General features: G+C 47.0%; 1 protein-coding gene across 1 annotated transcript; it reads left to right on the top strand.

Annotated features, from left to right (window-relative positions):
- Positions 1 to 61,157: 61,157 nt before the first annotated feature.
- On the top strand, positions 61,158 to 68,434 carry LOC133356299 (latent-transforming growth factor beta-binding protein 4-like). The gene is made up of 2 exons (XM_061573740.1): positions 61,158 to 62,187; positions 67,602 to 68,434. The coding sequence occupies exons 1-2, from the start codon at positions 61,544 to 61,546 to the stop codon at positions 68,416 to 68,418; spliced, it is 1,461 nt and encodes a 486-aa protein (XP_061429724.1). The 5' UTR covers positions 61,158 to 61,543; the 3' UTR covers positions 68,419 to 68,434.
- Positions 68,435 to 72,089: the final 3,655 nt, after the last annotated feature.

Raw genomic sequence — 72,089 nt, 5'->3', positions numbered from 1 at the left:
GCAGTAAGTAACTCAGCTCGCTTGGTACCGACGTAACCTCAGCATTTTTTTCTTGCTGTGGTTGTTCCACCCTACGAAGATCGCTTGTGTTGCGATCGAAATGTCGTGATCTATTATTAAATCCTTTATATTAAGTTCGCTTGCTTGCTTGCGTGCTTGCTTGCTTGCTTACGACCGTGCAAATCTTTCGGTCGTTTTTTAACCCACTTCCCGTGATCCAATCGAGCTGACATTTTGCACACAGACTCGTTGTGCGAGACAATTAATGTTCGTGAAATTTGTTTTCCAAAATTTTACACTGTTTAGGGAAAACAAATTAAATATTTAATTACCAATTGCTTAATACTGGCAGACAATCATCTGACTCATAGGTGGCAGCCATCTCAAGCCAGAGGACGAGAGGACTCTAGCCGCCACGCATATAAAGGATTTATAGTGAAAAACTTTGTTTTTACGGGTTATACTTATTTTTCTACCTACGTGACTTTACCGAAAGAACCAAAGAGTATTTTTCGTTCGTGTTTTTGTTGCCATACATGACACCATTGACTTCGACTCCCCTCGCCGTGCTATGCTACTACCATGGACCACGTGGTGGACCACGTGGACTGGAGGTTGGGAAATGCTGATCGAGGTAGATGTGCATCGTCATGTATGTGTGTATGTTGGACTTCTTTCGCAACCGTACGTAGCGAAACGTGCTAATCGAAGGCGCGGGGGAAGGTGTGGACAACAAACTCAACACAAAAAACTGTTCTAAAAATGTGTTTTCAATCTAGATTACTTAAAAGTGCATAGCTCCAGTGACTTGCTAATGTCGGAAGGAAGAGCGTTCCAGACGGCCGCGGAAGCGCATCTGAAAGCGCCACGCGATGCGGTGACCGCCGTATTTATTCGATGAGAGGATGGCCGGAGTTCGCGTGATGGTTACTGCTCCTTGACGCGATCGGCAAGATGTTGCGGTTCATTTGTGGAAAGGGGCAGTCCATAAATGACGTCACGCACCTAGGGGATGGGGGGGGTCAGACATTTGTGACGATGTGTGACGAGGGGGGGGGGGGTGAGAAATGTGACGTCACATAAAAATGCGCAACTTTAAATGAATATAGACAACACGTTCTACTTAATTAAATAGACTTTTTAATAAATGTTTTCTCCTACAACATCAGAGTGCAGCGCCACATTAAATACACACTACAATGACGATACTTTAAAGCGATTTGAAGCATCCTCTTGGTTCTTTCGGTAAAGTCACGGCTGCTTGCGTTGTGGCCGAAACGTCGTGAGAATTATTTTATTATGTTTTATTTTTATTATTTTATTATTTTATTACTTCCCTTCTACGTGACTTTACCGAAAGAACCAAGAAGATGAATCCCTGCAGTCACGAAAGCTTTAAATCGAGATTTGAAGCATGTGTTTTTTTTGCGACGTCATATTTGAGGGGGGGGGGGGGGGTGACGTCATTTATGGACGGCCCCAAGCTCTCTCTGTGCGTGTAATGAGTGCGGAAGCCAATTCAGCTCGGCGAGCACAGGGGACGGACACGGTCGGCATCTTGCGGTACCCGTCGCGACACGTGCAATCATCACAGCGGGTGCATCTCAAGTCGACCAGCGCGTGTCACTGCGCAACGGAGAGCACCTTGAATCTCACGTGTCTCTGTAGGATGTCAGATTTGAATCTTGCCGTTGTGCGTAATCGCCTAGCAAATTCGGTAGCGAGTGTCCACGTGCATTCATCGTAGACCTACACTGAGCTTAGTGGGCAATCATTACCAACACGTGTCACAGCTGCAGTGTGAGTCGTAACGAAGGCCCAATTTCACCCACTCACTCACTCAGCCACTCACTCAGCCACTCACTCAAACGTTGACTGACTCAGCCACTCACTCACTCACTCAGCCACTCAATCACACGTTGACTCACCCAGCCACTCACTCACTCAGCCACTCACTCTTACGTTGACTCACTAAGCCACTCACTCAGCCATTCACTCAGGCACTCACTCACACGTTGACTCACCCAGCCACTCACTCACTCAGCCACTCACTCTCACGTTGACTCACTAAGCCACTCACTCAGCCATTCACCCTCACGTTGACTCACCCAGCCACTCACTCAGCCACTCACTCAGCCACTCACTCAGCCACTCACTCAGCCACTCACTCAGCCACTCACTCACACAAGACAATGATCCCCCGTAAAGCCTGAACAGACTTTTGGGGCAAATGCAGCGAGCACCTATGAAGACCGACGCGGCGCACGAGGAGATGGGTGGCCAGCACCACGCCCGGCCGCCTTTGTCTCCCCAATGACAATATTTACACATCGCACTAGGTACGCCTTTGAGGCCGAATAGACCTAAGGGAGGCCCAGGACCGGTTCATATAATTGTCACTGGTGGACCGTGAGCGGGAATCGAACTCGGGTCGCCGGGTTCATAGCGCAGCGCACTAACCGCTACACTACCGCTCCCCAACTCACTCACTCATCCACTCACCCTTTCACTCACTCACTCGGCCACTCAACCACTCACTCACCCACCCATTCATTCAGCGAGCGCGTCATCGTAGCGCCCTCGGGTTTGCCACGTGCAGTAATCGTAGAGCTTTCTCATTCGCCCACTAATTCAGCCGAGAAAGGCCTGCTCGGCTGGCTTGAAGGCTGTGCTCTGCCAGGCCACTAGGTAGCAGCAGCATCACGAGTGTGTAGTGGGTGTCCCACTCTACCCCAGTGTGTAGTGGGTGACCCACTCTACCCCAGTGTGTAGTGGGTGACCCACTCTACCCCAGTGTGTAGTAGGTAGCATATATTGTATATATATTATAGTCAGAGTATGTATGTTTGCATGTTTTGCCACCAGTACGTGTGATCAATACAGACATTATGAAAAATTTATCTATTTGGTGTTTGAACATATTAACTACCACCCGTTTTATTTGCCAGAATGGGTGAAACCATCTTCTTGGTTCTTTCGGTAAAGTCACGTAGAAGGGAAGTAATAAAAAAATAAAAATAAAACATAATAAAATAATTCTCACGACGTTTCGGCCACATACTTTGGCAAAAAGATACCCCATGATGTAGCTGCTCACCCCGAGCTATAAATGCTCTGATAGTGCATTGTGCAGTTCGCCTTTTGGCGTTGTTCTCTGGTCTGACACTGGTGGTGAGACTTGGCCATAAAGAAGGCTGCTTTCTCTCACGTAGGCCAATCAGTTTCAAAGACAATACACTTGTTATAATCAGATCGTGTTTGCATGTTCACCACCAGCACCGCGAGTGGTTAATGCAGACTTGATTCCTTGCAAAAGGTTTCAATGTGGTGTACGAACATCTGAACACAACTCCTATTTTATTGCCAGAAAGGATAAAATGGATTTTTTTAAAATTATTTCCATAGCCCCCTTTTGTTTATAATTCTTTTCACACCAGAGGGCGCGCTATCTGATCTAAATTCTCAGCGCTGGGGTTTAGCCACGCGAAGGCAAATACTGATAACTGTGAGTTACTCTTGGCCAAACATCCCGATGCAGAACACGTCTTGAGTAAAATGATAAAGAACACATTCCTGCGGAGGGAGCTGGTAGGAACGTTGGGTTGCTCGGTCAATGGCCAGGGTCAACGGCGGCGTGGTGTATTCCGCAAATATGCCCGACTGTGAGGGCGGGCACAAGCCAGGCGTGAGTAGGTTAAACGTTGAGTTTTATAAGGGCACCACGGGGTGACCAGCCCCTCCCCACCCAGCCCCACCCCTCCCACCCCCCACCCAGCCCCAGCCTCCCCACCCAGCCCCTCCCCACCCACCCCTCTCCACGCAGACCGACCCCTCCCATTTTTGGATGCATGACGGACGGACGGACACAATAATCCCCTGTGGGCTGGTGGAACCAGGTGGTTCCTACCAGTAAAATGCCTCGTACATAGATTTGGTGGTAAGGATTTCTTCATAAGGGCGTGTGATGCTCTTCACACTCCATAATTTAGGGACACAATCTACTCTCGGTCAGTGAATCAAGCCTTCAATTAATCCGGTCTAAAATTGTTTAGACGTCGTCTGCTTCAGAGATGAAATGTGCTGTTTATTATGGATTTTTACGTGCTGAATTAAAATATGACAATTAAAAAAAACGGATTGGCTACTGTTCCCAAGATATTTAAGTTTTTAGATTTTACGTCTGTGTATATTGTGTAGATCGTAGAGTTTTTACTCATAAATTGTATACCGAGGTCTTTTCATATTTATGGTTGCTTTAACATGTCACATGTCCTATTCGTGTAACACTTTAAAAAATTAGCAAAAGGGTTATATAAATAAAATGTATTATGAAACAAAGGGCAAAAACTATTATGTAAAAAAAGTACAAAGTTTAGTCCTTATTCAGTGCCTACTCGGCGCTTCTTGGCTTATCTCTTGTTTTTATTAAATGGAGCATCTCTTGTCACTGTCCAGCAGTAGTCTGCAAGCATTGATAGGCTCCATTGACCCAGAGAGCTTTTCTCCGTTGTCGCAACGTCCTGGTGACATCGCTCGCCATGCTCGTCGCTCACTGTTCCGCAGTTCGGTGGGAAAGACTCTAGATGATGAGAGTGCAAACATTTATCTTTAGTGACATGTTGCAACCAAGGCTTTTGTATGCATTGAGGAGGTTTTCTACCAACTTCCTGTAGTTGTCTGCCTTGTTGTTTCTGAGAAAATGTGTTGCCACTAACTGGAAGGCTTTCCATGCCGTCTTTTCCTTGCCACGCAGCGCACTGTCAAATGCATCATCTCGAAGAAGTTCACGAATCCGAGGACCAACAAAGACACCTTCCTTTATCTTAGCTTCACTCAACCTTGGACATTTTCCACGGAGGTACTTGAAAGCTGCTTGTGTGTTGTCCTTGGCTCTGACAAAGTTATTCATCAGACCCAGTGTGATGTGTCAGGGTGGTAAGTGGTGGATGCTGAGCACTTTCCCAAATCCCTGACAAGGTCTTGCAGATCACCTTGTGTTATGAGGTGTCGTTCAGAGGAGGAAGATGGGAGGAAATATGGGTCATGTGACCTTCCTCGCCTGACTCAATTGAGAATAATTCTGGTGCATCAGGAACCGGCAGTCCTTCTCCATGGGGTACTGGGCGTATAGCTGATGGAATGTTTGGATAATGCACAGTCCACTTTTTCTTCTTTCACACACCTTTCCCAACTGGAGGTGCCATGCAGAAGTAACAATTGCTGATATGATCTGTTGGCTCTCTCCAAATCATTGGCACTGCAAAAGGCATAGATTTCCTTTTTCTGTTCAACCAGTGGCAAAGATTTGTTGCAAACTGTTGCAGCATGTGTGTAGGGCCCACATCTTGTTCTGATCTCCAATTTTGCAGCCAAAATAAAGGTGATAGACTTTCTTAACCATAGTGGTTATACTGCACTTTTGTGATGCAAAAGTCACTTCACCCCAAACATAGCAGAAGTTGTTTGCTTTGTTCACACAAGTACGAGGCATCTCTGCTCACTTTGGATAAACAGAAATGTGTCCCTTTGTAAAATCAAACACTGACAAATAAGAGAGCACGACACTGTATGATTTCTACAGCTGATATAGAGCAATTTGTTCAGCAGACGGATGACAGCCGAGTTATGATGGCATCATCCATGACTTCTACGAATAACACGATGCAATTCATATCATGTATGATGCAATACCAGGTTAAGATTGCATCATTCATTGTTTTGCTCAAATAGCAAGTACTGTCCAAACCCAGTCATAGATGTAGTCATAGATCCAGTGAAAGATGTATTTTAGTCAAACCTTGACTTAAAGCTTTCGTGACTGCAGGAATTCATATTCTTTGGGTCTTTCGGTAAAGTCACGTAGATAGGTTCAAATTAATAAAAATAAAATAAACAAAAACCTGCAACGTTTTTCCCCCTCCTGATTACGATCGTTTGTGTTGTGATTTTCGTAGAGGTTCACGGTTCGAATCCAGCCAGTGGCTGCCCTGATTAATAGTGAGGGATCCGGCTCCCAGTTGGGGGGGGGGGGGGGCTTGTGGGTAATTGGGGGTGCCACAGTGGCGAGATGCTAACTACCTCACCTGTTATACTGGAGGTCGTGGGATCGATCCCGACCCTGACGTGTGCTCTATATTTGGAGTCTGCGTCTCTCTCTCTCTCTCTCATTATAATTACCGTGGATAGGAGATGCTAACTACCTCGCCTGGTATACAGGAGGTCGTGGGTCTCCTTTTTCGTATTTGTGGATAGGGGCATTGCGTCGTTATACCTTGTATGGTCTCTGTTCTGGAAGGTCACAGTCGCACACTCCTGGAGAGTTTAAAAGTTTCAATTTGTGCATCAGGTATCCGCATATACTGCTGCCATGGATGTTTGTGGCAGTGGATACGGCGTAAGGCTGCCATGCCTCAATTAATCTCGGAAGTAGCCACTCCTGAATGTTTGGCTGAGGTGCCATCTGTGGAGGAAGTGCGAAGGGTGATCCGAAGTCTGAGACCAGGAAAAGCGCCGGGCAGAGACGATCTCCCTGGACATGCTGAGGGAGGGTGGCATCTGTGTGCAGACTGCACTACATGATATCATTACAACCGTCTGGACCACAGGATGGGTTCTGCAGGATTGGAAGGGTTCCCTGGTGGTCCCCCTCTTTAAGAGGGGGGACGGCACAGACTGTAACAACTACAGGGGCCTGTCTCTTCTCAGCGTGCAGGGAAAGGTCCTTGCAAGGGTTATTCAACATCCCCTTGCCAGGCACGCTGAGGAGAGGCTTGCGGAGCCCCAATGTGGTTTCAGATCAGGGCGATCCTGCACGGATGCCATATTCTATGTCCGTTTGCTACAGCAGAGGTGTAGAGAATTTCAACATGACCTACCTCTCTGCTTTATGGACCTGGTAAAGGCCTATGATACAATCAACAGACCCGGGGTGTGGGCAGTTATTCGTACTTTCGGAGTCCCTGAATCTCTGCTCACAATCATTAAGAGCATTCATGATGGTGGGTAGGTTCGGGTAAAGCTACGTGACCAGGAGACGAAGCCATTTCATGTTCCCCTTGGGGTGCGACAGGGATGTCCTCTGCCTCCCACATTATTTAACATAATTTTTGACCACGTAGTTCGAAAAGCTTTCCATGGCTGTACTGGAGGAATTTACATCTGGTACAAATACACCAGGAGGTTGATCGATGCCCGGGTGCGGTCGAGGGATGGCTCCCTATTGGCCAACAATAATATGTATGCTGATGGTCTGGTGGTTGCTGCTCACTTAGAGGAGGAGTTGGAGGCGCTGCTGCTGAACCTGGAGCGTGCCACTAAGAGGTAGGGTCTTAACATCAGCCCCACCAAAACCAAATACCTGCTTGGGTATTGTGTGCGACCAAAGACTTAGCTCCCCATTGGTGATGGAGCAGTTGTGGAGAGAGTGGAGAGCTTCCCATACCTGGGCAGTGTGCTTACGATCAGGTCAGGATTGACAGCAGAAGTCTCACTCTGAATCAGTCGGGCGGCATTACCTTTTAATCGGCCACACAATGCTGTGTGGAATCTACCTGATCTGTCGCTCCGCACGAAACTTCGGGTCTGCTTTGGGTATTTTACAAGAGGCTACGTGACTCTGTGAAGCTTTTGGGGCCGTTCATAAATGACGTCACGCACCTGGGGGGGGTGCGGTCAGACATTTGTGACGATGTATGACGAGGGGGGGGGGTTGAGAAATGTGACGTCACATCCAAATGCGCAACTTTAAATAAATATAGACAACGCGTTCTACTTAATTAACGTGACTTTTTAAGAAATGTTTTCTCCTACAACATCAGAGTGCAGCGCCACATTAAATACGCACTACAATGACAATAGTTTAAAGCGATTTGAAGCATGCTTCATTTTCAAAATGGAAATATAGTTTTGGAGGGGAAGGGGGGGGGGGCAGATCTTTGTGACGTCATATTTGAGGGGGGGGGGTCTGACTTTTTATGACGCCGTGTGACGAGGGGTGAGGTCAAAAATCGCGTGACGTCATTTATGGACGGCCCCTTTGCAGGTCAACAATCGCCGGAATAGCGAACGTCAAGGGGGGTGGTGGGCAAAACTCCGCCGCGCGTCTGGCATTTTACAATGGGGGGCGTTCGTCGCCTCTGGCTGTGGGAGAGCGGCCGAGACTCCGTGGCACACAGGGTACAAGCAGGGACGGGGGGGGGGGGCGAGCCACTAACGAGACCCCAAAGAGCCGTCCATTCCATCCCAACAGCCCAGGAATGGGGGTTGGCGTGGGTAAAGTGGGGGGGGGGGGGGCGTCTCAGCCGCTGGCAAAAAAGACCAACACGTGTTCTACATTCCACCCCGTGGCTTCGACCACAGGGAGCCACATCTCAGCTGTGAGTTTACAACCCCCAACCCTCATCCCCCCCCCCACGAGCACTACCAACAGGTTAAGGTGACACTCGATGTGGATTTGAAGTTTTCGTGACTGCAGGGATCCATCCTCTTGGGTTCTTTCGGTAAAAGTCACGTAGGTAGAAAATAAAGTAAATTAAATCACGACGTTTCGGGCGCAACCCAAGCGTCCGTCATTTTTTGTTCGCCCACTTCAGCAATTGTTTCTTGCTGTGGTTGTCCCACCTGATGACGGACGCTTGTGTTGCGCCCGAAACGTCGTGATTTAATTTAATTTATTGTATACCTACGTGGCTTTACCGAAAGAACCAAATAGTATTGACACTCAATGCATGCGGGTTCGTGATGAGACGTTAACTACCTCGCCTTAGTATACAGGAGGTCGTAGGTTCGACGCCGAACCTGACGCCTGCTGTATATTTGGCGTGTCTCTCTCTCTCCGCGGTCGCGTGGGTTTTTCTTCAGGTCCTCTGATTTTTCGCTCTACACTGAGAAACGTGCATTTGGAGCATTTGGCTGCGATAAATTACCACTTGATAAGCCACTAAGTTGAGCTGTCATTTGTGACCAGGTCACTTCCGAGAAAGAGCTACGCAACTCAGTGGGCCTTACCTGCTAAAACTAAATAAAAACAAAGTTTTAGTGCTAAATGTTTGTTTTGTATCACGGTTACAGAGTGCAGGCCCAGTGTGACCAAAGCGTCGAGCGACCAGCAACAAACAGCGCCACGAGAAGAGTGACTGACAACGAAAACCTTGACACGTTTCGGTCATCAACACCGCGTGTGGCCTTGAGAGAAAATTCTAATAGTAACAGGCGAGGTTTTGAGTCAACGTCCCTTCTTCATGGCACATCGCCGATGGTCCATTGCTCGTAACGTCTCTCCAACAACAACAACAATGAATATAATAATGAATGATGTTTTTTTTCATAACGATGCGTTTTACAAACATATCTGGACGCTAGCAGCGTGCCCGCCTGCACCAGAAGGCGGCAGCGTGGGTCTCGCGAGCCACAGTGCGGCTTTTTCAAAGGTCCACCACCGTCTCGTATTCATCACGTGACATTGTGGCCCTTTGAAACATTGAGGTTGTTTTTTTTGTTCATTGGACTTTTTTTCTCATCACGGAATTCGAAAATAAAAAATTAACCCGTAAAAACAAAGTTTTTCAATATAAATCCTTTTTATGCGTGGCGGCTAGAGTCCTCTCGTCCTCTGGCTTGAGATGGGTGCCACCTATGGGTCAGATGATTGCCTGCCACCATTAAGCAATTGGTAATTAAATCGAATTTTTTTCCGAAAAAGTGTAAAGTTATGGAAAACATTTTTCACGAAAATAAATTGTCACGCACAACGAGTCTGTGTGCAAAATGTCAGCTCGATTGGATCACGGGAAGTGGGTTTAAAAATGACCGAAAGATTTGCACGGTCGTAAGCGCGCAAGCAAGCAAGCAAGTGAACTTAAAATAAAGGATTTAAAAATGCCTCTTTTAGTAATTTTAGTAGCTGACACCCCCCCACCCCACCCCACCCATCCACCCACCCCTGGCCTCGACTCAGCGATTGTTTAGCTGCGTCGACCCACCAAGATTGAGACACACACGCAAAAAAAAAACGCAGCGTTGGAAATTGTGAGCAGAGTTGGCTTCGCTCAATCCTCGCCGTGTCTCCACACGATCTCTGCCCCCCCCCCCCCACAACTGATCCCCTACGCGCCCCTCTGACTTTGTTCACAACGGGTGACTGAATATCAGAATTGAGAATCTTTATTTATACTGCAGGAGGAGGAGGAGGAGGAATCCGATGGACTAGAATGCAATTTTCTCCACAGATGTCCAGTCGCGAAGGGTCAGAACTTTTCCAACAACAAACAAAATAACAGCACACCACAGCAGTGCAAAGTAAAGGGAAGGTAAAAAACAAATAACTTCCAAAAATAAACAAATATTTATATTTTTAATCTTTTCAGGTAAAGCTCACAGAGCTATTAGCTTTTTTTTCAGAAGCTACGCGGCCACAAATGATAGCTTAACGAGAAGTGGCTTATCAAGTGGAAATTGAAAGCAGGCAAATACTCCAAATAATCTAAACGCACGTTTAGATGTCGCTTCAGGGTTGACACCTCCGAGGTGCAAAATCTACGAATTTGAAAATAAAAGCTCTCTTTACTTTTCACTTATCGCACTCAATTACTTATTTTTATTTACCACTTTACCTTCCTCGTCGCTGTTCCTTGCGCGCGGCTGAGGCTTTACTCTGCGCGAGGGCTCCACGTTTGACATTTGCCCCAGTCGCCGTGAGCCGCCGAGGGCTGACGGGTTTCGTGTTCTCACTCCCGTCTCTCCGTGACCACCCCAGCTTTCGTGACTGCAGGGATTCATCTTCTTGGTTTTTTCGGTAAAGTCACGTAGCAGGGAAGTAATAAAAGGCGCTCTTCTTCCACCTCCAACTCAGCTTATATATAAGCTCCTAGCTTGGCAGTGTCTCATTCGTTCACCTGAAGACGGCTGCTTGCGTTGTAGCCGAAACGTCGTGAGAATTATTTTATTATCTTTTATTTTTATTATTTTATTACTTCCCTTCTACGTGACTTTATCGAAAAAATCAAGAAGAAGAAAGATCGATTGCTTGATTTATTGATTGATGAGAGTGGAACGGAGAATGAAGTTGGTAGCACGGTTCTCCTGAGGTTCCTTCCCCCCCCCTCTTTAGATTTAGCACCCCCCCCCCCACACCCTTCCATCAGCATTGCCGTGAGCAAGCAATTGCAGGGCTGCGCTATTTTTCCGCGAATGACTTCAGTACAGAGATGAACTTATCCACTTGCCACCTCGCGAGTTGGAGTGTCCTTGAAATGCAACGTGGGTTTGTTTGGGGACTTGTCGGGGTTTATGTTGTTGTTTTACCGCTGGGCATGCTGGGAGAGAGAAGTATTACGTTTCCTTGAAATGAGCACGTATTTTTTCAAAGGTTAAAACACGCACGCGCACACACAAGCTGCATGTATTTATTTTAGAAATATTCGATCGTTTCCCACCGAAACCAGGCCACGGGCCAAATCGTTGACAGATTTGTGATGAATCTCAGCGCTTTCCAAAGACGCGATTTAAAAAAAAAAACCGCGTACGTGCAATGATCTGGAAATATAATATGGATGCCTTTGATGAATGAAAAAGAGCAGTACAAACATTCACATATTTATTCGTACACGTCCAACGGCCCGCTTTCGCCGTGATCACAATGATGGGAACGCCGGGCTCGCTTGGAGCCGAGTGCTACGAGTGCTGTGAGATGTTGGACGTTGTTCGAGGTGCCCTCTTTAAATCACGAGCCGTGTGAGCGTCAAGCGAAACCAGCCACCATAGACTCAACACTGCCCATAGACCCAGCAGTGCCAATCGACTCAACACTGACCATAGATCTTCTTGGTTCTTTCGGTAAAGTCACGTAGAAGGGAAGTAATAAAATAATACAAATAAAACATAATAAAATAATAATATAATATAATAATATAATTTTTTATTATTTAATTTTTATTATTTTATTACTTCCCTTCTACGTGACTTTCCCGAAAGAACCAAGAAGATGAATCCCTGCAGTCACGAAAGCTTTCAATCGAAACTGACCATAGACTCAACACTGCAGGAATTCGTATTATTTGGGTCTTTCGGTAAAGCCACGTAGATAGAAAAAAAATAACCAAAAGAATAACAATTTCACGATGTTTCGATCGCCACACAAGCAATCATCTTCAGGTGAAAAAAGAGGCGAAAATCTGCCGAGGCAGAGAGCGCCTTGGGCTGTGGCTCAGAGCTGCCCATAGACTCAATGCTGCCCACAGAGCTACGCGCTCTGTACAAAATAAGATACGACGCGTCACGGCTAGAAGGGACGGAGTCCCGGTGGTCAAGAATCATTGCGGAGCGGCAGCCAAGGAATCAGAATCTGGATTTTTATTTCGACTGCAGGAGGAATCCGGTGGAGCTATGAAGCTCTCCCCCCCCCCCCCCACAGTTGTCCAGTACGTAACGGGTCCCGAGGAGTACGCTGTCGACGTCTGCCGGGGAGATGGAGCGATGAAATCGGGTCTGCCCGGCGCATCGTCAACATCAGAGGCTCGTGAGTGGCGGTGGAGGCGGCGGCGTTGGGAATGGAATGATCGTGAATGATAATGGTGATCATATTTCTGGCACAAACAAGGCGAGCAGTTTTATTCCACACATGGCCCCTTTGGAAGAGAGCGAGTCTCTTGCGCTCAGCGTATCATCTTAAGAGGACGCATCAAAGGAGCAGATGTTTCTGGCGGCAGTACATTCAGGGGGTTTCGTCTGTCGCGACAACAGACACTCACAACAAACTCCCGAATGAAATTCAAAGAGGCGGGGGGTGGGGGAATCCCTTGCAAGTCGATTAGCATGGTTGGCTACGTACGTCGTGAAATAAGTTTGACACTGCCATAGCGTTGTGTTGTCGTCGAATGGTCCATGGATCGAAACGACAAAGGGCTTGAAATCGTTTTAGATTTGAAGCTTTCGTGACTGCAATGATTCATACTCTTAGTTCTTTCGGTAAAGTCACGTAGATAAAAAATGAAATTAAAATAATTAAAAATAAAATAATAACATCACAAATTAATAAAAATAAAATAATAAAATCACGACGTCCCACCTGATGACGGAGACTTGTGTTGCCTCCGAAACGTCGTGATTTTATTATTTTATTTTTTATTAATTTAAATTTCATTTTTTACCTACGTGACTTTACCGAAAGAACTAAGAGTATGGCTTGAAATCGGTTTGATGCGACAGGGTAACGACCTCAACCCACGTCTGCACAACTCAATGTGTTGCTTAGAAATCGGCGTCAAGTGAATGGAAATTGTCAAAAAACGAAATACGCTTACGGGCTCGCATGTACAAAGCGGTGCTCGCTTAAATACGACTCACTGATACTGCCTTGGTACTCACCACTAGTACTCACTAGTACTCACCACTCACTCACCACTACACTCACTCACTGATGATATTGTTGTTGACGTAGTTGTTGTTGACGTTGTTGTTGTTGCTGACGTAGTAGTTGTTGTTGTTGACGAAGTTATTATTGTTGTAGTTGTTGTTGTTGACGTAGTTGATGTTGTTGTTGACGTTGTTGTTGTTGACGTAGTGGTTGACGTTGTTGTTGTTGTTAACGTTGTTGTTGTTGTTGACGTAGTAGTTGTTGACGTAGTATCTCGGCAACTTCAGAGCACGTCAATGCCACCCATCAAATGCCCCCTGCGGCAATCTCGCCTGGGGGCCCCGCCCAGTGGCAGTTGTCCCTAACGTGATGCAAGGTGTACGCAGCGCACGATCTTTAAGTGGACATTCGTCTGCCAGAAGAGGCGGCGATGTTACTTTGTGGATTTCACCTAGAAGGGAAGTAATAAAATAATAAAATAATAAAAAATAAAACATTATAAAATAATTCTCACGACGTTTCGGCCACAACGCAAGCAGCCGTCCTCAGGTATTTTATTGTTTTATTTTTTATTATTTTATTATTTTATTACTTCCCTTCTACGTGACTTTACCGAAAGAACCAAGAAGATGAATCTCTGCAGTCACGAAAGCTTTAAATCGAAATTATGGGTTATTGTTTAAATGACAGCAAACTCTTGATTTTCCGCGCTCGTGATGGGTAAGACGGTCGTGGATAATTCAAAATCGCCAATAATCCAATAATATACATTTTCTACGGATCTCTATGCCGAAAACCTCTAATATGGATATAAATTATGTTTAAATTTCTCTGCCAGCGCACAGTTTCGCAAATTAAAACTCACAATATAAATGATCGGATAAATCACTTAAAATGAAGCACAACTGACGATTTCGATTGTTACTCTTTTGATTTAGAACAAATACTAACGATCAACTACATCAGTGTTAGTATCACTGATGCGTGTGCTCAGTGAAAATATCACTTCCCTGCTCCCGTGCAGAAGACTTGGCCCACTAAGTGGACAGCAGAGCCACGCCAATCAAAATCAATCAAACTCCTCCCACTGTTGTAAAAATATTGCAACTACTGTACTGTAGAGGGCGATCGCGTGGATTTCGGATCAACCGGAGTAACATATTTCGTTGGTTTAAGCACGTGACTTGCAGTAAACATTACGAAGAATACAAATGTGAAGAGGAGACTTAAGATGGTTAAGCAGGATCTTTATTTTCAAGGCAACCTCGCACCGTACTTCCACTCATCATCGAACACCAACTCAGAACCCTCCAACTCCTCTCCCTTATATAGCCCGTCTTCCCACCTTTTTCACACTCATTCCTTTCTCGGGTTTTCCCCACTCTGTTAATTCTTCCGGGGACAATCCAATCAGACTGTCCTCTAACCAATAATCAGTTTGCTTGGCGTAGCACGGCAGCGCTCACGTGACCCTTAACCCGTGTTTGTGTGGTGTCTGTGTGTGAGGATGTCCAGAAAAGCCTCTGCAAACGTCTAACTTTTTTCGGCGATCAATTTGGGCTTAAGAGAAACCCATGAATTATTCATTTATGTCAAAACCTCAGACGCGCAGTTAATCCGCAAATCGGTTAAACCACGTGAACAACCGAGAGTCTACTGTATGAATATTTTAACCATGACGCTGGTGCACAATGGCTTACTACTCTTTTCCGAATGACACTGTGAAGCAGACGGCGCGCATTGAGCTGTAACATCCATGGCAGTTTCGATTTAAAGCTTTCGTGACTGCAGGGATTCATCTTCTTGGTTCTTTCGGTAAAGTCACGTAGAAGGGAAGTAATAAAATAATATAAATAAAACATAATAAAATAATTCTCACGACGTTTCGGCCACAACGCAAGCAGCCGTCCTCAGGTGAAGACCAGGTCTATCGGGGAGACAGCGTCAGACGCTTTCTCCCCGACAGACCTGGTGAGAATGATTTTATTATATTTTATTTTTATTATTTTATTACTTCCCTTCTACGTGACTTTACCGAAAGAACCAAGAAGATGAATCCATGGCAGTGTCAACCAGGGCGTGAACCTCTGCGAAAATTCAGAAATGTGCTTCCGCTTGTGGGTTTTTTAAAGCCTCCATTATAGGCTTCTGTGAGTCTACGGGGTTCTATGTGAGTTTGTGGGTCTCTATGTGAGTCTGTGGGTGGGTCTATATGTGAGTCTATGGGTCTCTATGTGAGTCTGTGGGTCTCTGTGTGAGTCTGTGGGTCTCTATGTGAGTCTATGGGTCTTTATGTGAGTCTGTGGGTCTCTATGTGAGTCTGTGGGTCTCTGGTGGTCTATGGGTATCTATGTGAGTCTATGGGTTTCTATGTGAGTCTGTGGGTCTCTATGTGAGTCTGTGGGTCTCGGTTGGTCTATGGGTCTCTATGTGAGTCTATTGGTCTTTATGTGAGTCTGTGGGTCTCTATGTGAGTCTATGGGTCTCTATGTGAGTCTGTGAGTCTTTTTGTGAGTCTATGGGTCTCTATGTGAGTCTGTGGGTCTCTGTTGGCCTATGGGTATCTATGTGAGTCTATGGGTCTCTATGTGAGTCTGTGGGTCTCTATGTGAGTCTGTGAGTCTTTTTGTGAGTCTATGGGTCTCTATGTGAGTCTGTGGGTCTCTGTTGGCCTATGGGTATCTATGTGAGTCTGTGGGTCTCTATGTGAGTCTATGGGTCTCTATGTGAGTCTGTGAGTCTTTTTGTGAGTCTATGGGTCTCTATGTGAGTCTGTGGGTCTCTGTTGGCCTATGGGTATCTATGTGAGTCTATGGGTCTCTATGTGAGTCTGTGGGTCTCTATGTGAGTCTGTGGGTCTCTGTCTATGTTGAGTCATTGGTGACCGGGCTGAGACCACCAATTAGTTGTACGTGAGAACCCAGTTTTATTGGCTGACACCCGCATTGGAGCCCACGTTCTCAGCCCTGCCGGCCGCCTCCTCTTCCTCCTCCTCCTCCTCGTTCCCCCACTATTCTCGAATGAACAAAAAATGCGTGAACAAAAAAAACCGCTTGCACGCAGAACGCATGAAAAATTTGCTACTCGCGAAGAACTTGAATCGTTTTTGGTGGTGGAGGTGGGGCCGGGCGGGCACCATCTTCACGTGCCGAGCATGGCATTCGGACAGACACAACAAACACCCCCAAGAAACACTTCCCACGTGAGGAGTGGTGATTCCGGGGCGTCACTCGGGAAGACGTCGATAGTGTGAGCTCGCCGGAGCTGCGGTCTTCGAAGGTCGCAGACTCGGCAACAATGGGGGGGCTTGGCACGGGAAATATTTTGAGCAACGCCTCGAAGTCGAGGAGATTAATTTGCTGGACGTGCACAAAATGCGGCTTGGGCTGTTCTCTCCACGAGACACAACGCAGACACACACGAAAAGAAAACACCGAACGATCGCTCGCCATCTCTCGGTCCCATTTTGCATTCGAAGAGCAACTCGCAAACTATTCAGGCCGGATCATTACAATAGTGCGCTATGGACAAGGGCCATTGCCCGAAACGTCGCCTATTCTTAACTTGTTTTCTTTGAAGGCCACACACGGTGTTGTTGACCAATGTGTCGAGTCTTCTTGGTTCTTTCGGTAAAGTCACGTAGAATGGAAATAATAAAATAATAAAAATAAAACATACAAATATTTTATCATGTTTTATTTTTATTATGTTTAATATTTATTATTTATTATTTCCATTCTTCGTCACTTTACCGAAAGAACCAAGAAAATGAATCCCTGCAGTCACAGAAAGCTTTAAATCGAAATTCAATGTGTCGAATGTTTATTGTTTTCTGTCTCAGTCGACGCCGGTTCGTCACGTGACCTCTCAAGAGCCCTATGACGCCGGTGGATTGACCACGCGGTCGTCGTTTGCCCGACCACGTGAGAAATCCGACGCTAAGCAGCGGTTGAGCTTGTGTAATGGGTTCCCGAGACACTTGTAGAGGTAACTTCTTTATTACAATCCAACACTCCAACAGTCCTGATACTCTGTTACAGCCTAAGTACACAGCCTAGGTGCACAGCCTAGGTACACAGCCTAGCGACACAGCCTAGATACACAGCCTAGGTACACGGCCTAGGTACACAGCCTAGGTACGCAGCCTAGGTACACAGCCTAGGTACACAGCCTAGGTACACAGCCTAGATACACAGCCTAGGTACACTACTCTGGCTACGCTCTGGAACTCGCCCTCACAAGGTCGTAGAGTCGGGAGTTCCAGAGTCCCACCACTGGCCCTCACAGCGTCCCAGGGTCCTGAGATGGCTGGTCTTGGGTCTTAGGTCTTGAGCTACAACTGGCTCTGATCGTCCAGGGAGCTGCCCTTTTATGCCTCGTCCCCAACGAGGGGTGGGGTTGTGTGCGCCCCCAGATATCCCACAGAGCACACACAGCCCCCCCCCGTTGGTGGCGCCAAGGGGCTTAACTGGCTGGGGTGCCTGGGATCCCAGCGCCTGGCGCCAAGGGGCTTAAGCGTCTGGGTTGCAGCCCCTCCCCTCTTATGTCACTACACTTGCACAGCTCACGGATGGGCGACCACCGCGCACAATAAAACACGCGCGCACGCGCCAGGCGTTGTGTGGGCAAGAGAGGGCCACAGTGCGGCAACATCCATCCACCGCTGTTCTGCACTCCAACATCTGCCAAACCTTCACCACCTCCGCACCTCCGATGGGCACCGTTGGCCACGTACGGTTGCGAAAGAAGTTCAACGTACACACATAGATAGATGCAAATCCTCACCTGGCCGTCGTGGTTTAAGTATGGACAAGTAACCCTCGTTCATACGAGCACAGGGCGGGGAGACCTTTAACCATAGTTTTATTTTTTTTGGGAGAGGGGGGGGGGGTAAACAGCACACTCGTGCATTCCTGCCACGATTGGGCTGCGATTCACCGTCAGCATAAAACTCTGCATCGTCAGTTGTGGAAGAAGAAGAAATCCCCCCCCGCCCCCCGCCCCCTGCCGCTATCGAGAAACTTGACGTGTCGAGTCTGCACGTTCGCTTGGGTCTGGACGCTCTCGACGTGCCGCTCAGCTCCGCCGAGAAGCGACACAGCGCGCTGTTCTTAAACATCCGCGGACACCGATGGGGCGTCGTCCTCTCAACGCGTGACAGCCACCCCAGTGGCGTAGCTAGGATATTTTGCGCCCGGGGACGAACTATAAAATTGGCGCCCCCCCCGTTTAATCACATACCAACATGTGATTACATGACATGTCGGCTGTGTGTGGCGGGATATATAAACTTTTAGGTTGAGGTGTAGATTTGTGCAGTCGTTTCAGGCTGCCGCGCCCGCCGAAATAAGTTATAATGTCACGTTGTAAGCCTCATTTTGGCGCCCCTTTACCTTGGCGCCCGGGGAAATATGTACCCCCCTGCCCCCCCCTAGCTATGCCTCTGCCCCCCCCCCCGCTGTGTGAATACGGGCAGCCAGGAGAACGTGGCCGCAACATTGTCTCGCGTGCGTGCCGGGGCGGTGGTGCTGGTTGTGTTCATACTCTTAGTTGTTTCGGTAAAGTCACGTAGGTAAAAAAATGAAATGAAAAATTACTTGATGCAGCAAATCTGGCTGTGACGGTCCCACCTGATGACGGAGACTTGTGTTGCCTCCGAAACGTCGTGATTTTTATTTTATTTTTCATAAATTTTATAAAAAATTTTACCTACGTGACTTTACCGAAAGAACTAAGAGTATGAATCATTGCAGTCACGAAAGCTTCAAATCTAGAATTAGCTGGTTGTGCTGTTGTTGCTGCCCTACACGTGCCGGAGGAGGATGGAAGTGGACGCGGTCACTCTGCGGCTTCGTGGTCTGACGTCCACTCGCACAATACAACATCGACACGGACATTTAGCCACTCGCCTTTCTCTCGCATATGTGGAGCTTTGACTGCACGACAGTCACGTGGTACACATTGTGATGCGGAGGGAGCTGCTAGGAACGTTGGGTTGCTCGGTCAATGGCCAGGGTCAACGGCGGCGTGGTGTATTCCGCAAAAATGCCCGACTGTGAGGGCGGGCACAAGCCGGCGTGAGTAGGTTAAACGTTGAGTTTTATAAGGGCACCACGGGGTGACCAGCCACTCCCCACCCAGCCCCACCCAGCCCCTCCCCACCCTCCCCTCCCCACCCAGCCCCACCCTCCCCACCCAGCCCCTCCCCGCCCTCCCCACCCAGCCCCTCCCCACCCAGCCCCTCCCCACCCAGCCCCTCCCCACCCTCCCCTCCCCACCCAGCCCCACCCTCCCCACCCAGCCCCTCCCCACCCTCCCCACCCAGCCCCTCCCCACCCCCCCTCCCCACCCAGCCCCACCCTCACCACCCAGCCCCTCCCCACCCTCCCCTCCCCACCCAGCCCCATCCTCCCCACCCAGCCCCTCCCCACCCTCCCCTCTCCACCCAGCCCCACCCCTCCCATTTTTGGATGCACGACGGACGGATGAACACAATAATCCCCTATGGGCTGATGGAACCAGGAGGTTCCTACCAGTAAAATGCATTCTCTAAACGCATTCAACAACGGCTGTGGCCCTGAGCTTCTACGCCCAGCCGTGTCGTACGGCGTCGCTGGCTTTTGTTTGAGAGTGCTTTCATTGTTTAAGTTGGAAACTGGGGGTGCCCTTCTACAACAGTAGCTTCGTATATGGGGCGCCTTACCTGGCTAACAAGCGCCATGACCTCGCCAATTTCGCCTGTGCTCAGGCGAAGATGGCGGTGTACAGAACGAGAAAAAAGATGCTGCAAGGTGACACTGACGGCTGCTTTGTGCTGCTTCCAGTGTTCAGGGGCCTGCTCAAGGCGCGGCTCCGGCTGGAGCACGCATACCACACACATGTCGGTGATGTGCAGAGCGTCTTCTTCGAACGCTGGGGAGCCGGAAAAGCCCCTCTCTGTACCAGCGTGGACGGCACCCTCGTGTTCACCTTCTGAAGCGCTCGCTCGTCACCGTGGCGTGCGCGATGACCACCACAACCACCACCACGTGGACTTTTCTTTCGTGTTGTGCACGGTGCTTGTAGCGCCACAGCGCGTGGATTTGTAGCGTTAATTTTCATTTGGTTGCTGGTGACTTTGTGTATTTCGAATTGAAATCGCTTCCAGTGCTGTTGCTGCTGGCGGCAATAAAAGTTATTTAAAAGTCAGAGTCTGTTTAAGTTGGCAATGATGCGCTAAAAGGTTGCACCACGCCCTGTGACAATGATTGCGCTGTTGACAATGGCCCACAGCATTGCGATGCCAAGCGGACGTGGGTTCGATCCCGACCCTGACGCTTGCTCTATAGTTGGCGTTGTGCGTGTCACTCTCCCAGTGGTCGCGTGGATTTTTCTCCGGGTCCTCCGTTTTTTGCCTCCTTCACATTTAGAAACATTCCTTTTAGAGGATTTAGCTGCTGTGACTTTTCACGTGAAGAGGCACTTCGTTGAGCTATCATTTGTGGGGAGGTTGCTTCTGAAAAGGTGCTTTATAGCTCAGTGGGCCTTACGTGGTGAAATTTTGTATTGTTTTTAGTGTTATAATAGTAGGCAAAGACTGCTGCTCATCTAAGTCTCTGCAATGATTACATAAGAGCGTACTCCATGCAACACAAAGGTCTCTAATGCAGTTATATGATATATTTATTTAACATCCAACCTCTCCCATTGTGTTGACTGTCACGCAGGAAGGTTGAACCGGTGACCTCTGGATAGCAAGCCCCGGTGTTTTAACTATTACACCATGGCGGTAGCATTCATGCAATTGCAGTGATAACAACAGTAATTATAATGATTCGCAGCCTTTGTCAATCCACTGCTCGACCTCGTGGCAATCATGGAGGTTGTTTGGCCATATTCACCCGTGCTGGTCAGTGCACATTGGTGAAAGAAGAGGCCCAGGAATAGCTTTGATTTTCACTCGCCACTGATGTTAGCCCCGGCTGGGAATAGAACTCAGGTTGATGGGTTTACGTCGAAGCACCTCTGATTAGCACAGTTGGCTATATACGGCGTGAAAGAAGTTCAACATACATACACATATACCAGCGGTTCTTAACCTGGGGATGCGAGACATGAACGGATTTTTTTAGAAGGTAAATAATTGAAAACACAAATTAAGCACGGGCACGAAAGTTCACAACTACTTTGTATCATAAAACCCTAAGTATTTGTTAACAGTATACATTTTTTTTTACGATTGAGAACGAAAGGGGGGCAATGCTGCACCCCCAAATACGCTACCCACTGCGCCACCACGATGCCCCCAGTGGCAAGGTTGTCTCCTGCTATTTGTTCCGTGGGTTTAAGCGGGGGTCACATGGTTAGCGCGCAGGGCTGGCCCATATACTCTGGTCAACACACTTTTTCTGGCATAAGGTATTCCAACGGTTATAAGGTAATTTTGGGGTGCTGATTCCAAATCTGGCGTCAGGTTTTTGAGATATCAAATATTGCATTTTCAATAAAAACTGCAGAAGAAAAATATTAAATAAATGTGGATATCTACATAAAATGATATTATAAACACACTATCCTAAAAATACAGCACCATATTTTAACACTAAAGCAGTCACTGACTCGCAACAACTTGCAATCATAAGTGACAGAGTTAATTTCGGGTAAAATCAATGAAAATGGGGTATGCCAATAGCATAAAATGAGATGTGATAGAGCAAATCTGAGATCAGATTTGGAATCAGCACCCTGAAATTAGTCTAAAACAGCTGCAACAGTCCAGGCCAGAAAAAAATGATTTTTATTTTGTTGACCAGTGTTATGAACCTAGAAACTCGAGTTCGCTTCCCGGATGCAGCTAACATCAGAATTAGTACCATGATGATCATCATCATCAATATTATACATTTTCTATCCACTGCTGGAAATTGAGGCTCAAATGTCTCCCAGTGGTGTGGCTCCCATCTCTCTGGCCGGCTACGCGTTAGAAGTGGAAATTCCAAATCCTCAGGCCGGGGCCTGTCCAATTTACACAATGACTATGATGAATTCTCAGAAATTGGTACCTATGTTTTTTTTTTATTAACCTGTAGAGATGACGAGGGTGATTCAAATCCCTTCCAGAAGTTGTATAGAAACCTTCTGTCATTTTTGATCGTTCCCACCGCTAAATCACGACTCACCCAACGCGGCCAAAGTCCACCCATGTGCCAGTCACGAATATACACAACTGCCCCCTCTACACACACGAACACAACTGTGGTTTAGTCCTTCGGCCGCTAGAATTTCCAGATGAATGTTATCACGCAGCAGCAGCAGCATTTGTTCCAGCGAGCAAACTCTGGACCGGTTTCAACCGTCTTTGATCTTATCAGCACATTCATGCTTTGTGCAAAAAAAATATTCCACACAAATGCTGGTGGAATCGGCAGATAGTTCTTGCTAAGATTTTTTCGAGAAATAAAAAAAACCTAAATTCTTAAATAATATTTTAAGTTTCAGCAACGATTTAAATATTCTTAGATTTTTTCGGCAAAGTCACGTAGGTAAAACATTAAAATTAATAAAAGTAAAATAAAAAGAATTATTTATTTAATATTTTATTTTTGTATTTCATAAATTATATTTTATTATTATTATTATATATTTTATTATTTTGTTTTATTTTATATTAGATTATTTTATTTTAATTTAATTTTACTTTTATTAATTTTAATTTTTTACCTACGTGACTTTACCGAAAAAAACCTAAGAATATAAATCCTTGCAGTCACGAAAGCTTCAAATCTAGAACGATTTAGATCTCCCTCAGCGCCTTCTGGTCACGCCCAGATGTTGTAAAATTCGACTCGACAATTGTGGACTTTTTTGTTCAACAGAATCTCCGACACCAGACTCAGACACTCAATTGAGACAAATCTCTGTGCGTGGCCTGCAAGCCGGAGGCGCTGTCGAGACGCCAGTAGCACGCTTTGCTGTAAAACCTTGAACATCGCGGCTAGAGAGGCCATCCGAGGAAAACATATTTGCAGGGCCATGAAGCTCCCTTCATGGAAACAATGGCATGGCACCCTCCTCGCCCTCGCGGGAATGGAACATTTAAGCCACAAACTTAAAACTAAACTATTTTTTTTATTTTATCAGCTAAGGCACCAACTGAGCTCTATAACTCATTTTTCAGAAGCGACTTGGCCACCAATGATCGCTCAACGACGTGGATTATCATGATGTGCAAATGTAGAGCAGCCGAACACTCTAAACGCGCGTTGATTATAAATGTGGAGGGAAAAACAGGAGAGCCCGGGTAAAAATCCACGCGACCACGGGGAGAACATGCAAACATCAAATATTTATTCAGTTCAGTTAATTTATTAAGTATAACCCTGTGAGCCATTCGGCTCTTGAATCGGGTGCAACGGCAACAAACAAATATACCGCAGCAGGCGTCAGGTTCGGGATCGAACCCACGACCTCCTGCACACCAGGCGAGGTAGTTAACATCTCGCCACGGGAGAGAGAGAGAGACACGAAAACTCCAAATATACAGCAAGCGTCAGGGCCGGGATCGAACCCACGACCTCCTGCACACCAGGCGAGGTAGTTAACATCTCGCCACGGGAGAGAGAGAGAGACACGCAAACTCCAAATATACAGCAAGCGTCAGGGCTGGGATCGAACCCACGACCTCCTGCACACCAGGCGAGGTAGTTAACATCTCGCCACGGGAGAGAGAGAGACACGCAAACTCCAAATATACAGCAAGCGTCAGGGCCGGGATCGAACCCACGACCTCCTGCACACCAGGCGAGGTAGTTAACATCTCGCCACGGGAGAGAGAGAGACACGCAAACTCCAAATATACAGCAAGCGTCAGGGCCGGGATCGAACCCACGACCTCCTGCACACCAGGCGAGGTAGTTAACATCTCGCCACGGGAGAGAGAGAGACACGCAAACTCCAAATATACAGCAAGCGTCAGGGCCGGGATCGAACCCACGATCTCCTGCACACCAGGCGAGGTAGTTAACATCTCGCCACGGGAGAGAGAGACACGCAAACTCCAAATATACAGCAAGCGTCAGGGCTGGGATCGAACCCACGACCTCCTGCACACCAGGCGAGGTAGTTAACATCTCGCCACAAAACCGAGCCTAGATGGTCCCCAATTCCTGTGGAGCCTGGTGTAAAGGTGCGTGCGCTGGGAGATTGACGAGATAGGCGCAAGGGGCGACTCGCTTCCCCCGGGGATGTACGGGAGTTAATCACAGTCCCAAGGGACTTTACATTCGCCAAGCACGCGTGAGTGATTCCTTCCTAGGAACTCCGCCATAACTCTTTTTTCCATTGTCGCCCCTTCCTTCCCCCCCACCCCGCTTCCTCCACTTCCTTACTTATTCAGTTATTCGTCACCCTAACTATTTAAACCTATTCAACTTTTAAATTTTTTAAATTTTATTTTACCAGGTAACGCCCAAATGAGCCATGTAGCTCTTTTTTTTAGAAGAAGACACGGCGATCACAAATGATAGCTCAGCGAAACGGCTGATCAGGTGGAGATGTTGTAGCAGCAGCCAGCTACTTTAAACGCACGATTCTAAACGTGGACGGAAAAACCGGAGGACCCGGAGAAAAATCCACGCGACCACAGGGAGAGAGACACCGCAAACTCCAAATATACAGCAGCAGGCGTCATGGTCGGGATCGAACCCACGACCTCCTGTATACCAGGCGAGGTAGTTAACATCTCCTAGCCATCGTGATGATGATGATGATGAGAGAGAGACACAGAAATCTGCAAATATACAGCAGGCGTCAGGGTTGAGCTCGAACCCACGACCTCCTGTATACCAGGCGAGGTAGTTAACATCTCCTAGCCACCGTGATGATGATGATGAGAGAGAGAGACACAGCAATCTGCAAATATACAGCAGGCGTCAGGGTAGGGCTCGAACCCACGACCTCCTGTATACCAGGCGAGGTAGTTAACATCTCCTAGCCATCGTGATGATGATGATGAGAGAGAGACACCGCAATCTGCAAATATACAGCAGGCGTCCGGGTCGGGCTCGAACCCACGACCTCCTGTATACCAGGCGAGGGAGTTAACATCTCCTAGCCATCGTGATGATGATGATGAGAGAGAGACACCGCAATCTGCAAATATACAGCAGGTGTCCAGGTAGGGCTCGAACTCACGACCTCCTGTATACCAGGCGAGGTAGTTAACATCTCCTAGCCATCATGATGATGATGATGAGAGAGAGATACCGCAATCTGCAAATATACAGCAGGCGTCAGGGTCGGGATCGAACCCACGACCTCTTGTAGACCAGGCGAGGTAGTTGACATCTCCTAGCCATCGTGATGATGATGATGAGAGAGAGACACCGCAATCTGCAAATATACAGCAGGCGTCAGGGTAGGGCTCGAACCCACGACCTCTTGTAGACCAGGCGAGGTAGTTGACATCTCCTAGCCACCGTGGCGCTATGAAAATTAACGCACTCCGCTCGCGGTCTAATCTCCTCCACTCCCCAATCTTCTCTAAAGTCAGGAGCTCAGCGTTCGTGACTTCTGTCCATGGAGCTTCTGTACTCCCCCCCCTCATCCACTACGTTGGCGGTTGGTCCTTCGTACCAGACTCCTACTGACATACAATGATAATAAAGCAATTGAACACACATTTTAAGTGATGAAACCAACATTTGTGTTCATGTGTGGACGTGGGAGTTTCGCTTGCATTTCATTATACCAATACTGTTTCACGCAAACGCGTTCACAGTGTGTGTCACGCTTTTTTTTATTGTTGTTGCAATGGACAGGAGCCCACTGTTCACGTGGAGTGATCTTACTCGTAACATCTGGCTCATCCAGCAACGATGGTTTAACAAGCCCGATTCGGCTGATTAGCCCCCCCGAACACCAATAACGTTGATTCGTTCCAACGCTTGGCACCAACTTGCACACGCATTATTGATTTAATCAATTCGGGGAATATGGCCATTATGAACCAGCTTCCTGCTGCTGCTCGTGAGGTCCCACCTTGGGCTGCAGAGAATGGGCGGGTGAGATGGGAAGGCGACGATGATGATGACCTGTTTTTCCTCTGCCAGGGGAAACGCGCTAACAAAACCCAGGGCGGTGGCCAGGAAGCGCCTTGTATAATAACCCATCTGCAGAAGACAAATCCGACTAAGTATGGATATTTTGTTAGGCGGTGGTTCAGAACGGCGTGCTCACAATTGACAATGGACTCGTGTTTGTTTTAACCCGTTAGCTCTGAGCTGTTGCGGATGTGTAACTGTTTTAAAAAAAAACCCAGCGATTCCAGCGTTTGTGTGAACGAAATGAGAACAGCTTGATAAAATGAACTTGTGTTTGTTGCCTTAGTTACTGTAAGACCTTCATTTTTAGAGAATTGGTTGTGACCTGAAGTGTGATGAGTGGGCGAGTGAACGAGTAGGCGAGTGGCTGTGATAGTGAGTGGGTGGGCGAGTGAGCGTTTGAGCCAACGAATGGTAATTTAGGAGCTTTGGCGAGTGTGGTTCTCAATGCACGGTTAGAACAACGGGACTAAATAATACTGGTAGGAACCTCCTGGTTACACCAGCCCACAGGGGATTATTGTGTCCGTCGTGCAGGGAGGGGCTGGGTGGGGAGGGAGGGGCTGGGTGGGGAGGGGAGGGTGGGGAGGGGCTTGGTGGGGAGGATGGGGCTGGGTGGGGAGGGGAGGGTGGGGAGGGGCTGGGTGGGGAGGGTGGGGAGGGTGGGGAGGGGCTTGGTTGTGAGGGTGGGGAGGGGCTGGGTGGGGGGTGGGAGGGGTGGGGCTGGGTGAGGAGGGGCTGGTCACCCCGTGGTGCCCTTATAAAACTCAACGTTTAACCTACTCACGCCGGCTTGTGCCCGCCCTCACAGTCGGGCATATTTGCGGAATACACCACGCCGCCGTTGACCCTGGCCATTGACCGAGCAACCCAACGTTCCTACCAGCTCCCTCCGCAGGAATGTGTTAGCGGATGATGGATAATGTCCGATTGTGCGCTGGGGGGTTCATCTGGTGGTACATTTATCATGGTGCGGTGCCAGACCCGGTTGTTTTTATCTGAAGGGAGTCGATGAGTGTGGAGGCCCTTTCATTGTCTGGCCCGGACGAGATCGAGGAGCAAACAGTTTTGGCTTGGCTCGATGAAGAGTGCAACTTAAGAACCTTTCTCGTTTTTCCCACTGGCATATCCGACCCGAGCCAGCACGGGGCCATCTGTTGTTTGGGGTCAGGGCTGAGACTATACACAATATATATGGATATTTAGCGACGTTTTTGGGGCAATTTGCCCTTCATAACGGGACCATTGCCTGAAACAAGGCCAGTCTCAGTTGACGCCAGTTGGGATGGACACAGCAAATACAAAGATCCCCCGTGTAGCCTTAACAGACTGTAGGGGCAAGTATTGTTAGCGAGCACCTATGAAGGCCGCAACGGTACACGAGGGGGTGGGTGGCCAGCACCACGCACGACCGCCTTGTTTCTCCCAGTGGCGATGTTTACACACCGCACCAGGTACTCATTTGAGGCTGAGTCGACCCAGGACCGGTTCAGATAATCGTCACTGGTGTTGGCCGTGAGCGGGAATCGAACCCGGGTCGCCAGGTTCATAGCGCACGCACACACACGCACGCATGCACACCCACGCACGCACACACCCACACACACAGTCATGAAAGCAAAATAAACACGCCGAAGTGTCACAAGAGACAGCCAGCGCCAACATTCCGGGTCGAACATCTGCAAGTCGTAACCTCGTCGGGGCAAGAACGTTGCATTTGCGTGCCCGCCTTCGACGATTTAAAACGCACGCCGCGTAATTTCCTGCTCGCCTTTGGCAGACGAAACGTTTCAAACAGCAGGGGCGGAGATCTCGGGGCTGAGATTGGCCGTTCCGTTGCCAAGCGCGGAAGCGCCGGGTGCCGCTTCGCCAGTTCGCGTTTGGAAGGTTGCGAAATTCACGCGTGGAAGTGGCCATTGCAGTCGGCACAGAGGTCAGGGTGGCTATGAGATGTTAACTACCTCGCCTGGTATGCAGGAGGTCGTGGGTTCGATCCCGACCCTTACGCCTACTGCTGTATTTTTGGAGTTTGCGTCTCTCTCTCTCTCTCTCTCACATCACCATCACGGTGGCTATGAGATGTTAACTACCTCGCCTGGTATACAGGAGGTCGTGGGTTCGATCCCGACCCTGACGCCTGCTGCTGTATATTTGGAGTCTGCGTCTCTCTCTCATCATCACTACGGTGGCTATGAGATATTAACTACCTCGCCTGGTATGCAGGAGGTCGTGGATTCGATCCCGACCCTGACGCCTGCTGCTGTATAGTTGGAGTTTAAGATCTCGCTCTCTCTCTCATCATTACAGTGGCTATGAGATGTTAACTACCTCGCCCGGTAGGCAGGAGTTCGTGGGTTCGAACCCGACCCTGATGCCTGCTGCTGTATATTTGGAGTTTGCGTCTCTCTCTCATCAAAATCACTACGGTGGCTAGGAGCTGGTATTCAGGAGGTCGTGGGTTCGATCCCACCCACACACTCACACACCCACTCACCCACCCACTCACCCACTCACTCACATACCCACCCACCCACTCACACACCCACTGACACACGCACCCACACACCCACTCACTCACCCACCCACTCACCCACCCACACACACACCCACCCACTCACCCACCCACCCACACACCCACTCACACACCCACTCACCCACCCGCTCCCTCACCTGTCCTCACCGTCCCACCTGACGCTCACCACAACCCTCCTGCTCTCTTTCCCCTTTTGAAGGTTCTGGTCAATCCTCTTGGCTCCCGGTGCCCTTAACCAATCAGATCTCGGAGTGTTCGCTCCCGCCTTCTTGATTACCCTGTCCCAGGGATCGCGTGGGACAATCATTACAGAAGTAAGAAAAATTTAACCCGTAAAAACAAAGTTTTTCACTATAAATCCTTTATATGCGTGGCATCGGTTTTATTTTATTATTCATTTCTGTTTTTCTTGAGTAAGAGTTTCATTTTTATCACATTGGTATTTTAAATTAAATATGAAATTTTTTTTCTTCCTAAAAAGTGGAAAATTTTGGAATTTTTTTTTCACGAAAATAAATTGTCACGCACAACGAGTCTGTGTGCAAAATGTCAGCTAGATTGGATCACGGGAAGTGTGTTAAAAAACGACCGAAAGATTTGCACGGTCGTAAGCGCGCAAGCAAGCAAGCAAGTGAACTTAATATAAAGGATTTAAAAAAAAACGTCGCACATAGAAGAAGAAAAGCTGATGACGCAGGCAGTGATGAGAAGGAAACTGTCACTCTTTAGAGTTTAGACACACACATTTGTCGGATGGACAAGAACAGGAAACCGTCGAAGTGTGTTGTTGGCAAAAACATGGGCAGGAATCGGAAAGAGAGGAAGACCTCACAGAGAACGGCTTGAAGACGACAACACAAGAGATCGGTGCCAGGTAAGACGTGGGCCACGACTTGAGACATTGTGGCACAAGACAGAGGAACGTGGAAACAAATGACGAAACGTGCAGTGGACACCTACAGGGGATCTGCCCACCATGCATCGTGGTGATGATGATGAAGACATTGTGTGTGTCCCCCCTTGCTCTCCCCTCCCTCCTACCCTCCGCATCTTTCTCCCATCATCCCAGCGCCACTGCACACCATCCCAGCATCATTAACCCCCACACCCGATGTTTAGTTTGTTGTGCTTCCCCCGGCACCTCCGATTAGCACGGTTGGCTGCGTACGGTGCGAAAAAAGTTCAACGTTCTGTACATCACTGTACACTACACTATCCATTACACCACTATACCAAATTGAAAACTAATTTCTTTAGAACTGCGTTCTGTGTTTAGCTCGATGTCCTTCCACCGCACCTCCGATTAGCACGGTCGGCTACGTACGGTGCGAAAGAAGTTCAACCTACTGTACATACATCACTATACACTACACTACTATACACTACACTATCCATAACACCACTATACCAAATTGAAAACTCATTTCTTTAGAACTGCGGTTTGTGTTTAGCTCGTTATCCTTCGCCGCATCGCGCGGCGCTTTCAGACGCGCTTCCGCGGCCGTCTGGAACGTTCTTCATTCCGATATTAGGAAGCCACTGGAGCTATTTAGAGAGCTGTGTTTAGTTTGTTGTCCGCACTTGCCCCCGGCACCTCCGATTTAGCACGGTTGGCTACGTACGGGGCGAAAGAAGTCCAGCTTACACGCGCACATTTGTACAATGGGAGCGCACTCCCCCGCCCCCCCGTCATGGTTTGGCTTGAAAGTTCACAAGTTCAAACTCTCAGAGCGCGCGAGCCGATCACACACCGCAGGCCGCGAGCTTTTCAAGATGATTAAGGGGCTTGTTTAAGACGCGCTTTCTTTTGACTGCAGCTCTTCCTGTCGATTGCCATCTCTGCTCTGTTTTATTTAATTTCCAGATCCTTTGAAACGAACAAAAAAGCGGTCGCGGAAAGACGTGGCGTTTGGAGAACACTGCCGTTTCCGTGATTTTGTTCGTGGCTCCATGTGATTTAGTGACCACGTGCAGCTGATGTAACCATAATAAATGTCATTTTTTAGGGGGGGGGGGGGGGGTTAGATCGCGTGAATATATAAATGCGTCGTAAAACCCGCTACCACCCGGCACAGCCAATCACATTCCTGCGGAGGGAGCTGGTAGGAACGTTGGGTTGCTCGGTCAATGGCCAGGGTCAACGGTGGCGTGGTGTATTCTTGCAAATATGCCCGACTGTGAGGGCGGGCACAAGCCGGCGTGAGTAGGTTAAACGTTGAGTTTTATAAGGGCACCACGGGGTGATCAGCCCCTCCCCACCCAGCCCCACCCCACCCAGCTCCTCTCCACCCTCCCCACCCAACTCCTCCCCACCCTCCCCTCCCCACCCAGCCCCACCCTCCCCATCCAGCCTCTCCCCACCCTCCCCTCCCCACCCTCCCCACCCAACTCCTCCCACCCTCCCCTCCCCACCCAGCCCTACCCTCCCCATCCAGCCTCTCCCCACCCTCCCCTCCCCACCCTCCCCACCCAGCTCCACCCCACCCTCCCCTCCCCACCCAGCCCCACCCTCTCCATCCAGCCTCTCCCCACCCTCCCCTCCCCACCCTCCCCACCCAGCTCCTCCCCACCCTCCCCTCCCCACCCAACCCCACCCTCCCCATCCAGCCCCTCCCCACCCTCCCTGTCCCACCCAGCCCCTCCGTGCACGACGGACGGACACAATAACCCCCTGTGGGCTGGTGGAACCAATGGGTTCCTGCCAGTATTAACTAAGGCTTGTCACGTCAACGAAACGTGCCCAATTGGTGACTGCGTTGGCACGACGGTTGTGTGATGGAGAGTTAACCTCAGTCACACGACCCTTTTGGAAGTGCCTCGTTCCACAAGCGCTGGCTGTAACGCGAACACACCCAGGGACCGGGGTTTTGACAATCAGTGCATCATCAACAGGGTCAAGGGTCAAGGTTGTTATTGTTGACTTACACCACATTGGGCTTTTTGCACACAACGTTTTAATACTTGATAATTGGTTTTTTTACCCTTTTATCTGGCAACAAAACTGACACGTTTTTTACGAGGAGTCATGCTTGCATAGACCACAATACCTGCAGTCATAATGCAAACAAAAAACACAACTCTGATAATGTATGCACTGTCTCGGGTGTGGACCAATCAACTTCAAGGACAGTGCATACATTATCAGAGTTGTGTTTTTTGTTTGAATTATGACTGCAGGTATTGTTGTCTATGCAAGCATGACTCCTCGTAAAAAAGGTGTCAGTTTTGCTGCCAGATAAAAGAGTAAAAAAACAATTATATTTTTTACTGGCAAATGAGGTACCAATGGTTTTAATACTTAGAAAAAAATATTTGCTGGTTTATTCCAGGATGTTTCTGTTGCGCGTCGTCGCTTTAAGATGCTCTGTGTTCATAATTTGTTTGTTGCGGTTGCACCCGACTCAAGAGCCGCATGGCTCACAGGGTTATCTCCATATATATAAAAGGAAAAGTTGTGATTATGTGTGTCTGTTCAAAATGTTTAGCGTACTTCTCCGACATGCAACAAACTGGAAATTTGCCATGTGGATACTTTCCAAACTGTACACCATGCAAAAATTATAAAAATACAATTTTTTTTTTGGGGGGGGGGGAAGCTCAATAATGCTTATATTTTTTGCACAGCAAGTGAGCTGTGACATCATATCTGTCACGTGACCCGCGCATGTGGAAGCGTCACGCGTTGTAGTGTAGTGGTTAGCGCGCCACGCTACGAACCCGGCGACCCGAGTTCGATTCTCGCTCACGGCCACCACCGATGACGATTACTTTAACCGGTCCCGGGCCTCCCCTAGGTCGACTCAGCCTCAAACTGGTGTGGTGTGTGTGAACACCGCCACTGGGGAGACAAAGGCGGCCGGGCGTGGTGGATCCAAGTCCCGGGTAGTACAGCTAGTATCTAATAAATGAATCTTGAAAGAGTGCTCGAACCAATGCTGGTAACCTGCCAGGATTGTTTATAGGCGCGGTGCCACTGACATCACAGACGATTCCGAATTGGGATATCGTCTGCTTTTTAAATCCTTTATATTAAGTTCACTTGCTTGCTTGCTTGCGTGCTTGCTTGCGTGCTTGCGTGCTTGCTTGCTTGCTTACGACCGTGCAAACCTTTCGGTCGTTTTTTAACCCACTTCCCGTGATCCAATCGAGCTGACATTTTGCACACAGACTCGTTGTGCGAGACAATTAATGTTCGTGAAATTTTTTTTCCAAAATTTTACACTGTTTAGGGAAAACAAATTAAATATTTAATTACCAATTGCTTAATACTGGCAGACAATCATCTGACCCATAGGTGGCAGCCATCTCAAGCCAGAGGACGAGAAGACTCTAGCCGCCACGCATATAAAGGATTTATAGTGAAAAACTTTGTTTTTACGGGTTTACTTGTTATGCAGTCACTTCAACGATCGTGTTGTCGATCTCTACACCATTACCAACGTGCGTTTAGATTGTGATCGATTATCTGGCTGCGATACGTTTCCACGCAGGAAGCTATTTGGTTGAGCCATCATTTGTGCTTCCAATAGCCCAGTGTACCTCATCTGGTAAAATAAACATGAATATCGATTTAAAGCTTTGGATCTTTCGGTAAAGTCACGTAGAAGGGAAACAATAAAATAATAAAAAATAAAAATAATAAAATTCTCGCGACGCTTCGGCCACAACACAAGCAGCCGTCCTCAGGTGAAGAACAGAGCTGTCGGAAAGACGCAGTTTTATTTTTATTATTTTATTATTTCCCTTCTACGTGACTTTACCGAAATATCCAAGAATATGAACATGAATATTTCGCGATTTTCTTATCTGAGAGTATCTTTTTTGCACTGCTTTCACATGTCCGTACTGTTTGTTGTAACCGTCGTCTTCTTAGGGACCGTCCATAAATGACGTCACGCAATTTTTGACCCTCCCCCCCCATAGTCACACGGCGTCACAAAAAGTCAGACCTCCCCTTAAATATGACGTCACAAAGCTCTGCCCCCACCCCAAAAAAAAATAAAACATGCTTCAAAACGCTTTAAACTATTGTCATCGTAGTGCGTATTGAATGTGGCGCTGCATTCTGATGTTGTAGGAGAAAACCATTTATTAAAAAGTCTATTTTATTAAGTAGAACGTGTTGTCTATATTTATTAAAAGTTGCGCATTTTCACGTGACGTCACATTTCTAACCCCCCCCCCCTCGTCACACATCGTCACAAATATCTGATCCCCCCTCCCCCCCAGGTGCGTGACGTCATTTATGGACGGCCCCTTATTCTTTCGTACGGCTGCCGATGAAGACGCAGAACGACATCGACAATGTCACGATTCAGCCGCTCTCAAGCCTCCAGATAACCGCGTGAGCAGCAGCAGCAGCGGAGTGCATCGTCGCTGCGACGTCTCCCTGTAACTGAACATCTCTCACACGTTGACTCACTCAGCCACTCACTCACTCACACGTTCACTCACTCAGCCACTCACTCATACGTTCACTCACTCAGCCACTCACTCACTCACACGTTCACTCACTCAGCCATTCACTCACTCACACGTTCACTCACTCAGCCACTCACTCACTCACACGTTCACTCACTCAGCCACTCACTCACACGTTCACTCACTCAGCCACTCACTCACTCACACGTTCATTCACTCAGCCACTCACTAAAATGAAAAGTTAATAAAAGCAATCATGGAAATAATGGAAATAAAATAATAAATCACGACGTTTCGGAGGCAACACAAGTCCCCGTCATCAGTTGGGACCGTCACAGCTAAAATTACTGCATCAAGATTAACTTTTAATTTTATTTTTTACCTACGTGACTTTACCGTAAAAACCTAACAGTATGAATCCTTGCAGTCACGAAAGCTTCAAATCTAGAAAGAAGAAAAAACGCTTTACAGCTCATCGGATTATTTCCTGCTCCAGTGTCAATGGAGATGTTGATGATTCTGAAGTGGAAGAGGGCCTTCATCCGCGCAGCCGGAGTCGCCAAGCGACGTCGGAATTTCAAACACTCACCCCGTGGAAGGATCCCATGACCCTCCAGCTAAAATTAACGCGTCCTCACGGGAGCTAGAGGGTGGGGGGGGGGTGGTGGTGACAGCGGTGGCCAGGCTCGGGGAGCGATGGACGCGCGCTAATTCGAGTCCTGAGTTTGGGTTTGGTTCGCGCTGCTGCTGCTGCTGACTGCTGCGAGGGTTGGCAACTTTCTTATTTTGGGATACTTTTCTGCGCTTCATCTTCTTGGTTCTTTCGGTAAAGTCACGTAGAAGGGAAGTAATAAAATAATAAAAATAAAACATAATAAAATAATTCTCACGACGTTTCGGCCACAACGCAAGCAGCCGTCCTCAGGTGAAGACCAGGGCTGTCGGGGAGACAGACCTGGTCTTCATTCAGACGCTGTCTCCCCGACAGACCTGTTCTTCACCTGAGGACGGCTGCTTGCGTTGTGGCCGAAACGTCGTGAGAATTATTTTATTATGTTGAAATTTTATTATTTTATTACATTCCCTTCTACGTGACTTTACCGAAAGAACCAAGAAGATGAATCCCTGCAGTCAGCGAAAGCCTTAAATCGAAATTTGCCGCGCTTGTTTGTTAAATTTGGTTTCAACCGAGTACCACAACGCCCTTTGCCTGAGGGGCCGTCCATAAATGACGTCACGCACCTAGTGGGGGGGGGGGTCGAACATTTGTAACGATGTGTGACGAGGTGGGGGGGGGGGTTGAGAAATGTGACGTCACGTCAAAATGCGCAACTTTAAATAAATATAGACAACACGTTCTACTTAATAAATATTCTTTTTAATAAATGTTTTCTCCTACAACATCAGAGTGCAGCGCCACATTATAAACGCACTACAATGACAATAGTTTAAAGCGATTTGAAGCATGTTTTATTTTTTTCGGGGGGGAGGGGGCAGAGCTTTGTGACATCATACTTGAGAGGGGGGGGGGCTCTGAATTTTGTGACGCCGTGTGACGAAGGGGGGGGGGGTTCAAAAATCGTCCAAAATCGCGTGACGTCATTTATGGACGGCATCCTGACCCAACATGATTCTCAGAAATGAAATGTGCGTTAAAATGCACGTCAATATTTTAACAAATTTTGCCCTTCTGTCAGGTATACCCTAACAGCAAGCGAATACAATTGTTTCATTTTTTTAACGGATGTTCTGCGCGTGTGACGTCATTTGTTTGGGCTCGCTGGTTACTCTTGGACTTACCACATTGCTTCCGAGCAACGAGTTTGGAAAGTTATGTTCTATCGCTCTCGGTTACCCATTTCGATTCAAAATAATCGTAGTTATTTTATATTGGCAGACTAATCCGCGGTTAGTCACCAATGACTCTCACGCACGACACAATTTCACACGTTCATAAATCAGCTCACGTGCAGCGAATAACACATTTGTATATTCCATCAAAGTCCTTAAAAATCTTCCGATCTCCAACTGCTCAGTACCCCCAGGTCTAGGCTGCGTTCTTTTGGGTGATCGCTGCTTTTGTTCGCGTGGCCACCCAAGCTACGGAACGCCTTGCCACTTGAAGTCAGGCAATGGGAGTCGGTTGATATATTCACGTCTGCTTTGAAAACCCCCATCTCTTTCAAGTGGCAGTTTGGTCGGTTGGTCCTGGATTCTGGTTTTTGTTTTTTAAATCCTTTATATTAATTTCGCATGCTTGCTTGCTTGCGTGCTTGCTTGCGTGCTTGCTTGCTTGCTTACGACCGTGCAAATCTTTCGGTCGTTTTTTAACCCACTTCCCGTGATCCAATCGAGCTGACATTTTACACACAGACTCGTTGTGCCAGACAATTAATGTCCGTGAAAAAAAACTTCCCAAAATTTTACACTTTTCTAGGCAAAAAAAAATTATTTTACATATATTCAAATATAACTCATTCATCGCTTTGGCTGAACGTCACAGTATAAGAGCCCAGAGCGTAACCCCTCCACAGGCCGTGGCGGAGTAGCGCAGTTGGTAGCGCCCTCGCTTCCCATGTCAAAGGTCGTGGGATCGATCCCCGCGTCCTCCACAGGCGAATATATTTTAAATCCTTCATATTAAGTTCGCTGCCACGCATATAAAGGATTTATAGTGAAAAACTTTGTTTTTACGGGTTTACTTGTTTGCCCTCTTCATGTATTGAGCATTGGGATGCTGGGATGGAATGCGCATGAAACATTTGAATTATTACTGTTGGCTCCATCCTGCTCAGCAGCGCAGATGCAAGGAGATCGGCCGCTGTCTGGGGGGCGATCTGATCGCAGGCCACGCAAAGGATCACGGTTAACAGCATTAAAAGGGGTCAAAGGTCCACGGTGTTTATGTTCTCAGCCCGCGGACAAATAGACAATCGTCCGTATCTCCGCGCAGAAATGAAAAAAAACCCCGAGGGCCCTTATGTGAACGTCAACATCGCCCCTCCCGCGAATGAATATACGGAGACAGAATGCAGACGGCGGGTGATGTGAGAGCTCAAAAAGGAAATATTTGATCGAAAAAAATTATCACTCCCTCTATTTCATGGAGAGAAAAAAAATGCACAAATGTAAAAATAAAACCTCTTCAGGTGTTTGTGACTGTGCGGTCATCCAGAACAGAGGCCGGTACAACGTGCAATGATCTTCTTGGTTCTTTCGGTAAAGTCACGTAGAAGGCACAGACCTGTTCTTCACCTGAGGACGGTTGCTTGCGTTGTGGCCGAAACGTCGTGAGAATTGTATTTTATTACGTGTTATTTTTATTATTTTATTATTTCTCTTCTACGTGACTTTACCGAAAGAACCAAGAAGATGAATCCCTGCAGTCACGAAAGCTTTAAATATAAATTTAGGTGTTAAGATGTTAAAACACCAAACTGAAACATTTTACAAGGAATCATGTCTGCATTAACCACAATACTTGTGGTCAGAATGCAAACAAAAAACATACTCTGATAATATATTCATTTTAATATAAAGCTTTAGTGACTTTAGGGATTCATATTCTTGGTTCTTTTGGTAAAGTCACGACGTAGAAGGGAAACAAAACAACAAAATATTGTTTGATATTTTTATTATTTTATTATTTCCCTTCTACGTGACTTTACCGAAAGAACCAAGAAGATGAATCCCTGCTGCAGTCACAGAAAGCTTTAAATCGAAATTTAACGTGCAATGACGCAATGTCCCTATCTACACGTAGCAAGAAGGAGAGATACATCATAGCGATGATACATATTCTTAGGTTTTTTAGGTAAAGTCACGTAGGTAAAAAAATTAAATTAATAAAAGTAAAATAAAAAGAAAATAAAAATCACGACGTCTCGGAGGCAACACAAGCTTCGAAACGTCGTGATTTTTATTTTATTTTTATTTTACTTTTATTAATTAAATTTTTTTACCTACGTGACTTTACCGAAAAAAACCTAAGAATATGAATCCTTGTAGTCACGAAAGCTTCAAATCTAGAAGCGATGATACAACTAACTCCGCTTGCTGCTGCAGACGCGCTTATCCAACGTGAATGTAAAGTTGCAGGCATTGTCCCTGCGTCTACATCAGCAGCCGTAAGAAAGGAAGAAGACTGCATCTCTCAATCTCCCGTTCTCAACCCTCGCCTCCCCCTCCTTCACTGGAACTAACCTCCCCCCTCCACTTTAAGCGGTCACCTTCGCTCACTAAGTTTCCATTCCTCACTCAAAACTCACACTCATTGTTCCCGAGCTGACCCCCACGACCACATTCATCTCCCCCTCATAACCACCATCGTTGCTGTTACCTCTTCACATTCTCATCACACGGCTACCACTCATTAACCCCCATTCATTCAATCTATCCATCATCATTTGCGTGTCCACAATTTCGCTCTCACCGCCGAATATTCACGCATCATCACGGAGTCTCTGCGAAGTGCCTTGGGTCTCAGGTGCAATATTTTGCTGTCTTTTCTTGGATTTTCTGTTTGCACACAGTCAATTTAAGATGTTTTCTTGTTCATGTTTTTGTTTTTTTGTTTGTTGCGGTTGCACCCAATTCAAGAGCCGAATGGCTCACAGGGCAAAACCTAATGAATGAAACTTGAAACTTGAGGTGTCTCCGTAGGGCGTCAGATTTGAATCTTGCCGTTGTGCGTAATCGCCGAGCCATTCGGTAGCGTCCCGAGTGTCCACGTGCAGTCATCGTAGACCTACACTGAACTTAGTGGGCAATCATCAACAACACGTGTCACAGCTGCAGTTTGGGTTGTCACGAAGACCCCATTTCACTCACTCACTCAGCCACTCACTCACACGTTCACTCACTCAGGCACTCACTTACACGTTCACTCACTCAGCTACTCACTCACACTTTCACTCACTCAGCCACTCACTCAGCCACTCACTCACACGTTCACTCACTCAGCCACTCACTCACACGTTCACTCACTCAGCCACTCACTCACACATTCACTCAATCAGCCACTCACTCACACGTTCACTCACTCAGCCACTCATTCACACGTTCACTCACTCAGCCACTCACTCTTACGTTCACTCACTCAGCCACTCACTCACACGTTCACTCACTCAGCCACTCACTCACACGTTCACTCACTCAGCCACTCACTCACTCACACGTTCATTCACTCAGCCACTCACTCACACGTTCACTCACTCAGCCACTCACTCACTCACACGTTCATTCACTCAGCCACTCACTCACACGTTCACTCACTCAGCCACTCACTCACTCAAGCCAAAGATGGGGTGAGGGGGGGCAACGCCCCGCCAAAACTGGACACCTTTTTAAAATATATTTTCAGCAGTTTACAATTAAGACTGAATATACATTTACAGTATTATATACACCCACGATTCCTAATGTGAGGGACAAAATATAATTAACACCACTCACCATGAAGCGGCTGTGTCTCATAATTCTTAATTAATTCAGAATGTTTATTTTTTAATGGTGCTGTGTCTTGAGAACGCCAGATCGACTAAGCGTTAATGACTGCGTTATCAGCTTCGGGGAGTAGATCCAGGGACAAACTCTCACACATAGCCAACTTGCACACAGACACAGACACCTTCCCACGCACCTCCACTGCCAATTGCTGAAACGTTCCAAGATCTGCACGAAATTGCACGTGGAGAAAGTACGTGCGTTAACGTAGTTGCATTTTAAATATTTTTCTTCTTGGTTCTTTCGGTAAAGGCACGTAGAAGGGAAATAATACAATGATAAAAATAAAACATAATGAAATACAATTCTCACAACGTTTCGGCCACAACGCAAGCAGCCGTCCTCAGGTGAAGAACAGGTCTGTCCCTTCTAAGTGACTTTACCAAAAGAACCAAGACGATCATTGCACGTTGTACCGGCCTCTGTGTTGGATGACCGCACAGTCACACACTCCTGGAGAGGTTTAATTTTTAAATTTTTTAAATTTTATTATTTCCCTTCTACGTGACTTTACCGAAAGAACCAAGAAGATGAATCCCTGCAGTCACGAAAGCTTGAAATCGAAATTTCTTTATTTTGTTTGCCAGTCACAATAGGTTTCACTAACTTTTAGTGCAGCGTGTAACTCAATTATAGGTTTAAACAGAGCCGCCCCCCCTCGAAATTGCACTCGTCCCAAAGAGATTAACCCGTCTTCATCAGCCATGATCGCTCCACTGCTGGATTGAAAGCCCCTTCCCAAGCCACCACCAGCCTCTGTAGTCACGCCGCTTTACCAAGAAACATCGTCACGACTAATCTGCTTGGTTCTTTCGGTAAAGTCACGTAGAAGGGAAATAATAAAATAATAAAATTTTAACATAATAAAATACAATTCTCACGACGTTTCGGCCACAACGCAAGCAGCCGTCCTCAGGTGAAGAACAGGTCTGTCGGAAAGACAGCGTCTGAATGAACACCACCAAGCTTGGCAGCATATATTTAAGTTGGGTTAGGGGAGGAAGGGCGCCTTGACAAAGGAATTTGCATATCAACAGAGGAATTTAGCATATTTATTGAAAATGCAGATATGGGATTAGTCACTACTTGTGGAATGTGTAGGAAGTGGGGGGGGGGGGGGGGTCTCAAAGTCATATTATGCTCGTGTTTTATGTAGGTTTAGCAGTAATAACGGGAGGAAGTAGGGTTAACAGTAATAAAGGGAAGGAAGTTAAATAGTAAGGAGCTGCAGCTGCCAAACCACCACGTAAAAAACTCGTCTCTCCAAATCAGCCGAAGCCTCCTGTGAATCACGTGACGTCTGTGTTACCCCCCCACCCCCACAACTCTGAACCCATCTCCCCGCTGTGAAAACAGACGCCGCTTCTCCTCCATACAGATCACTCATGCTCGCCTCTTCCTCCTCCATTCTCCCCCTCTTCCCTCCCCTCTCGTTATTACCATCCTCTCATCACCACTACCCTCTCCTCCTCATCATCATCACCCTCTCACCATCTTATCATCACCCTCTCACCATCTTATCATCACCCTCTCATCATCATCATCACCCTCTCACCATAACAACCACCCTCTCATCATCAATATCATCACCACCCTCTTATCATCAGAATCACCATCCTCTCATCATCATCATCACCACCACCCTCTCACCATAACAACCACCCTCTCATCATCTTATTGTAATAATACTCTTGGAGACGGCTTGTGGAATCGGTACTTTTATTTACTTAATTCAGTTCACAAGTACTCCCCGTTGCTGGCAGGCAACGGGAAGTGGGCAGACAGATCGCAAGAGACGCACCGCCACGTGGCACTCGGAGCCCCGCTCGCGCGTGGCCTCTCTCTCTCTTCGTTCCTCGTCTGACCACGTGTCCCTCGGCTCTTCCCTTATTTAATGCCTGGGTCACGTGGTACGCTCCAGCCAATCCTTAATAGCCTGCGCTGAATGTTCCAGATTGCCCATCAACTCCCGGGACCACGCCCCTGACTTGTCTTCCCATTGGCTGAGGCCAAGACCAGTAGAACCAATCACCCTAGCTGACATCCCTCGATCACGCCAGGGCCATGCTCCCAGGCTCTCCCACCATTGGCTGTAGAGCAGGACCGACAGAGCCGATCACCACGTGAGCCGGACATAGGCTCTCATTACATTATCATCACCCTCTTATCATCAGTATCATCATCTTCTCATCATCATCATCACCACCCTCTCACCATAACAATCACCCTCTAATCATCGGCATCATCACCACCCTTTCATCCCTGACATCTCGTCTCGGTCGTTCCTTATTCCTCCTCCTCCCCCTCCTCCCCTCCCTGCCGGGCGCTCCTACTCATCTTTCTCCCCGCTGCCCCCATCTCGAGCCGTGACCTCCTCCTTTCTGTCCTTCCTGGGGACTTCTTTCCCGGCCTCCCTTCCCTCTCCCGCTCGCCCTGCTCGCCGCTCTGCTGCCCATTTTGTGCAACCGGTTTGCGCGCCTCCGACGAGCGCGGCTGGCTACGTACGGTGCGAAAGAAGTTCGACGAATATACAAATGTGAAGGCTCATGATGCACGCAAAGAATACGTCGTATGAATTCGACGCGCACAAAGGGCGGCTTTTTTTATTACACGCTTTTATTTAACTCACTTCGTCTGTTGTATCCTCAAAAACGAAATCTTGTCACTCAATTTCTACACACTTCCCAATGTGCTTTCGACTGCAAATTTTGGTATAGGTATGTCATACTGATGACAACACGATATTCTATCATAAAAATCAAAAAATCTTGTAACTCAATTTCAACCGTATTCTCAATGTCCTATCGACTGCAAACTTCGTATAGCTATGTCATACTGATGACAATACTATATTCTATCATTAAAAATTTAAAATATATCTTTAAACAATCTTTTTAACGGCTCTAATTGTCCACGCTCAACTGACGTTGCCTGTAAATCACCACGTGGTCCCTTACGTCACGGCAAGCCTCGGGGAGCCACGCCCAGGGGCGGGGGATGTGGAAGGAGGGGAGGGGCGATGGGGGAAGCAGGCAGGGGGAGGGGCAGCTCGGACAGTACATTTCATTAAAGCGTGTTTAAAAAAAGTATTTTTAAATATTTTATTTACTTGGCAAGTTAGCAGACGCAATGCCCACTTCTTCCGAGCAAGCTCCACCGACATTGGATTGGAAATCGCATTGCCATGAAGTTTTTCTGCATGCGTACACTTGACTGCATTCGTTGCGGTGTGATGTGGGCTATTAAAGATGCAGGTATTTATCAGGAAAATATCAACAGAACTCCGTTCTGTTTCTCTACACGGTATATAGTTTATTTCTAGATTTGAAGCTTTCGTGACTGCAAGGATTCATACTCTTAGTTCTTTCGGTAAAGTCCCGTAGCTAAAAAATGAAATTAAAATTAATAAAAAATAAAACAATAAAAATCACGACGTTTTGGAGGCAACACAAGCTTCCGTCTTCGTGACTTTTATTGTTTTATTTTTTATTAATTTTTATTTCATTTTTTACCTACGTGACTTTACCGAAAGAACTAAGAGTATAGTTTATTTGTTTCCATCGGATCATTGGCTTCACAGACCAGTATCATCCCCGTCCACCCGTGGAGCTTCTGCAGAAACCCGTGTTGTCCCTTTTTGCAACACGTAGGCTTTCGCGGCCAATATTGTGCACAATACAGGTTATATTTTTTTTTGGGGGGGGGGATTAGATCACATTTCGTCTCTGTCATCACAACGACGACAAAAAAACAAAATAAACCGCCACCACCGAGCGTCCTTGCGGAGAACATTAATGAAAAGAGTAAGCCGGTCTTGATTTGAAGTTTTCGTGAGTGCAGGAAATCCATACTCTTTGGTTCTTTATTTAGATTTTCTTTCATTTTTCTACCTACGTGACTTTACCGAAAGAACCAAAGAGAAGTAAGAGTAAGCCGGCCCAGAGTTTGCTTGGATTGAACCAATGCTGCTGATGAGATTGCAGCCCCCAGAGGGCCCATTAGTGGCTGGTGGGTTGGGACAGTGGTGGCTATTTCACTGGGACAGTGATGGCTTTGAATGTCCACGATCCAGCACTGCGTGGGCTCGACGAAAGTTGGTGCATCACAACAATGTTCACGTGGACGTCGCGGAGATGCCCGTACTCTGGCTCGCGAGGAGAAGGCGGTACAACAAGAGGATCCATTGCCACCCGGATGTAATTAACCAGCGAAACGTCGTAACACTCAAATTGTAAACGTTGTGGATTTATCTTCTTGGTTCTTTCGGTAAAGTCAACGCAAGCAGCCGTCCTCAGGTGCAGAACATGTTCTGCACCTGAGGACGGTTGCTTGCGTTGTGGCCGAAACGTCGTGAGAATTATTTTATTATGTTTTATTTTTATTATTTTATTACTTCCCTTCTACGTGACTTTACCGAAAGAACCAAGAAGATGAATCCCTGCAGTCACGAAAGCTTTAAATCGAAGTTGTGGATTTACTCTCCAACACACCGGTGGGCTGAAATTGTAACTATTTGGCGCGTTGTTTACGTGACAAATCCCTTACTAATTGGCTGCGTCGGGTGGTGGAGGGTTTCGACACATTTATACTCACGCGATCTAACCCAAGAACCTCTATTATGAATACTATTGGTCGCGAAAGCCTGCTACGTGTTAAACTAATCGCCACCTGTTTCCATCTGGACGGGGATAGCATGGGTGAAAAAAAAACAGATTTTTCCAGCGGCAGGCATTGGGTTTTTTCTTTAATACAATTAAACCCGATTTGGGGGAATTAAAACCTGGTTTAATGAATACGAAACTCTGATCCAAGGCTTAGGCTGCTTCCTCGTCGGTGCTGCTATCGTACTCGGGGGGCCGTCGGGCACGGGGTAGTCGTAGAATGCGGCGGGCAGGTTGGTCTTGATGAACACGAGCTTCTCCTCCACAATCGTGGGTGCCAGTGAGTTCCTTCGCTTGGAATGGATGAAGCCCATCATCGTCGAGAAGTGCGGTTCTGCAATTAGAACCAATTAAACCGGATTTCTCCCAATCTCAGATGATCGGGTTTAATATAAAAAAAACAATTAACCCCGATTGTAAAAAACCCGACTGTGCCACCCTTTGGGGGATAGCGCGTTGCCCCCTCGCGCGAGGCATGGGGTTTTCTCCGGGGGTGCTTCTGTTTCATCGCCACGCGCGTGAGTAATCAACACGACTCGTCATTCCTCTTCGGTCGTACGGCTGCTGATGCAGATGACAGAGCCACGGCTGCAATTTCACATTCAGGTTGGTCATGCCAGACTGCTGCGTCGGGAGTAAGCGGCATCGTGCCGCTGCGATGTCTCCTTGTCATTATGCTCGCGAGGTACGCGCACTTCGCACGGAGACTCCCTCAATGTTCCGTTAGAGGATCCTTGTCCCAAGCGCCTAATTGGCGCGTTGTTTGGCCCTGAAGAGGGCCGTTGGCGTGGCTTGTTGTTGTTGTTGTCGTTGTTGTTGTTGTTGCTCTGGAGGCCGGGAGATCGGTGATCGATGTCCGGTCGCCCCGTTGATGTCACCCGTCGCGATTTCTCACTTAACAGAGCGGGGTCGCGTGCAGGCTGCTGCCACCATCCACTCCGACTCGTCGCTAATTGGCATGCAAACATCTTACAAATGCAAACCCCAGTGGGGCAGCGGGAGTGGCAGGAGCCTCCTGGATAAAGTAAATCAATGCGTTCAACAAATAACACCTTGACTTGTGTAAGTGGAGAGACACATATGGGAAGGAGCGGGCTATTTAATTTTGATAATTCGCGTCGAACTGGAGCAACGCATACCAATGCTGAGTTTATGATGTTGCCTGGGAAACTCACAGTGCCACACAGCTGCACAATTGGCGGCCTACGGAGGTTTTGTAATGTCAGCAAACCGGCCCCGAAGCGACTTGGCCACATAAAGCCGGAGACGTAATTCATCGTCTCTGTGTGTGTGTGAACCACCCACCACTACCACCCACCACCACTCACCACCCACCACCACCCTGGCCTCTAATCACAAACATATTGTTCTTCCGCTGCAGCCATCTAACTCGTGCTGTTTGAACAGTCTTTGTGCAATACAAAGTGACGCCAATTCATCGGCATTTCCTTCCAAAATGTGTGTTTACGAAGCTGCGACCGTTAGCATCACCGGTCAGCCCTGATCTACCCACTGCTGGATGATGCTGTTTTCGAAGCTTTCTACCATTCATCACGGTCAACTTCCCCCACCCCACCCCCATTATGAGCGACGTGGAGTAAAGATGCCTTCATCTAGCAGTGGAGTGACAAAAAGGGCACCTAAAATGGCTTTCTAATAGCGTTGGCAGGCAACAGTGCATTGACACACGCCTCGTTAATTTCTATCGAGCTCCAGGCTGGGTGACTCATGCACACGAGCCGCGTTATGAAGAGCACACTGACCCGTTGTCATCTCATCCACACTCTGTTCAACCATCATACTGCAGGTCACAACAACGCACTCACTCGAGCACTCACTCACTCACACACGCACTCATTCAACCACTTACCAACTCACTCACTCTTCTTTCCCTCGGTTTTGCTCATTAAAATCCCACGCAGAATAAGACAAGATCCTATCTACCTGGCGTAGGGTATCGTGAAGTATTGGGCCTCCTCTACTTACGAAGGAGCTAGGTTCCAGAGGTCTGTTCGTAAGTGGATTTGTAAGTCCAACTTTACTCCTGTCGATTCCAAACACATTGTACGGCATGTAAACTAAGCACGAGGAATGGCTTTAAAAGTTGTATAATCTCCTGTAGATGTAGATGTCACTGGTTCTTCATGTTCTGCAGAGGTAGATGCCACTGGTTCTTCACGTTCTGTAGATCTAGATGCCACTGGTTCTTCATGTTCTGCAGATGTAGATGCCACTGGTTCTTCGCGTTCTGCAGATCTAGATGCCACTGGTTCTTCGCGTTCTGCAGATGTAGATGCCACTGGTTCTTCACGTTCTGCAGATGTAGATGCCACTGGTTCTTCACGTTCTGCAGATGTAGATGCCACTGGTTCTTCATGTTCTGCAGATGTAGATGCCACTGGTTCTTCACGTTCTGTAGATGTAGATGCCACTGGTTCTTCACGTTCTGCAGATGTAGATGCCACTGGTTCTTCACGTTCTGCAGATGTAGATGCCACTGGTTCTTCACGTTCTGCAGATGTAGATGCCACTGGTTCTTCATGTTCTGCAGATGTAGATGCCACTGGTTCTTCGCGTTCTGCAGATGTAAATGTCACTGGTTCTTCACGTTCCGCAGATGTAAATGCCACTGGTTCTTCGCGTTTTGCAGATGTAGATGCCACTGGTTCTTCGCGTTTTGCAGATGTAGATGCCACTGGTTCTTCACGTTCTGCAGATGTAGATGCCACTGGTTCTTCACGTTCTGCAGATGTAGATGCCACTGGTTCTTCACGTTCTACAGATGGAGATGCCACTGATTCTTCGCGTTCTGCAGATGTAGATGCCATTGGTTCTTCATGTTCTGCAGATGTAGATGCCACTGGTTCTTTGCAGATCTAGATGCCACTGGTTCTTCGCGTTCTGCAGATGTAGATGCCATTGGTTCTTCATGTTCTGCAGATGTAGATGCCACTGGTTCTTCACGTTCCGCAGATGTAAATGCCACTGGTTCTTCGCGTTTTGCAGATGTAGATGCCACTGGTTCTTCGCGTTTTGCAGATGTAGATGCCACTGGTTCTTCACGTTCTGCAGATGTAGATGCCACTGGTTCTTCACGTTCTGCATCGAGATGCCACCACCGCCATCTGTTGCGCGGCGGTTGAACTTACGACTCTCGGTCCGAACAGGCAACTGGACATATGGACCAGGTTTGCTCGTATCTCTGAAAGTTCGTAAGTCGAGTGTTTGTAAGTAGAGGAGTCCCTGTATGGTGAAAGATAGTAGACGGTACAAGGCTTGGGACACGATATCGGGAGTTGTGAACCTAATATCTGCCGTTGGGACAGAGGAGTTCATCGTAACGAATATCTCTGAAAAACCTCAACGCCGCCAACTTGAAGGATGATCGACGGAGCAACTTTGGCTTCTGGCATTCCCGTTGTTGACGAAATCCCGTGGATGATAAAACTCTCTCCAAGCAATCCTGGTAATCTGGAGCCGTGGTTTCATCAATGGGGGGGGGGGGGGGGGTAAATGTTTAGATGTTCAACTCCGGAGATGCACTTTGATTTTACACTATGAGATCTCTTTTACCAGTGGCAAAATATAGTAGTAGGTTTTTACCCTTTTAAACTGGTACAAAACTGACACCTTTATTCAAGGCATCATGTTTGCAATAACCACAACACAAGTAGTCAAAAAAGCAAAAAAAAGAAGCAACTCTGATAATGATAATAATAGTTGCTTCTTTTTGTTTGCTTTTTTGACTACTTGTGTTGTGGTTATTGCAAACATGATGCCTTGAATAAAGGTGTCAGTTTTGTACCAGTTTAAAAGGGTAAAAACCTACTACTACTGCACTTTGATTTGTCCGCGCCTCGCAGCACGTGGGGATGGTGCGAAGCCGAAACAAACCCAGCGATGTCCCTAAGGGCCCCAAACAGCTTTAAAGGGCCCTGGACTCACGGAGAGAGAGAAAGCAAATATATAAATATATAAACAGGGCGGTCCATAAACTCGAATTGAAATTCCAATAAACATTACACAATCCAATGAATCTCTTTAAACTCTAACCTCGTCTGTATCCCTCTTCTCTCAGCCAACTCCATAGCCTGTGGAGAGAGAGAGAGGGCTCTAAAGAGCCCCTCTAGAGGCTATTTGGCCTCCTATCCCACGCTGGGCACTACGTCTATGATGCCTTGGGAGCTACCCACACTTGACCCCATCACACGCGGCCTGCCGATCCACTAGTACATCCCTCTTCGTCGCCACTAACAGAGACGGCGGTGGGGGGAGGGTGGTGGTGGATTTAAGAAACTTGCAACGTTCTTTTAGCTGCCGCGCCGGAAAATCGAGAGAATCAGAGGCAACAGCAGCAGCAAAACAAAAACATCTTCTTGGTTCTTTCGGTAAAGTCACGTAGAATGGAAATAATAAAATAATAAAAAATAAAACATAATAAAATAATTCTCACGACGTTTCGGCCACAACGCAAGCAGCCGTCCTCAGGTGAAGAACAGGTCTGTCAATAGGACACCTGAGGACGGCTGCTTGCGTTGTGGCCGAAACGTCGTGAGAATTATTTTATTATGTTTTATTTTATTTATTTTATTATTTCCATTCTACGTGACTTTACCGAAAGAACCAAGAAGATGAATCCCTGCAGTCACGAAAGCTTTAAATATAAATATTTAATAATGTTTTATTTTTATTATTTTATTATTTCCCTTCTACGTGACTTTACCGAAAGAACCAAGAAGATGAATCCCTGCAGTCACGAAAGATTTAAATATAAATATTTAATAATGTTTTATTTTTATTATTTTATTATTTCCCTTCTACGTGACTTTACCGAAAGAACCAAGAAGATGAATCCCTGCAGTCACGAAAGCTTTAAATCGAAAACAAAAACACTTCTCCAATGCACAGCACGTGGTAGTTTCTTTTTGTTTGCCAGCGCAAGGCATACAGTAAGCAAACGTGTAACTTTGGACAGTTTATTTCCTTACGTTAGCATTTTAGCATTTGTTTTCAAGTGTCCTGAACTCATTCAGTGGGACCACACTGCCAGAAAGCGAACTTGCAGCACAGCTGTACACACTCTATAACTATTGTAAATGCATTTTGATATATGTGTGTGAGTATGCATGCGTGGTTTGTAAAATGTGACAAAGCTGAGTCGTTGCTTTTGTGAATTATATTCGCAAGGCTAATCTGGTGAATGTTAGTTGATAGCATGACAAGCAGATGCCAACTCGGTGAATCCAACTATGGTTCAATCGCATCATCTTACCGTAAGAGGTTAAAAGCGCAGCCCTGCAATGTCTTTCTGCCACCACTGCTGTCGGAAGGGCCTGCACTGGATGGCTTCTCTAGAGAGGGTATTTGGCCTACTCTTCCACAGCGACCAGATGTCTAATCGAGGTGCAATTCATTGATAACGCAGGGGTGGACAAGAGGCGGTAGGGGAATATTTTTGAAATACTCTTAGTTCTTTCGGTAAAGTCACGTAGGTAAAAAATGAAATAAAAATTAATAAAAATAAAACAATAAAATCACGACGTTTCGGAGGCAGCACAAGTCTCCGTCATCAGGTGGGACCGTCACAGCTAGATTTGCTGCATCATGTTTAGATGTTCAACCCCTTGATTGTTTTATTTTTATTAATTTTAATTTCATTTTTTACTTACGTGATTTTACCGAAAGAACTAATAGTATGAATCCTTGCAGTCAGGAAAGCTTCAAATCTAGAAAGATTTTAGAAACTTTCACTGATGTTCTAACTGGAATCGAACCAGCAGCCTCTGTGGATTGTGAGTGTAGTGGTTCTGCTGCCAACAACGATCGCAGCACCTGTGGAAGCATCCTCACGTCACGGTAGAACCTCGCTTAACGACCACTCCTGTTAACGACTAATCGCTTAACGACGAGCCTCCATAGAGCCCAATGTGTAGTGTATAGTGTAGTGTATAGTAGTGTAGTGTATAGTGTAGTGTATAGTAGTGTAGTGTTTAGTAGTGTAGTGTATAGTGTAGTGTATAGTAGTGTAGTGTATAGTGTAGTGTATAGTAGTGTAGTTTATAGAAGTGTAGTGTATAGAAATGTAGTTTATAGAAGTGTAGTGTATAGTAGTGTAGTGTATAGTAGTGTAGTGTATAATAGCGTAGTTTATAGTGGTGTGTAGTAGTGTAGTGTGTAGTAGTGTAGTGTATAGTAGTGTGTAGTAGTGTAGTGTATAGTGTAGTATATAATCGTGTAGTGTATAGTGTAGTGTATAGTAGTGTAGTGTATAGTAGTATATAGTGTAGTGTATAGTAGTGTAGTGTATAGTGTAGTGTATAGTAGTGTAGTGTATAGTGTAGTGTATAGTAGTGTATAGTAGTGTAGTGTATAGTAGTGTAGTGTATAGTAGTTTAGTGTATAGTGTAGTGTATAGTAGTGTATAGTGTAGTGTAGTGCCTCCGTAGAGCCCAATGTGCTCGCTTATCGACCATTCACCTGTTCACGATGGGCTATTGTAGGTACAGTAAATATTAATGAATGCATTGATCAACCACGTATTATACGTTCATAATGTTGTTCATATCTTTATGCATCAATATCCATTGTTTAAATATTCTCAAGTACGGGGTTTTTCGATGCAATCGGAACGAATTAAGCCCTTTCAACGTCCATTTTACTCTACTCGCTTAACAACCAACTCTCTTAGTGACCGGTTTTCGTGGAACCAATCACCGTCGTGAGGAGGAGGGGCCTCCTACTGCCGTCCTGACCAATGCTCGTGCGCCACTGTCGACGCGGACTTTCGCGTCGGCCTCACCCGTAGGAAGGGAAACCCGTTCTTTCGAAACGAACTGAACGTTAACAAACGAGCGCGCGGCGTTCCAAATTAAATCGTACCCAGGACTAGCAGCAGCGACGTTATTTCAGGACATCATAGCCTTGGCTTGAGAGAAGAATAAAAAAAACCCTGCACTTAACGGTAATGGATCCAGAGATGATGTCTAAAGTCAAACTCCAGATGGTCTGACGTCATGTGTCGTGCTGGGGAGGGTAGTAGGAGGAGGTTGGGGGCGGGGGTGTGTTAAGCAACAAGCAAGGCTTCAGCCAGACGAGTTGCCGAGCGCTGTGGGAATTATTTTGGTACCCAGGCACATCCATCAAGATTAATCTTGTCCTCAGCGATTTCATACTGTCATAGGGACACGGGGCACAATATCGTGGGGGTTTGTTACGCACAGGCGCACCTCGTACTGCCGTGGTCGTGGCAGCTATTTATGCCGATGAGAACTACTCAAAGGCGGGTGAGAAATGAATCCCTTGGGCAAGAGAACTTCACTATTTCGATTTAAAGCTTTCGTGACTGCAGGGATTCATCTTCTTGGTTCTTTCGGCAAAGTCACGTAGAAGGGAAGTAATAAAATAATAAAAATAAAACATAATAAAACAATTCTCACGACGTTTCGGCCACAACGCAAGCAGCCGTCCTCAGGTGAAAACCAGGTCCGTCGAGCTTGGAGCATATATATATATATGCTCCAAGCTCGTGTGCTGTTTCATTCAGACTCTGTCGCCTCGACGGACCTGGTTTTCACCTGAGGACGGCTGCTTGCGTTGTGGCCGAAACGTCGTGAGAATTGTTTTATTATGTTTTATTTTTATTATTTTATTACTTCCCTTCTACGTGACTTTACCGAAAGAACCAAGAAGAAGAACTTCACTACTCTGTGAAGCTGCGCCCAGCAACGAGGCCACTTTTTTGTTGTTGCAGTAACACCTCAGTGGCGTAGTTGTCATCACCAGGGTACAGCAGAAAACCTAGGAAAGAGAGGAATATCTCAATAGCAGAAGAGGGGGGAACTGCATACAGGGTGTCCCAAAAAATTTCAGGACACGTAGGATTATTACAAATATTTTAAACAATAACACACATGATGGTGCCAACTATATTAACAAATGTTCAAACTGACTTCCGTTAACACGAATGCATGCACGGATTCTCTTTTGAAATGAATGTTGGATTTATTTTTTTAAGAATCCAGTTTGCCTTCTTTGGCATACATGATGAATACAAACTCATCGAACCTGTCCATCTTTAGTCAATCTCATTTCCATGTTTAAATTTCCTCTGAAAAGGAAGAAGAAACACATGTACAAATAATGATAATACGTAAAATATTAACTAAAAGAATGAAAAATAACAATGCTTTCGTGCCAGCGTTAAAATACATGACATAACCCAATGTGTGTCCTGATTTTTGGGCCATCCTGTATCGATGCATTATTTAGTTTTACTGACCTGGTGACCTCTGGGCTGCAAGTGAAATGTGCTGAACATTATGGAAGCTTCCCTGTCCTCTGGCAGGAAATGTCATCTCCGTTGTAGCCACATGACCTCTGACCCTTTTTGGGCAGAGGAAACAAAATTTAGTAACACCAAGTTTCTCATTTGTTCGTGATCAGCTCACCACTACCTAGAAAACCACATGTTTGAGATTGGCTGACTTTTAAAAATATATTTATATATATTATGCTCTCAATCATCATGGAAACACTGTTATACCGTTATAACCATGATTCAAAACTAACTCTGTGCCTCTGCTGTAAGTAGACTCTCATATCTTCTTGGTTCTTTCGGTAAAGTCACGTAGAAGGGAAGTAATAAAATAATAAAAATTAAACATAATAGACTGTCATAGCTTGCATGTATGTACAGTACAATGTTGAACTTCTTTCGCACCATACGCAACCAACCGCGCTAATCGAAAAAGTGAACATGAAAAAGCAGTTCTAAATAAATACGTTTCCAATCTAGCTGACTGGCTTCCTCATAAAAAGCTTACAATGTGTAATTGTAATATTGGCCTAAGGATGTTTAATTTAATCTATATAGAAAACAGGGAAATTTGTGAATATGTGTGTCTGTTCGAAATGTTTAGCGTACTTCCCGACATGCAACAAACTGGAAATTTGCCATGTGGGTATTTTCCAGACTGTACACCATGCACAAATTATAAAAATACACTTTGTGTTTTTTTGGGGGGGGGAAGCTCAATAATGTATATTTTTCCACGGCAAGTAAGCTGTAACGTCAAATCTGTCACGTGACCCGCGCATGTGGAGGCGTAACGCATTGTAGTGTAGTGGTTAGCGCGCCGCGCTACGAACCCGGCCACCCGAGTTCGATTCCCGCTCACGGCCACCACCGGTGACGATTATTTATACGGTCCTGGGCCTCCCCTAGGTCGACTCAGCCTCAAACGAGTAACTGGTGTGGTGTGTGAACATCGCCACTGGGGAGACAAAGGCGGCCGGGCGTGGTGAATCCAAGTCCCGGGCCAAGTCCCGGGCCAAGTCCCGGGCCAAGTCCCGGGCGAAGCCGGGTAGTAAAGCTAGTGTTTCATAAATGACAGTTTTGGTAGGCCTTCATTCAGCAGTGGATATATCATGGCTGCTGATGATGTTGACTAACGCGCACAAAGAGAGAGAATTCATTCCGATACATTTTTTTCATTTTTAGAATTCGCCGATAAACAATCCAAAATGGTTCCAGGGAAACACCATCCATTTCTCAAGTCTCAAATTTCGCCCCAATACCGCATTGCAGAAAATGTCTTATATTATATGTGTAAGGAAAAATAACCGTGGAATGTTGTTGGACTCATAAGCAAATCAAGATTAATACACGTAGTGTAAAGTGCAAGCATTCATTATATCAAGAATGAGTTTGTGGAAGATACTGTTTCTGCTCCCGGCAATTGAAATTGTGCCAAACACGAAACAAAGGCTTGCTGTATCATCTCGCTTAATTGCATAAGGAGCCCAGTTGTTGGACAATGTCGAGATTGTACAGGATTAAGAGTTTAATGGCCACTGTCAATTTCTACTCATTATTTTCTCTCTCTCTCTCTCAGTAGGAACGGTACACGAGAATTGAACATACAGTACCGCCAATTCTACCCCACAGGCAAATACTGCCCTTTAAACAATCTAACCATTATTAACCGCACACACGCGCATAACCACGTGGTAGTATTACATCACGACACATGAGTCTCCCTCACATGCTCACACTGGGATGGTCATGAGTAAACCAGCCAGAGAGACAATGGATCCACGATAATTTAAAGCCGCTCCCAGGATTCGAACCCAGGAAATGTAACGGTGCCAGCTCAACCGCCTGATGCCTTGAGTCACTCCAGACAACCTCAAAGACAACCACTACAATTACATTCCCATAAAAGTGGTCGGGGTGGGGGGTGGAGGGCTACGTCTTTGACTAGATTTTGAAAAAAAAACTTTTATGGGCACTAGTCCCCGGCTAGGGGTGCGTCTTACTTTTCAGGATGTCTTGAAATCCTGACAATGCATTACTCATTTTGTCAACTCCAGAGTAAGTCATGCACGATGAGCTTCCAGCCTCCAGTGAGGATTTGAACCAGCCAGACCTCTGTATGATATCTCCATCGGCTACGCACATTAAACAGACTGCACTTAGAATGATGTCTATGCCCATCAGCCTGTGCATACCATGTGCATATGTATATAAATACATATATATACACAGCCGTTCTGTCAATACAATTCTGGATAAGGACTTGTACGTTACGTGGGGTGGGGGGGGGCAGTTTAACCATACTTCACCACAATGGTCAGATTTAATATGGACACAATTAATAACATGGCACATTCTGATAATTAGTGCAATGTGCGTGCAGAGATTACACAGACACACTAAAAATAATTCTCATTATTCCAACTTGTAACGCACTGCACGGTACTCACTCACTTTTGAAGAGGACGACTCAAGTTCTGAGGTCCTCTAACTATTAAGATGTTAATCGGCCAATTGATGAGCGTTTACATGTGGAAACCTCACGTGTGCGAGGGGGAAACACTCGATCCCTGTACCGTCTTCTCCCGGCAAGCCAGGGCATGGCACCTCCTCGACACAGTGTGGGGAAGGGAGTTTCACAACACAACCCTGGATTGCAGGCAGCCACGTGCGGCCACGTCACCAGGCGAGCATTGCTCTCAAGCCAAAATGATTCAGCGGGCTGTCGTGCAACTTTGGGAATTTCTGCCGTTGAAAGTGAAATCGTGACGTGTTTTTGTGTTTTCCCCCCGCCGAATGCGTGATAACGTCATACTCTCACTTTACCTCCCATGGTGTTTGCGTGCGCTAAACAGATGCGTGTATCTTGGCCAAAGGCCCAGACGACGCACGAGTTAAAAAGCACAAACTTGGAGGCTGGATCGACCGAAATAGTTGCAAATGTTGAAACAGCTTTCGTTTTTGTTGTTCTTTGGCCGGTTGTGGCTATCGCTGCCCCACGTGACCCGAGGCAGCAGCGGGGGTTTGTGGGTCACCGCACGCAGACGACAAAACTTTGAGTCCCGTCCCGTGGGCATCCAGGAGGTGCCGCAACCCAGGCTCGCCATCAGAATGCGGTAACAGCAACGCGTCGAATGATATCTTCTTCGCCTTCTGTACGGGGATAGAGTGTTGCTCCCTCGCATGCGTGGGGGCTTTCTTCGGGGTGTTCCGATGCCATCGCGCATTGATCAACTGTTTGACGGAAAGCATCTTAATGCGTAGAGAACTGCAGAGCATTTGACCTGGCTTCAAGCCTTTCAGCTTTGGTCCGTGGTTCCTACTCAGCGAAAGTGAGATGCAGTTTGCGTGAGCGACGCGATGTCAAATAATCATTCTTCAGATTTTGATTTAAAGCTTTCGTGACTGCAGGGATTCATATTCTTGGTTCTTTCGGTAAAGTCACATATAAGGGAAACAATAAAGGGAAACAATGTTTTATATATTTTTTTATTTTATTGTTTCCCTTCTATGTGACTTTACCGAAAGAACCAATAACACTCTTAAGATGTTTTTTTTTAATGAGATGAGATCGAAATTGAGTGGGGGAAAAACCGTTTACATTTCATACTGATCGTATGACTCCAGTCGTAAGCAGACTTGGTAATCATGCCATTCTCACAGCACGAAAAAGGCGACGCAAATATTGGCGATGTTTATGCCCGTGTAAGCATTTTCACAGCGTGTCTGAGTCCACTGCGGAACTTGGATGACATTAACACATTGCCGCCGTTGAGAGCATTTCTTGAGTTCAACTTTAAGATAAATTGTTGACATTGTTAAACTGTAATGTAGCGGGTACACTTCTCCTGGTCGTCTTGCGTCCACGTGTTTTGGTATGAGGTGTGGGTGATACTCTACATCAGCGGTCCACAACATTTTTGGCACCAGGGGCCGGTTTCGTGGAAGACAAGTTTTTCACGGACCGGGGGGAGAGGGGGTCATCATTGGGTCTTTCATCCTTTTCAAAGAAGCTCTCTGCGACGTTTGTATTTTACTCATTGTGGCTATGGGTTGGAGCTTGTGGACTTAACAACACTGTGACATTGAGACGAGTCCGCAGTGCGGGAAAGAGGCGCGGACGTAAGTGGTGAATAATAAAACAATGGGGACGGGCCACGCGCGGACTCACCGCTCTCGCCTCGTGCTGCTGTGCCGCCCGGTTCCTAACAGGACACGGTCACCGGTAGCGGTCCATTGCCCGGGGGTTGGGGACCCCTGCTCTAATAGGATGGTCTAGAACAGGGGTCGGCAACCAAAATAACAAGAAGAGCCATTTCTTTCCAATTCGGTACAAAATTCAGTATTTGAAGAGCCGCAATGCATCTGAGTACATACTGTACATACGTACATATCGTCAAGAAGCAGCCCGTAAAGAGCCACATGCGGCTCCGGAGCCGTAGGTTGCCGACCCCTGGTCTAGAAGATGTCCCGTGAGCCCCGAGTAACTGACCCCGAGCACCCAAAACAAAAAAACGCACGACGTTTCGATCGCAACACAAGCGGTCTTGTGTTGCGATCGAAACATCGTGGTTTTTTTAGCTTTTATTATTTTCAATGTATTTTAATTACATTTTTATTTTCTATCTACGTGACTTTAACGACAGAAAAAAGAATATGAATTCCTGCAGTCACGAAAGTTTTAAGTCATTATATATACACACCCACGATTCCTAATATGAGTGACAAAGCGAAACCCTGCCCCCCCCCCCGCCACCTTATATTATAAGTCAAAGTCCGCCCATGGGGGGACGGGGGGGGGGGTATTGACCATACTTCACCACCCCTCAAAGCGCTTGTATTGTACCGTACTAACGAACACATTCTATCTCCGTGCAACAATTCTTACAGTCGGTTGTACTGATAACGAAATAAAATGCTGTCACCCCACTGTAATTTGGCTTGAGCCTGCGACGAATGTTTACAAAAAACTTTTGTAAATATTTAATTTGCTGTCACGACCCAGGCAGCTGTACTTTATTGAGGCGTCATGAAGATAACGAAATACTAATAAATTCGCGAATAAATACGCAACACAAGACGCTGTACAGGCATGTAATGTGGCCTCGAATTTAGGGCTCAAGAATGGGACAAATGGTAAAGACGCATCTGTTTAGTTTTACTCCAACGAACACTTCAAAATGTTTAGTTTAGTTTCACATCCAAGCTAAAATCAACAATCCAATTCCAGGCTTCTTTCTGAATGCCCTCGTTGCTACGTAGATATTAATGGTTGCCTCATGTTTACACCATTACGAAAACCTGACGAAAATAACCATAAACATTTGAATGCTCAATTGCAAATTCAAACATGGAAAGGGTTGGGGGTAAAGTCACAGGCCTTGAAATTGGCTTTGCTCATGACACTGCGAGCTAAAGGAGATCAAGTCCAGAGATCTTTCAGTTTCATCTAATTTCAGTTTCATTAATTAGGTGTAGCCCTGTGAGCCATTCGACTCTTGAATCGGGTGCAACCGCAACAAACAAAAATATGAGCAAAGAAACATCTTAAAGTGACGACGCGCAAACAGAAACATCCAGGAAAAAACAGCAAAGTGTTCCAGAAAAAAGCACCGCATATCAAGGCCGTCATGATCATATATATTCAAATATGCTCAAAATGTCCACCCCAATATATTGCTATGAAATAGATTTCTGTTTATATGATTGTGGTTATGGTTGTACTTTACACTATTAGACATTATTGTAAAACATAAATAAAAAGTCCATCCTATGTGGTAGTGAATGTTTTAATATTTTAGGCAGGAAATTAGTTTTTAAATTTAGATTTTTTTTCTGGGGGGGGACCCCCAAGACCCCCTGGAAGATTTGGTCCCCCCCAATGTTGACTGCATGGCTACGGCCTTGCCGTATATCAACGCTGCGTGCAAAAATCCTAGTGGGATGCAAGCCAAACAATAACAACCACAAGACAATTTAGATTAAAGTTATCAGTCTAACTCTGTACTAGAACAAACAAATATGGCTCAACCAAAACGTTTTCGAAATCACCAAAATAAAGCTATAAAAGCAACGTAACAGTGATCTTCGCCCCCCGCCCACCCACCGCGCCCTACAACCAAACCCCCTGTTCTAGACGGTATTTGGCCTGCTCTTCCACGCTGGTAACAAACATCTTGGTGGAAGACGCGGACGTAGTCACGCTTCACCCCACCACACGCGAACTGTCGAGTACCCTTCGGTAAAGTCACGTAGAAGGGAAATAATAAAATAATAAAAATAAAACATAATAAAATAATTCGTGAGAATTATTCGTGATAATTATTTTATTATGTTTTATTTTTATTATTTTATTATTTCCCTTCTACGTGACTTTACCGAAAGAACCAAAAAGATGAATCCCTGCAGTCACGAAAGCTTTAAATCGAAATTTGTCGCGTACCCCATTTACACAATGCTGGGTGGACAGCCGTGGTGGCATTTGGATAAACTTTGCACCATTGTTTGACTTTAACGCAGAGCAGCATCGTTGGTATTTGCTGCGATGCAGTGGCAATACAGTAGTAGCCTCGCTACGTGACTGGGCACGCTACAACGTCGAGTAATCCAACACGCGTGCGTGCAAACTCCAGCGGACTGAGCTTTAACCTTCCACAGCAATTGGCGTCAAACATCCGCTCACATTGGCTTGGTGGTTCATTTAGACTTTAGAGCGTGGCGTTCATGGCGAGGCGATCACCAACAAACTCATAATATTCATAATATAGGTTTTTTGGGACAGATCGATGAAGCTGATTGTAATTACCAGCGAAACGTCGCACTACTCAAATTTTAAAATGCTGTTGATTCTCTCTTCAACACACCGGTGGGCTAAAGAAGTGAATTATTTTGTCCTTTGAAAAACGTGACACATTTTTGTTACTGTTTGGCCGTGTCGGGTGGTGGAGGGTTACGACACATTTATAAATAACGCGATCTGACCCAAAAACTTATATTACGAATAATATTGGTCGCGAAAGCCTACGTGTTCAACTCACCAACAAACTCACAAGCGAACGAATTAAACACAATCTACAACACACTATATATTGAACAATGATTCTGAACTAAAGTTTACTGTGACTTTGAAGTGGCTTTATTGGGAGGGGTGGACCACATCTGAGCGACACCACGTTTCGCCGATAGCAGCGTTCTTCATCGCAAGAACTGCGGCCTACTGGAGGTCCCTGGTGGCCTTTCGTGCGGCCCCCGACAATACACAAATTTGAAAACACACCTCCATCATCATCATCATCGCCGTGCTGCTGTCAAACCCTGCAATGGCTTCAAATTGTGTGGAGGCCACTTACTCACACTCAGAGCCGGCCCAGCCACTAAGCGACCCTTGCAATTGCAAAGGGCCCCGTGGCCAGCAGAGGGCCCCCTAGAGTCACTGCTAGCTAGTGGGTGAAAAAAAATCATACATCAAAGGGGCCTCCAACCAAATTTTGCTTAGGGCCCCCAAAGGTCTAGGGCCGGTTCTGCTCACACTGATGATGTCTTATCGGCGAAAGTGGCACGAACCCCTCCCCCCTTTGGAGATTAGCGAACACTGATCTATATCGACCCTGCTTAATGAGCCTCAGTCAAATACAAGCCAGGGACTCCCTCCCTAGCCCCCACTCCGTTCCTGCCCCCCACCCACTGGGCCCTCACCCCTCACCAGGGCTTCCTCACCACCCTCACCACCCCCCGTCCCCGACAACCACCCCTTCCCCTAAGTCAGCAACCCGGCGTTTTGTTTTCCACTCAGCGTTGAAACCCAACCACTCACGCCGGCTGCGAAGCCTTTCACTCGGCAAAGGCTGGTGGGGGGGGGGGGAACGAGTCGATGCCGCTCACGTGCACGTGACTTTGTAACGCAGCGAAGTGAAAGTTACCATGATAGAAAGGGCCCTGCTGTTTGCCCTCAGTCGCAAGTTTGTGAATCATGGCATGTGTTGTTGCTAATATATAAATGTCACCCTTACGAATTATTGTTTTGAGCGCGGTTGCTTCAGCTAAGAAAACTTTTTTGGGAGGGGATTTTTGTTTTAATCACCGTCTAACATTCGTAATCATTACGAGGCGCTGCCATGATTTACTTCTTGCAGCAATTCGTGTGTGACGAAGAGTTACGCAAAAAGGCAGTGGCTTTTGGTGGAGCCACTCTGGATTAGAGAGGGCCGAGAGAAGGGGGAGGAGGGAGAGAGAGAGAGAGGGGGGGAGAGACGGTTGCCAAAACAATGATCTGTGGAGCAGAGGCAAGATATATATTTAAAACCAGACCATGTGCTTTGCCAGTGCTGGCAGGGAAACAGCAAAGACTGACTGCTCTGCTTGCTGTTGTGTGCCGGCCTCTCCCGCCTGTAAACTTAACTCAATTGAATCGGATGATTGTTGCAACTGCTGTTGCTGCTAGCAGATAAATGCAGTAACCGTCACAGTTTGTTGAAAGCTAATTTTGTAACGTAGCAAAATCTCGCTAAGTTCGCGAGCTGAGGAAAAGAATAAGGCATACGTATCCGTTGCTGTTGTTGTTAACTTCAAGAAGTACACCTAGACACAGCCGCGTTCATTTATTAAGCTCGTTGAAGCAGCGTTCGAACAACGCATTTGATATTCCACGTGAATAACGAGGAGGACAGTTGGGACAAGAGGATGAGGTGCCTGCTTCTATCGCTGGTGCTGCTGCCACAGCTGCTGCTGCTGCTGCTCGTTGTTGTTGTGCCAGCCGCCACCTCGTCGCAGGAGGAGAAGCCCCGGGCGGCGAGGGAGGTGTCGGAGGATGAGAAATCGAAGTCCGGGGTGGCGGTGGACGTCGCGGTAAATGGCGACGAGCACGTGGTGGTGGTGAAAGAGTCGGGGAAGCGCGTTGCCATCACCTCGCGCTTCTGCGGTGACGACTCGTGCTACGTCCTCCACCAGTCGCACGACTCGACGATGAGCCTGGAGGAGGCGCAAGACTTCTGCGCGCTCGTGAGCGGCGGGCCGGCCTACTTGGCCACCGTGCTCGACCAGGTCGACGCCGATATGCTCGCGAGGGCGATCGTCGCCTCGGCCTCGTTGTCCATCGACGGGGAGCTGTGGCTCGGCTTGCGGCGGGGACGCGAGGGATGCGCGAACCCCGAGGGACCTCTGCGCGGATTCGCGTGGCAAGGGGCTGGGGCGTCGGAGCCGTCGTCCGCTGTCACCTACTCGGGGTGGCGCGGGGAGGCGCAGGAGCGGTGGGACTGCGGCCGTGAGCAGTGCGTCAGCCTGGCGTTGGTCAACGCGAGTGAAGGCGGCTCCGAGTGGAGGCAGAGGTACGATTTGATGGATGTTGGGATGGTGGTGGGGGCGTTGTCGTTGTTGTCACTGCACCAGGCTGTTTAATTGCAAACTAAAACGGAGGATGAGCTGAACTCTGCGCTGCGTCTCCTAGTGGGGCGGTTGTGGACAAAGAGCTTCTTAGATCTTCGGATTCCTCCAGTGTCTTGTTCTCCACGTATACAACAATGCTGTGCGTCAGTCCATCGGCCGGTGGATTGGCTTTTCCAGACTGATATGATCAAGCAGCAGATGTGTAAACCAAGTACAGTTCTAGATTTGAAGCTTTTGTGACTGCAAGGATTCATACGCTTAGTTCTTTCGGTAAAGTCACGTAGGTAAAAAAATGAAATTAAAAAGAATTTCATTTTTTGTGATTTTATTGTTTTATTTTAATTAATTTTAATTTCATTTTTTTTACCTACGTGACTTCACAGCTCAACAGCGGGTTTTGACATGCAAGGTCTCAATCAGCAGAGTCAGTTCAACAAGCGCTGATGAGTTGCCAGATGTTAATGGCCAGAGCACCCCATCCAAACTTTGGTAGACGACACGTTCCAAGTAAATATACATATTTTAGTCTACGAACTCAATGTGGAGCACTATCGGGTAAACGAATCAAAATTAACAACTCTGTTTAAGACGTAACAGGCTTTAGAGACGAATGTTATTCATAATAGAGGTTTTTTTGTTGTTGTTAGATCACGTAAATATTAACGCGTCGTTAAACACAACTCTGTCTGGCGCCTGATGAGACTGGTTGTAATTACCGGCTAAGCGTCGTACTCGAAATGTAAATGTTGTGGGTTTACTCTCCAACACACAACCGGTGTGCTGAACTAGTAACTAATTGGCACATTTTGTTTACGTGACAAACTTTACTAATTGGCTGTGTTGGGTGGTGGGGGGTTGAACGACACATTTATATTTACGCGATCTACTAAAACAAAACCTTTATTATGGATAAATAACTCTGTTCTGTGTCTCCACGTGAAACAATATATGTAATACATGTATACGGTACTTATGGTTAGTACGCCTTTTGAGCTTTTCATACCAAATGGTTCAATAGAAATTGTTTTAGCTATCAAACTGGCGCCGTTAAAACTCTGCACTGAAATTATGAAACTTGCCAGGTGTGCGAGATATAGTATCTAGCAGACCTTCCTGAGTCTTTACAAATCTCACCAATAGACAATTGTCGAGTACGTTTAACTATGTTGTTACTGCACACGAAGAACTGCTACAGGATTCCAGAATGCAAAGCTGGAATGGGTCCTAAACAACGCGTAAATTCGGTAAAGAACTCCGTATGCATGAACGCACAATTACCAGTAGCGTGACGAGCGTGGGGGGCAGGCAGTGAGTGTCTTGCCCCCCCCCGTGGCCAAAGCTACGAGTCTGGGAAGGGTGGGGGCCTTCACAACCACCGTGAGATTTTGAATTTCAACAATCAGTGTGTTAACGACCAAATAACACCTATTTTAAAACGTGGTTTAAATAACATTTTTTGTTAATGCCAATGCTTTCATTTACATTCCTCCGTTACATTTGAATTTAATGCGAGCGGTCACGTAATATTGCAAAGAGGTAGCTACTACTACAACTACGGAGCTATAGTGGCTGCATTTTAACGAAGACGGGAGCAAGCGCCCCTACAGCGTTAAATGTTGGAGACTGTGAGCGTAACGACGATGTGAGTTAGGGGCAAGGGGAGGCCGCGATATAAAGATAAGCCTCCTGGTGTGACCGTCCGAAGAGACACATCAATTCTTGGGGGGCTCCACCACCACCTATTGCCGCTACGCCCTGAGCTGATATGAATGTCATCACGACGCCACCGACAAATCACCACATGCAGTCCAGTCACGTGCGGTGAGGTCAATGGCTGGGGAGGCACTGGCCAGTGTCAGAGCCAGATTCACACACTGAGGGGGCGTGGTCTCACGGAGGGGCGTGGCCTCACTGAGGGGGCGTGTTAGACACGTCACCCTCAGTGAGGCAGATGTGATAGCTGCCTCCCCTGGTGCTTATTCATTGCAGTTTCATGACGAGACCAGCGAGCCTAAATATCTTTATACACATACGTGAAGTAAGTTAACTGGAGTATGGAAGGCGAGGACATGAAATGAAGGGGTCTACAAACATTACATTGGTGACATACTGAGATAGTAACAGGCACGTGCTTATTGCCCGCTCTACATCCAGTTACTGAGGGGTTGCGCAATCAGAGGGGAGGCTGAGCGCGTCGCTGCCTCACCTCTCGTCTCTTCCTGTATTTGCAGCGGAGCTCTGCAAATTTGGCGATTTTGACTATAAAAATGATTGTAATCGTACATAAATGACATTTATCACACAGATCAGTGGAAAAATCTTAATATTTATTTATTTTATTATTCTTTTATTTTTCCCTTTTCGTAACGGCTATTTTCATTGGACTACGGCAGGTGAGGCTCTGCCTCCCCTGCCTCCCCTGCCTCCCCTGACCGCACGTCCCTGACGTAGTCCTCTTCCCCAGTCAACTGCGGGGAAACTCAAGCACCTTGACCGGTTTCTTCATTCGGACCCACGGTGCGAGGGGCCAGGTCCGTTTTGCCTCGTCACTGACAGTCATCGTCGGACCAAAAAGAACGTAATCTATATTCTTAGGTTTTTTCGGTAAAGTCACGTAGGTAAAAACATTAAAATTAAAATAAAACAAAATTAAAATCACGACGTTTCGGAGGCAACACAAGCTTCCGTCTTCAGGTGGAACCGTCACAACCACGACAGCTGTATCAAGTAAATGAGAGATTGCAGGAGCTACCACTCCGTTTATATAATGGTTGGAGAAGGGGGGGGGGGGGTAAGGGCCAAGTAATATGGTAAGGTGAGGCTTAAGAGGGTGAGCCTTTGTTATGGAGAGGTACGGTTTGTGACTATTTTATTTTGTTTTATTTTAATTTTAATGTTTTTACCTACGTGACTTTACCGAAAAAAACCTAAGAATATGAATCCTTGCAGTCACGAAAGCTTCAAATCTAGAATTAGAACGTAATCTAGTTGTATATGGTGTAGACGATGTAGCCTGCGGAACGATGGCACAGAATGGAATGATGTCAGTTGGCATGGAGCGCGTGCCTCGAGCCATTGAGGAATGGCACTTGGGGATCACGGGAGGGTATAGGGAGGGACGGGAAGGAGTGGAGGGGCGAGGGGAGGGAAGTGATGGGGCGATGGTCAACAAATGTTGGATTCAATTCACATTTTCGTCTCGACACTGTGTTCAACTATTACCACCACACTGTATTTAACCACCAACACCACCACACTGTGTTTAACTATCACCATCACACTGTGTTTAACCACCACCAGCACCACCACCACCACCACACTGTGTTTAACCACCACCAGCACCACCACCACCACACTGTGTTTAACCACCACCACCAGCACCACCACCACCACACTGTGTTTAACCACCACCACACCGCAGGTCACAACACTTGCCTCCTTCTTCACGCACCGCCTGACTTTGACATTCACTCCCATTCTCTTTTTAAATCCTTTATATTAAGTTCACTTGCGCGCTTGCTTGTGCGCTTACGACCGTGCAAATCTATCGGTCGTTTTTTAACCCACTTCCCGTGATCCAATCGAGCTGACATTTTCCACACAGATTCGTTGTGCGTGACAATTAATGTTCGTGAAAAATGTTTTCCAAAATTTTACACTTTTTAGGACAAAAATGATATATTTAATTACCAATTGCTTAATGGTGCCATGCAATCATCTGACCCATAGGTGGCAGCCATTTCAAGCCAGAGGACGAAAGGACTCTAGCCGCCACGCATATAAAGGATTTATAGTGAAAAACTTTGTTTTTACGGGTTATACTTGTTCCTCTCAATTCCTTAGAACATTTGCTCAATTCAAGAACAAGTACAGAACGCAAAACATCTTGAGCAGTGGCCGTTTGACGTTCACTCTTGTGCCTTTGGGCCCTTGCTCGGCAACGGTGATTATACAAAAAAATCAACAATTCCCCACAAAGTTAACGCTGTTCTTCTACTCGCCTCGACAGACTCATAACCGGTTGGCGCAAGCCCAGTGTAACTTTATTTTTCCATTACCCACAAGGCCACACGTTGATGCACAAGTTGGTGCCACGGTGGCACCAACTTGTGCATCAACGCATGGTATGCAGGAGATCGTGGGTTGCCTGCTGTATGTTTGGAGTTTGTGCGTTCTCCCCGCAGTCGCATTGATTTTTCTCCTGATCCTCCGGTTTCCCCCCTCCCTCCACATTAATCATAAACCCGCATTCATACATTTCCACGTGATAAGCCACTTCTTTGAGTGATCATTTGTGGCCAGGTCGTATCTGAAAAATATCCATATCGAGCTCAGTAGGCCTTAACTGGTAGTTTTAGTCCTGATACATGCAGTGATGAGAAGGAAACTGGCACTCGTTGGACACATGCAGGATGGACAACCGCAGGAAAATTAAAAGTCTCTTGTTCGGAAAAATGGAAGGAACTGGAAACAGAGGAAGACCTCACCGAGAATGGGTTGATGCCACCGTCAAAGATTGGTGCCAGAAAGTTGTGGAACTACTTGAGCAAACTGGCACAATGGCAAGAGAAAAGTGGAAACTAATGTCGAAATGTGGTGTGTGCACCCGTGGGCTATCTTGCCCCATGGATCGTGGGAAATTAGCACGGATGTCTACGTACGCGGCGAAAGAAATTCAACACACATGCGTACATACTCTTAGGTTGTTTTTTTTTCCGGTAAAGTCACGTAGGTAAAAAAAAGTAATAATAGAAATAAAGTAATAAAATAATAAAAAATAAAAAATCACGACGTTTCGGAGGCAACACAAGTCTCCGTCATCAGGTGGGACCGTCACAGCTAGATTTGCTGTATCAAGTGAGGCAGAGATTCCGAGATACAAGTTCTTAAATACAAGCTAAGGGGAGGAAGGGGGGGGGGGGGTTATCACTTATCACACATGCATACACACGACGACGACGATGACGATACGTTTTCTTGGTTCTTTCGGTAAAGTCACGTAGAAGGGAAATAATAAAATAATAAGAAGGGAAATAATAAAATAAAACATAATAAAATAATTCTCACGACGTTTCGGCTACAACGCTTCGGCTACAACGCAAGCTGCTTGCGTTGTAGCCGAAACGTCGTGAGAATTATTTTAATATGTTTTATTTTCATTATTTTATTATTTCCCTTCTCATTATTATTTTAATATTTCCCTTCTACCTGGCTTTACCGAAAGAACCAAGAAGATGAATCCCTGCAAGTCACGAAATCTTCAAATCGAGATGACGATAAGGTTTTAACGCTCAGTTCCGGTTTTTTTTCTGCTGCTGTTCCTACTTCTGCCTCCCCCCCCCCCCCAAAAAAAAAGATACTGCGATGACTCGACGGGCGTGCGTGGTGCCGCGTGTCGCCTCTCGTGCCACGGCCGTCCCTGCGCTCGGGGTCCCAGACCGAATCCGCCGCCCATCGACGTCAGCCGCCGGCCGCATAGGGAGGCTCCGTGCGACACGGGCTACGCCGCGATGCCGTCGGGGGCGTGCGAAGACATCGACGAATGCGACAACTTCGAGCAGTGCGAGAACGCGCTCTGCGACAACACCGAGGGCGGCTTCAACTGCGACTGCTTCAGCGGCTACGCGCGCGTCAACAACACCCACTGCTCGGACGTGGACGAGTGCGCAGAGGAGACTCCACCCTGCGGCGCGTTCAAGTGTCGCAATCGTGAAGGCTTCTTCGAGTGCCTCTGCCCGCCGGGCTATGAGCAGGACAAGAGCGGCATCTCATGCGACGACGTGAACGAGTGCGTCGCGCCGGATAACGGCGGCTGCCAGCACGACTGCAAGAACGTAAAGGGTGGCCGCAACTGCTCGTGCCGCGCCGGCTACGAGCTGGCGCGGGACGAGCGTTCGTGCGTCGAACGCAGGACGACGGAGGAGGATGAGGACGAAGCGGCGGCGGCGTCGCCCGGACGGAACCTGCTCGTGACAATCGTCGTACTCGTGCTCGTCGCGGTTGCGTGCGCGTCGGTCGCGGTGCTCGCGTGGCGTCGCTGTCAGAGGAAGAGGAGCGGGTCGTCGTCGGGGACGCGGCAGGGAGTGAGCGCGCTGGGCGGTGAGAGGTCCTCGCGCGAGCAACGGGTCAACGTCGCCGGCGAGGGTGACGCGTGGGTCGACTCACAGCCGTAGGGGGCGGGGGGGGGGTCTTGACGGTGGTTGCGGCAGGGAGGGGGTGCTTGTGTGTGTGTCTTTGTGTGTGTGTGTATGAGTGTGTTTGTATGAGTATGAGTGAGTGTGTGTATGAGTGTGTGTGTATGAGTATGTGTGTGTATGAGTGTGTGTGTGTATGAGTGTGTGTGTGTATGTGTGTGTGTGAAGGTGCTCGCTAACAGCACTTGCTCCTACAGTCTGTTAAGGCTATACGGGGGGATCTTTGTCTTTTTTGTATGTGTTTGTATGTATGTGTCCGGCCCTCATAGGTGCTCGCTAACATCACTTGCCCCTACAGTCTGTTAAGGCTATACGGCAGATCTTTGTCTTTTTTGTATGCGTGTCTATGAGTGTAGTGGTAAGCGCGCTGCGCTACGAACCTGGCAACCCGGGTTCGATTCCCGCTCACTGCCAACACCAGTGACGATTATCTGAACCGGTCCTGGGCCTCCCTTAGGTCGACTCAGCCTGAAATGAGTACCTGGTGCGATGTGTAAACATCGCCGCTCGGGAGACAAAGGCGGTCTGGCGTGGGTCTGGCCACCCACCCCCTCGTGTACCGTTCCGGCCTTCATAGGTGCTCGCTAACAGCACTTGCCCCGACAGTCTGCTAAGGCTATATGAGGGATCTTTGTTTGATCTTTGTTTGTGTGTATGTGTGTGTGTATGAGTGTGTGTGTGTATGATTGTGTGTGTGTATGTATGATTGTGTGTGTGTATGTATGATTGTGTGTGTGTATGTATGATTGTGTGTGTGTATGTATGATTGTGTGTGTATGTATGATTGTGTGTGTGTATGAGTGTATGTGTATATGTATGAGTATGTGTGTGAGAGGTCGTGACTTTGTGCGGATGTTCAAAGGGACTTTTGTTGCTGACGAGATGGTTTTACGCAGGAAAGCCTCGCCGAGTCTCAAGACTCAAGACAAATTTCAGGGCGGTGGGAGGGGGGGGGGTCCTGTCACGTGTTGCGCAGGAGGGGAAGACGATGGTGCTGCTACTGGTGCTGTTGCTGCTGCTGCTGGTGCTGCTGCTGGTGCTGTTGCTGCTGTTGCTTCTGTTGCTGCTGCTACTGGTGCTGCTGCTGGTGCTGCTGCTGGTGCTGTTGCTGCTGCTGGTGCTGCTGCTGGTGCTGTTGCTGCTGGTGCTGTTGCTGCTGTTGCTGGTGCTGCTGCTGCTGGTGCTGTTGCTGCTGGTGCTGTTGCTGCTGTTGCTGGTGCTGCTGTTGGTGCTGTTGGTGCTGCTGCTGCTGGTGCTGTTGCTGCTGCTGCTGCTGTTGCTGCTGCTACTGGTGCTGCTGCTGGTGCTTCTGCTGGTGGTGGTGCTGTTGCTGCTGCTACTGGTGCTGCTGCTGGTGCTGCTGCTGGTGCTGTTGCTGCTGCTGCTGGTGCTGCTGCTGGTGCTGTTGCTGCTGGTGCTGCTGCTGCTGGTGCTGTTGCTGTTGCTGCCGGTGCTGATGCTGTTGCTGCTGCTGCTGCTGGTGCTGCTGCTGGTGTTGCTGCTGTTGGTGCTGTTGCTGCTACTGCTGGTGCTGCTGCTGGTGCTGTTGTTGCTGCTGCTGGTGCTGCTGTTGGTGCTGTTGCTGCTGCTGTTGGTGCTGTTGCTGCTGCTGCTGTGTTGATCCCTATTGTGAATGATTTGCGGTGTGATTTTATTTTTTTAATCTTCAGCATCGAGAGATAAGTTGTTTGGCCAGTCGCGGTTCGCGTTGTATCGTTTTGTTATTGTTGTTGTTGTTAGCTATGGCAGGAAATCGGAGAACTCGGATGACAACTCGTGAAAGACATGAGGGGGGTGAGGGGTGGGGGGGGGGTAGAGAGGTAACATTCAGGAAGGCGCCCGAGTCAGGAACGGAACTCACATTTTTATATTCTTAGGTTTTTTCGGTAAAGTCACGTAGGTAAAAAATTTAAATTAATAAAAGTAAAAATGAAAATAAAATAAAAAAATAAAAATCACGACCTTTCGGAGGCAACACAAGCTTCCGTCTTCAGGTGTATCAAGTAACAGCAATCGTGCTGTGACGGTTCCACCTGAAGACGGAAGCTTGTGTTGCCTCCGAAACGTCGTGATTTTAATTTATTTTATTTTTACTTTTATTAATTTAAATTTTTTACCTACGTGACTTTACCGAAAAAAACCTAAGAATATGAATCCTTGCAGTCACGAAAGCTTCAAATCTAGAACGGAACTCACGTCCACCTTCTTGCTCCGAGGGGAGCCCTCTGCAAGCGCGTCCGTGGTTTACAGGACGTTGATTCTGCAACTGGTGGGGGGGGAGGGTTATCGCTCTCTCTCTCTCGACACCTTCCGCTGTCATGTCGTAGCGCGTGTTGGGAGATTATCCATATGAGCTGAACGGCACGCTGGTAAAGGAGCGATGCTTCCAATGCGAACATTCCACCCTACTTTTAAAATGTCCCGAGTATTTGGCTTGATCATTTTTTTTGTACTTCTAATTTAGCCTGCATATATATTTTTTTGACATTACGTAACATGGACATTATGCTATATATATATATAAAGTAACAATCACACAAAGTTGCATTTTGAGCAGAAAATACTCTCAACGGTAATGCTCCGAGCTGATGCAGCTGCACTCGGCAGAGCTGATCAAAGCCACGTGACCTCATCCCTGCCAATTACAGGGGAGTCAGTGCATCGTTTAAAATGAAAGACGGTCATAAAAAAAAACATTGCTCAGAGTCTGTAAACTCTAATATTACTTTTGGGAAGATATTTTCTCTTCTTTTTTCGATATTAAAACAATATTTCAACCGCGTAGCTAACATTTCTCGCGGCTCTTTCGTAAATCTGTTAAAGCCGATTTTCATAAACATTTTGGCCGGATCTGGAGCGAATAAAGTTATAAACCGAGATGGGTTTTTGTTCTTGTCTCGTTCAAAAGCAATGGCGCGTAACCCACATTTGCAGCGCACGTCACTTCACAAGGTTGTGTTGCGTCGACTAATATCGTTACGATTGCGACATTTGAAAGGGGTGGCTGTCCCTGTGATCATGGGGATGTATCTCTGGTTTATGACTCTGACCGTCCAGGAATCGGTAAAAAAATTACTTTTTGGTTCTTTCGTTAAAGTCACGTAGTTGAAAATACAAATAAAATAAATAATACAATAAAAATGAGAATAACTAAATTATGTTCACCTACGTGACGTTACCGAAAGAACCAAAGAGTATGGATTCTTGCAGTCACGAAAACTTCAAATCTAGAAGAATAAAATGGTCTTAGGTGACAGAAATTGATTTGCCTCACCTCCCACGGTGGCTACGTTGCGGTGCAAAATAAGTTCAACGTACATGCGTCCATACCGAGATCTGGTGGAATTGTGTTAAACTGAACCCACAGCACCGTGTACTGCACCATTTTGATAACAGACCCAGGTTCGATTTGAGAAATATATTCGGCGTTTGTCTAAAGTAGGGGTGGGGAACGTCCGGCCCGCGGGCCGTATGAGGCCCGCGAAATCATTGGTCTCTGGCCCTGCCAAGGTCATCGTAGGTGGGACTGGAAATTCAATAAATCTAGGAGCAAACCTGGAAAAGTAGTTGCGAGTAGCAACATCTTCTTGGTTCTTTCGGTAAAGTCACGTAGAAGGGAAGTAATACAATAATAAAAATAAAACATAAAA

The sequence above is a fragment of the Lethenteron reissneri genome, chromosome 53, assembly GCF_015708825.2.
Source record: "Lethenteron reissneri isolate LAM-NWPU_2019-01 chromosome 53, ASM1570882v1, whole genome shotgun sequence".
NCBI lineage: Eukaryota > Metazoa > Chordata > Hyperoartia > Petromyzontiformes > Petromyzontidae > Lethenteron > Lethenteron reissneri.
The sequence above is the reverse complement of the archived record's forward strand: the minus strand, read 5'-3'. Positions and strand labels throughout refer to the sequence as shown.

Bases quoted from the DNA above. Each gene is read 5' to 3' on its own strand.
- LOC133356299 (XM_061573740.1), top strand. From the start codon at position 61,544: ATGAGGTGCCTGCTTCTATCGCTGGTGCTGCTGCCACAGCTGCTGCTG. The intron at 62,188-67,601 runs GTACGATTTGAT...CCAAAAAAAAAG, and splicing joins GGCTCCGAGTGGAGGCAGAG to ATACTGCGATGACTCGACGG.